At 39.5% G+C, this 72,089-nt stretch overlaps 1 protein-coding gene across 1 annotated transcript; it reads right to left on the bottom strand.

The window, feature by feature from the left end:
• Window positions 1–18,246: 18,246 nt before the first annotated feature.
• Window positions 18,247–55,745, bottom strand: eif3m (eukaryotic translation initiation factor 3, subunit M). Its single transcript, XM_052029107.1, has 11 exons — window positions 55,626–55,745; window positions 47,872–48,004; window positions 47,510–47,648; window positions 45,718–45,841; window positions 44,569–44,663; window positions 33,281–33,364; window positions 33,013–33,112; window positions 31,452–31,533; window positions 20,883–21,026; window positions 19,193–19,253; window positions 18,247–18,484 (listed from the first exon to the last, which is right to left on the bottom strand). The coding sequence occupies exons 1-11, from the start codon at window positions 55,665–55,667 to the stop codon at window positions 18,364–18,366; spliced, it is 1,125 nt and encodes a 374-aa protein (XP_051885067.1). The 5' UTR covers window positions 55,668–55,745; the 3' UTR covers window positions 18,247–18,363.
• Window positions 55,746–72,089: the final 16,344 nt, after the last annotated feature.

Below are 72,089 nucleotides of genomic sequence, written 5' to 3'. Positions count from 1 at the left end.
TGAAAACAAGGCTGAAAATTTAAAATTGAGGTAATTGGAGTCTACAAGTCAATGTTGTTTACACTTATAACAACACAAAAGAAATCCTTTCAGGCCAGCTCCCAGGGGACCAGTCCCGTTAGGTGCATTCTCCTCTCCCCATTTCCCACTACCCATGCAACTTATTCTGTCTCAAATATGCTGATCAATTCCCTTTTGATTCTTTTTGCCAGTAACCTACACTAAGATATAATTTACAGTAGCCAATTAACCTACCGGCATGTATTTGGACGTGGGGGAAACTAGACCATCTGGAGGACACTCGCTTGGTCACAAAGAGAACGTGCAAACTCCACACAGAACAGCATGGGTGCACAGGATGGAACCTGGGTCCCCAGAGTTGTAAGGCCACAGTACCAACTACTGAATTACTGTGTTGCCTGACCATAGGCGACGAATGAATAGCGTGAGCTAGGATATGGAGGAGGTGGGTGGCGCAGAGGTTTGGATTAGTTCAGATTATAGAGGGTAAAAGATTGGAGGCTGGGCAAGGAATCATTGAATTAACCACACCTAGAGGTAACAGGAGTGTAGATGTGGGCTGTTGTATTGCGATAGAATGGGTTAGTGTGTTCGTGGTAAAAATGTGTCCTTGGTGATGGATCAGATGTGTGGTGAGAAATTCAACCTGGAATTCGTATGACAACAAGATTGCAAATGCTCTGGCTCAGCTTTGGGTTGTTGTCAGGGAAGAGGAATGGATTTGTGGTGGAGATTGAAGACTGGCTTCTTTCTTCCAAAATTTTGTTTGAAGAAATTTCTCCTCATTTAGCACTAAGTGTCATAGAATCAGTGTGACAAATTCAAGGTGCAAGGATCTAGAGAGGGAGAGGAGGACTGGGTGCCATCAATGTAAATGTGGAACCTGACATTGAGTTTTTGGAAGATACTGCCAAATGTCAGGGGAGATTGCTTTATCAAGAAAGCCATTATCTTCTTGATCAGTACATTCTTCCATTCTTTTCTTAGATCACTGCACTCTTGGAAAAATAATCTCTATCTTACTCATAAAAATTATATGAGAGAGCTAAAATTGAGATGTTTTCATTTTTGTAACTGTTTTTAACCTTGTGTCTAGGGATAGTACTGAGGTACAGTTGTCGTAAACTGAATATGTATTAACTGGGATTCAGTGTATGTTTGCCATCATTTTTTAATTCTTTGTGATAAGGAATAGTATAGTTTCTTCAAAAAAAAAGTCATAGTCGTAGTTATCTTCCCTATTTAACAGTTGTGAGAATTTATTTATCTTAGCAATGAGTGATACTATTAGGATTTAAATCAGTTTGTTTATGGAATGTGGACATCAGTTATTATCAGTTCTGAAATGCCCCACTAGTCCATTTCAGAGGCATTTTTGAGTGAACCTCCTTGTAATGATTCTGGAAATGCATAACACGGGTCAAGTACATCAGTGAACTAAACTAGATTTTTCACCAATCTGGTCATTTCATAGTTATAATACTGAAAGTGACTTTGTAATTATTTGAATTTACATTGCCTAGCTGCACTGGAGCTGTTTGTCTCCAGATCAGTCATCCAGAGTTCTGGCTTCTAGGATAGTAACTTAATTACTATGTTTCCATTTCCCATCTTAACAGAAGACAAGATAACTTGAGGGATATTACAAAACCTCACCTGCAAGTTGACTAATTTTATATTGTCATGTACAATGCCATGTTCTACCAAAAACTCTTAACATAGTCTCTCCTTTGATAACAAAAGAGTGCTACGCAGACCATATTACTGTGGTATGCAGGATGACTTTTGCACTTTGTCTCTGTTTAATAAATTCACTTTTCTCGCACCTATAGTGTTCCCTAACAGCTGAGAGTTCAGGCAAGTGTTTAACTCTGTGCTGTTCATGTGTCCCTATCAGACATAGATAAATGAAATCTTTTTAGTGAAATTTAACTTGTGGTAATATGGTTAAATTTTCTTCTCTGATAATCCCTAACAATCAAGGCAGAATTTTCTTTGTAAGTACTGATTTTACTCTAGGAGCAAGTTGAAAAAATCGCACTTTTCCCATCTGGATGTTTCTGTTGTATGAGAGTTGTAGGACCTATTATTCTTGCTTGCAGGAGACTCGATTAATTGAAGAAAATCAACAACTTAAATCTGAGTTAGAATCATTCAAAAAGGCTCATGCAGCATGTCAAGAGGTCTACAATAAGCTTCTTGCACAGAGTGCACAAGAACAACAGCAGATACAGACACAGCAGGTGAATTTTATTTTAATTTAAAGGCTTCAGAAAAAGAGGTAGGCTTTAGTACATCTTTATTATCTAGATGGGGAGAAAATTCCAAATACAGAAATGCAAAGGGACTTAGGGGTCCTCATGCAGATACCCTAAAGGTTAACCACCAGGTTGGATCGCCAATAAGAAAAGCTAATGCTATGTTGGCATTCATTTCCAGAGGTATAACGTATAAAAGTAAGGATGTGTTGATGTGGCTGTATGGGGCACTGGTGAGACCTCATCTGGAATACTGTGTGCAGTTTTGGGCCCCTTATCTTAGGAAGGATGTACTGATGTTGGAGAGGGTTCAGAGAAGATTTACGAGGATGATTCCCGGAATGAAAGGGCTTACATATGACGAGCGATTGTCGGCTCCTGGACTGTACTCATTGGAGTGCAGAAGAATGAGAGGGGACCTCATAGAAACATTTCGAATGTTGAAAGGACTGGACAGAGTAGATGTGGCTAAGTTGTTTCCCTCGGCGGGTGAGTCCAGGACTAGAGGGCACAGTCTTAGAATTAGAGGGTACCCATTTAGAACAGAAATGAGAAAAAATTTCTTTAGCCAGAGGGTCGTGGATTTATGGAATTCATTGCCACATACAGCTGTGGAGGCCCGATCGCTGGGGGTGTTTAAGGAGGAGATTGATAGGTATCTAATTAGTCAAGGTATCAAGGGATATGGGGAAAAGGCTGGGAATTGGGGCTAGATGGGAATAGTTTAGCTCATGGCGAGGTAGCGGAACAGACTCGATGGGCCGAATGGCCTACTTCTGCTCCTTTGTCTTGTGATCTTATGTTGGCCTGTAACTATAATATCTGGATGAATTTACTAGTTTGGAAGTTTTATTGTGCTGTAAACTAAATATTATTAAGATATTATTTGACTGAAGTCTGCAGTTTTCTAATTTGCCTACAGATATGTTGCTATAGAGGAGAGAACCAGTTCTTAAATTATTGACTTGGAATGGGATTTAAGAAGGAAGAACATGGACTGCTATTAGTTGAGGTCTTGTGACCACTGGGCGATATGCTGTTCGCATAAATATTGTGTGTTTTATAGTGATAAAATGTATTGTTGAATCCAAGCATCAGAATTAATCTTAGGTAGCACTAGATGGCAATGAATGAAAATTCAAATAATAGAAAGGAATTGCATTGCTAGGTACCTTTAATCGCCTCTGGCAATCCCAAAACACTTTGCAGACTTTGAAGTTTAGCCACCAGTGCATTGCAGAAAACTATGGCCAGTTTGTACACAGCAAGTTCCCACGAGTCAGAATGAGATAATGGACTGTAGGGCTTGAGGGCTAGGACTTTTTACTCTGGAGCACAGGAGGCTGAGGGGTAACCTTAGAGGTATATACGATCATGAGGAGCATAGATAAGGTGGATGATCACAGTCTTTTTCCCAGGGTAGGGGAGTCTAAAACCAGAGGACATAGATTTAAGGTGAGTGGGGAAAGATTTAAAGGGGACCTGAGGGGCAACTTTTTCACACAGATGGTGGGGGGTATATGGAACGAGTTGCCAGAGGCAGGTACAATTACAGTGAAAGACATTTGGACAGGAACATGGATAGGAAGGGTTTCAAGGGATTTGGGTCAAATGCAGGCTCAGGTAGTACTTTGGTCGGCATGGACAAGGTGGGCCTAAGGGCCTGTTTCCGTGCTGTATAATTATGACACTATGACTCTATAACCTGTTTTTATGAGGGTTGAAGGAAAGAACGGACTAGAACAAGTTTCCACCAAATGAATGATTATTACACACATTGTTCTTGGAATCATGATAAAGTGGGGTTAAACAGTTAGTTGTGGTAGGAATCTTATTTCACTGCATTGACACTGCAAGTTGGGTTTCAAACCACCCCAGGATGCATTGGATCCCAGGGCACAAACCACCTCAGTTTGTGTTTCTGTTTTCAATGCACAGGATTAGTGATGATCTGACTTCACATACCTCAGCTGCAGCATCACAATGAAAGGGAATCTGCATCATGATCATGCTAACGATGTGTACAATGACTTTTGCATTCACAAAACCTCTTGTTTTTAAAACATTGCAGTAATGCCATTGGAAAATCACTCTACAATGCAATTATCTGGAATTAATTCACCTGCCACATCTCCATGGCTCTGTCAATGAGCTGCTTTGAAAGCATAGTTCATATTGTTTAACATAGAAATTACAATATGGCAACAAGCCATTTAATCCCACCGTTTTCTTGCTTTTCAATAGTGTCGTGGTATCTTGTTCTGAGGTAGTGACAAGTGATGTATCCCATCCAGTGAACTGCAGCTCGAGAAAGTTGAGCAGCCCCTCAGTATTGCACTGGATTATTTTCTTAAATTGTGAGATATCTTCCTGGTGTCCTGGCCCACATTTTCCCTCAACCAACATGAGTAAAGCAAATAACGTGGTGATTTATCATACTGCCATTTGTGGGATCTTGCTGTCCATAAATAGGCCCAACATTACAACAGCGACCACCACACTTCACAATCCTTCATTAGTAGTAAAGTACTTGGGTTATAAGGGATGCAATGAAAATGAAAGTTCTTTTTAAACTCAGTATTCTGTCTATGATGCAAATGTGTTAACTGAGCCTAGGCTGACATCTAATAAAACATCAGGTTAAATTATACATTAGTGTTGCCAATTTATTGTTCCTGGTAAATGTACTCCAGTGTTAACAACTATTTGCTGACATCCATCCTCACACCCCCTCCCCACACCCCCTCCCCCCCATTAGAATATCTTGCAACATTTTGAGCAACCTACAGTACAGGGGACATCAGGACTGCAGCCCAGTGTGAGCAAGACATTAATGGTTACAGACAGTGAAATTAAGCATTTAGGAATTCACAGCCGCATAGAGGAAATAGATGAAGAATCCAATGAGTTAGACATCAAAAAACAAAGGAACAGCGATCAGGATGGAATGGTCACTACAGATAATACAGGTACATGACATCCTAAACAAAGAAATAATAGGAATCTCCCGAATTATTGTGTGTCTGTTGCTTATGAAGCGGGATATCATTTAGTCTTAGTCAAAAACTGAATTCAGAACAAAGTCTTGACGATTAGAAAAAATGTTTATAAATAAAACTTTAAAAATTAAAAAAAAATTTATAAGAAGTGTTCAAATGTTCTTAAATTGAAATTGGAAATAAGTGCTCTAGTTGAGATGGATTGTACTGATTAATTGGTATGGTATGACACAGAGTATGATTTCTCTTGTAAATTAAGCATGTCTAAATTTTTTTAACTTGATGGCTGACATTAGAATATATAAAAAAACATAAACAGAAGCAAGTGGATGCCATTTTATCCTGTTGTGCCTGTTCTGCCATTCGATAAGATCATGACTGATCTTTTACCTCAGTGATACTTTTGTACACTGAACTTGATTCCTCTAATAGCTAAAATATCTATCAATCTCTACCTTGGATATACTCAGGGACTGAGCCTCTCCAGCCCTCTTCGTTAGAGAATTCCAAAGTTTCATCGCCGCATGCGTAAATTAATTTTTTCTCATCTGTGTCTTGGATGGCTGACCATTTGGTGAATTGTGCAGATGCATGCATTTCAGATAATGTGGAATAAAGTTGGTATCAATTAAGTGATTGAAAAATGTCATAGGAAGTCTTGACTGCAAACTTTTAAACATTTTGCTGCCAGATTTCCAGAGGTGCTACTAAAGGCAGGACATTGGTCAGATTATATGCAATGTAATCAGTAAAAGAAGCAGAAATGAGACGAGACTTTTGCTACATAACTTGTCACACTGAAAGAATGGTGGAAATAAATTTAACAACAGCTTTCAAAAGGGAATTGGATATATACTTGATAAGGAAAAAAAAAATCAGTGCTGTGGAGAAAGGCCAGGGGAATGGGACTAATTGGATAGCTCTGTCAAGGAGCTGGTATAGGCATGATCGAGTGAATATCCACCTTCTGTGATGTACAGTATATTATCAGGGCTACTGATTTATTGCAGTTGAATAAATCAAATGGCATTTTATTACCATGTTGTAAGAGCTTGCTTAATGTTCTTGGTCTGAATAATATATGCACTTCTGCACAGAAAGTAGAAGTCAATGGCATTAATTATTATGTTTAATTATGCATTAAATTCTATCTTTTTTTTGTAAAAGCCCAAGAAATGAAGGTTGCTTGAAGGAAAAGAGTTTCATGGTTATTAGTTTGCAGGAACAGCATGTATCACTGGGTAATTGGAAGAAATAAGCAAGTTAATAGTTAATATTTCAGATTTCCAATATCTGCAGGTTTCTGATTTTAATAAATAGTTTTGGGAATGAAAAATAATAAAAAATTCTGCAGTTGCTGGAAACCTGAAACAAAGGCAGAAAATGCTGGAAACACTCAGCAGGTCAGGCAGCGTCTATGGAAGGAAAACAGTTAACTTTTCAGGTTGAAGACCCTTCATCAGAACTACAGTCACCATAGTTCTGAGAAAATAGTTCTGGGGTTTGAAGCTGAGGTCAAGGGAATGCAAGTGCTTTGAGGAGAGAGTTGGTATAACTGGGAAGGGCAGGCACGGTAGTGTAGCGGTTAGCGTAATGCTTTACAGCACCAGCGACCCGGGTTCAATTCCGGCCGCTGTCTGTAAGGAGTTTGTATGTTCTCCCCGTGTCTGCGTGGGTTTTCTCTGGGTGCTCCGGTTTCCTCCCACATTCCAAAGACGTACGGGTTAGGAAGTTGTGGGTATGCTATGCTGGCACCGGAAGCGTGGCAACACCTGTGGGCTGCACCTAGAACGCTCGTCGCAAAAGATGCATTTCACTGTGTGTTTTGATGTACATGTGACTAATACAGATATCTTAAGACCATTGACATCAATATTTATGGATCACTGGGAAAGATGCGGAGGTAAAACAAAATACTCTAAGTACTTGGAAGATGAGGGAGCATCTATGGAGTGAGAAACAGATTTTATGTTTGTTAAAAATCCTTTCGTTAGTCCTGATAAAAGGTTTTCAGTTTGAAACTCTCTTCCTCTCCACAGTTGCTACCTAACCTGCTGAATATTTCTAGCATTTTCTCTTTTATTTTGGATTTCCATATCTGGGGCTTTCCATATCTACTTGGAAAAGTGTTCATGATCCAGTAGCAGTGGGGAGTGATGATCCAGGTATAATATAATCCTCTATGACGGTGGATTTCTTGGTGCAGCGAGAGTGAGAAACTGAACTTGTAGTAAAGTCGCAATGAAGTTTTAATGGTAGGATTTAGGAATATTGGGGTTGGAATGTGAAAGTGGGAGGGGCATTGAAGTGCAGTTGTACTGAGGCACTGGTGTAAGAGGATTACAAGGTGGACTCGCTGTTTGGCTGCATTTTGGGGGTATTGTTGGTTGTGGAAGTATGGGAGGAGCTGCTGGCTTAGGGAATGCTAAGAGGTTTTGTTGGCTGTGGGATTGCTATCTGGAACTTAAGAGTTTTGCTGTCTTCAGGATTATGGAAGGGATCTGTTGTCTTGGGGTACAGTGGATTTTACTGGCTGTGGGTGTCGGGATGATTTCTGGTTGTGGGAATGGTGGAGGAAATTGCTGATTATGGAATTTGTGGGGATGGTGAAGGTTGGTAGCTGAGATAGTATTGGGTATGGCTGGGAGCAGTACATGAACTAGTGTCATCATTGTTGGCTACAACCAATACATCCCCACATTAAAGATGCTTCCATGAGGAAGTAGAGAGGAAGAAATGTAGGGAAGTGGCTAGTATTCAGAGTAAAAAGTCTCTCACGTTGCCATAGGACACCAGCAATATTTTATGCATTGTGTGTTACCGAGTGTGGGTCCCAAATTTCCCACAGCAAGTCTGACTTGTCATGGGAAATCTGTCTTAAACATTTACTTAAACAAATCTGCATTGAATAAATAAAAGATGAAGAAACCGTTACATTTGCTTTCCAAATTGATTTTTTTTTATCATAACAGTTAATAACAGCAATGAATTTTCACCAGATACTACTAAACCAGCTGCAGAAATGCCAGGGAAAGCAGCTGATCACGGGGCCATCTTTGTGAATGAAAAAGAGTGCATCAGTTTAGCAACTGTGGTGGGTAATTTTGAAGAGCCGAAAGACATTCACCAAGGTAAAACAGGAAACATTTTCTATGAAGCAGAATCTACAAGTACAAAACTTGAGTCACAGTGCAGTTCTGTCTGTTTGGCAGAAGTCCCAGTGGAAGGAGGAAAGATGGTCTCAGACAGTGCTGATGCATTAGGTGTCTGCGGTGCAGATGTAGGTCAGCAGACAGACTCCACTGCACATAAATTCGATAGAAGCAAAAGTAATACAAATGATAAGACTGAAACCACACTGTGGGACAAAGGTGTCTTTATAAATGAACCACCTAGGACTGAAGCCAGAGCAGCACTTGGCAGTGATGAGATTTTGACAAAGGAAGTCAGTGCAAATGAAGTACAGTGGGATACTAACCAAGCTCAGAACCACACCGTTCCTGATCTCGACTCTCAGTCAGTAATACATGAAATTAAAAATGAGCAGAACTCCATCTTACAACAGCAGCAGCAGCAAGAATGCCACAGCCAAGCAATTATAACAATGGAGGAAAACTGTGCTAGCAATGGTACAATCAAACATTCCCCCTTGCTTAATCCCTACTGTAAATTGGATGTCAGTTCCACAGAGTTACCCATTGATCAGTCCGTTCATAATGTTCCATTTGAAAACTGTAAAGTTAACACTTGTGTTGATCCTGACAATAAAATAGACATTTCAGTTGAAATACATCTGGGCCCTACCAATGATGGGAAAGATATTACCAAGGAAGTTGATAGTAATTCAGAAGGTATTCTTATTAATACTGATGACAAGCAGAAAGATTACCCAGAAGCTCTCGTTTCTGATAGTAAAACAGCCAAATGTTTGGATATAACTGAACCTAATGCTGGAGCTTTGGGAAACCTTGAATATCTACAAGGCAATATGACTCAAAAGAAAGACTGTGTGGACAGTAACCTCTCATTAAACTTCACAGGCAACATTGACCATAGTGTGGCTGTAACCCCAAACTCTCAAGATATAAAGGAAGTTCACCATAGTGCAATTGATTTTGCAGCCACAGTGGAAAGTGGGAAAGAAGCAATTAGTAAAATGGGTTTATGCACTGAATTACGAGAAGTGGGAGTCTCCTCCAAGATAACAGAAAATGAATTCAAACCCATCTTTATAAATACTGCATTAAATCCAGTTACAACCATCAGTCTAGATCACAGAGATGAAACGCCAACTTCTGAGGCAGAGGCTGCAAGCAGCAAAACAACGGTAAATAGGTGTTACTGGAAATTTCATAGTCTGCCTTCTCTGGCCCCTAGCAAAGAAAAGGATATGCCGAACAAAGCCAGGATATCACTCCCGTTCTCATTGCCCGGAGACAAATTGGAGGCTCCTGTCTCAAGCAGAAAGGTCCCTTTAACATTCACTTTTCCGAAATCCATCAGTGAAATGAGTCTGACAAGGCCAATTGCAGCAGGTAATGTTTACTTTCTTTTTAGGTTATCCTAACATTGCAAATGGATTGAAGGAGCAGTTAGAATTTAAACTGTTATGTAATGTACCCTTGAGAGATGTATCAGTCAATTCTAATGTAATTGGAAGTAGTGGTCTACTTAGTACATGGTAGGGCTTAATTTCTTAATTACTGAACCATCTAACCTCAAGCAATGTTATTTTATAATGTGTTATTTTCTCATAATGAACTATAGATCATCACTGACTCTGATTAGTAAAGGGAAGTTATCTGATGGTTAGAGGCTGTGTGTACATCACGATGGCAGCAGCACTTAGGATCCTGTTATTTGCTCTGACACCAAGAAAAAGGATGTTATGAAGATGTTTATACCAAGCCCACATTATACTTAATACATGAAAATGACTGCCAAGGCTAAACTCAATTATGTATCATTTGAGATTTTGTTTTTGACATGAGATTATCTGCTTGGTAACAGTCCAGACATGATCTACATACAGTGTAGATTTTATAGAAACTTGTTGCTAGTTACTGCTACAGTGGTAGATTCTGATAATGCCATATACCATCAGTCATAGCTTGCTTGTCATTATCGGACTGAATTTAGTAACTCTGGCAATTTGCGTCTGCCTCTTTATGATAATTCATAGACTCAGCTGGTTCACATATGTAACCTCTGCCCATATGTGACCAGTCCAGCTCCACAGTTGATTCTTAATGCCTTCAGAGCTACTAAAGATGGACAGTAAGTGGTGCAGCCCATACCCTGGAACAGATAACTATAACTAGAGGACCCATTTTATTCAGTAATAACTAGGATTAACCTGTTACTTAAAGCATACACCAATGGAAGGGTGTTTACCTTAATGGAAGTTGGAACAGAGGTCCCAGAGATAACTACAGCTTTATAAAAATGACATAGTTCTGTGTGAAATTCATCTAAGAAGAAAGGAATGTAGTTTCTTAGTTCTGTGTCTTTTCTTCACCTTAAGAAAATCTGGAAGGGTAATGGGATAACATAAGAGAGCAAGTAGCCACCAATTTACAGAAGTCACCAACAGCATTAACTACCCTCTGTGTCTGCTTAGCTGAAGCAGTCTCATCTAGTCTTTACAGTTGTCTCCCTGTGTGGATCACCTGGCCTAATCTACTCTCCTGACTCTTTATTGTTCTTTTTCTCTTTCATCTGATTCTCATTTTACAGTGGTTATAGACTCAGCCTCAGAATTGATGTAAGGCTACAAATTCTTACCACTCTCTTGAAGTGTTTCCTTCTAACTTCCCCTTCAATTACATGTGAATTGTCAATATATTTCTTCTCTCTGCTTTCCATGGTTAGACCCACTTAGCCACAGCAAATAACTGCCATTGCAATCGTGCTCCTGAATCCAGGCTATTGTGAGCAATACTCAGGACAATTGTATGTGTGTGCCAGTGGCCACACCCCAGCACCAGTGAGTGAAACTCGGTTAAAATTACTAAAGTGTTGACTTTCGTTCCTGCAGTTTATCATGTTGTCTGCATCCTTTGAATAGATTACTACCTTGTAATCCACTCCCATCTACCCAGTATCTTGTATGTAACTTTGAAGGTATCAGCCAACTCACGGAACACATACGTCTCCTCTCTTGGCTTCCTCCCAAAGTCTGAAATGTATTGGTCATACGGGGCTTTCCATCACTAAACCAATCAAAAGTGATTTACTGTCTCACATGATCAACTTACCAGATCCTATGTGACTAAGTCCAGACACAGACATGAACTCTACGAAGTGTATTTCTCTTTACCCTGACAGGAAACCAAGTTATCAGAACAAATAACAGAATTTGTACAGCTGAAGCCCAGTAAGGTGGAATTCTGGCAAATTAATATTTGTTGTTCACTGGTAATTAACCACTGATTAAGCATTATGCTATTTATAAAGGAAAGATACATTTTAAAGAAATATTTCAAATGATTTTTTAGTACTCTGTCAGTGTAAGATCAAAGCCTGCATTAGAATAGGAAGTTGTATTGTGAATGGATGAACAGTGAAACGTCTCTGATTAAAGTGGAATAGCCATATTTCTCAAGGTCAGATAGAAACTAGCAGTTCAGTGACTTCAAAATTAGCATCTGGGGAATTTCAAAGTTTAGAGCATTGAATGTAGTTGTAACCATTTCCTTTCTGTCACTCAGATTCTCCCAGTACTAAAAGGGTGAATGACACTTTTAATACCTTCAGTGTTCCTCTTTACCCCAAGAGAAATTCCAAAGAAGATTGGAATGCAATAGCGCAGACGTTTTGTGATTTTTCACGGCCTCCAGAGCAGGTAAGTACATTTTAACACATAATTCTAAATGTTAGGTTAGCTAATTTGAGAGGAATGTGGAGTTTTATAGGCAAACAGACAATTTATGACACAGATGGGTTTCAAAAATACTGCGAAGGGCATTGGCATCGTTTTTTGCAATTAAAGCTGTAAGAGAAATAGACAGACCATACGTCAACAAGGCTGGTTTCACAGAGGGAAATGCACGGTGTATTCTGAACTAAGTTTTAATTGTCAAGGCAAGAATAAATTCAAAAAAAAAAGTTCAATACTTTTGAATTATATCTACATTTTTTCATATCAGAACAACAGTTTGGAGCATACCATTACATAAAGGTCAGAAACAAAATTAAACATCTAGGCAATCAGGAGTTACAGGGTTCATGTAAGGAAGTGGCACTAAGGTAAAAGATAAGCCAAATGGCTTCTGTTTCTATTTCTTAAAGTCTTGCATGAACCAATCACTATCCACTTTTCAGAGTCTCACGTGTGCATTAAGAAAATACTTTTTACCAGTTGATTTGCAAAGTTGGAGCAGGTGCGGGTCTACATTGGAAGAATTAGCTTCTGACTAACCACAGGACACTCAAATATACACCAATTAGACCTCTTGGTTTTAGTTGAGTGAGCCGCTTTACATTTAACCTCGCCTTAGATGTGGAATAATACTCCATGTATTGCATATTCCATTAAAAATTGCCATCAAAAGTACACACAATTTACCTCACCTGTGTCAACATCGGGGGAAAAATACTTTAGATTTAAATGATTTGCAAAGCACCACAAGAACGTGACTTAGAGTTCAGTCCACTGTGACAAGTGAATGCAGATAGTAGCAGCACAGGAAAGAAGCATAGATACGACTTTGAGAGCATTTCTTTGATAAATGACTCTTTACAGGATCACTGCCTGTAAAACTGGCTGTTTATCAATGATTGAAAATACGTTCGTGGGTGTTCATTGATTAGTCAGTTGGCATGAGGTTGAGGCCACAAGTTCTATTCAGATTAAAAACTCAGTCTAGCATTTGCTAGTGTAAAACTAAATATTCAGGTTTGCAATTTTATCTTGAAATTAATGAGCAGAATGCTTTCATGTTCTGAAAAACCATGTTTGAGTGGAGAGATACCAGCTTGTTTGCTTTGAGGATATTGTCAGCAGTCAACCAACTGCTGACAGTCAACCTTAGGTGGCATTCGTAAGTAAAATAGGTGATCAGTAGGATTGTGTTTCAGGCATAATTGAGTGTATTACACAACTGGGAAATTTGAGATCAGTTAAGAAAAGATTCCTGTGACTCTAAGGGTGACACCCATTTGAGAGAGGAAACCTTGACAAGAACTTCACCAGGAGTGTTGGGGTTACTTGATCAGAGAGGAAAACTGTAATACTAATTGTCCCCTTGCATGTCAGGTACGTTTGGTGACAGTGAAGTGAAACTGCTTGTAAATACTTCGCATTGCATTATTCTCAACTGTGCCTACATCAATTTCATGGGAATTGATTTCTGAGCTGTATTCCTTTAACAGTGATATAGCTCAACACACTTAGAATAGCTCACATTCATTATAAGGAATAATGTTTGCTTTATGTGATTAAGGATTGAAGTCTGAAGGATATAACATACTTGTTTTCAATTGCACAGATTGTAATCACATTGAATTATACCCACTTCCATGTGTCTGAGGTTGTATTTTTCTTTAAATATTTGAATTTTTCTCTGCACTTGCCTCATTGTATTGCTATTTATATATATTCCAGACCATTTTATATCCATTAATTCATAAGATCAACACAAAAATACTGCAGATGCTAGAAATTGGAAATAATAAATGCCTAGAAACCTTTTCCATTTGCGAAGAGAGAAATAGAATTGATGTATCATGTCAATGACCTTTCATCAGAACTGGGAGAAGTTAGAAAAGGAACAAGCATAAATTTTAGTTACCAGATGCAGCTGACCTGAATATTTCAATTTTCTGTTTCTTAATACACAAGATCGGTTTGCTTTAAATTTGCCAGTTAGTTCTCGTACCATTTTGAGAGCTGAGTTATTTGAGTGATTAGTCTGCCATTTTACATGTTGCTGCTGTAATATTATCATTAGCATGTAAATGGAGGCCATCTCAACAGGGCACAACCAGATTAAATAACATTGGAGGAAGCTTTTCTCCTGGTTTATTGAGTGCACAAAACCATTATGCGAAATGTAACCCTAACTACTGCAGATTATCGTTCCTTTTTAGATGCTAAAAAATGTTACTGTGTTGATTCTTTTGATAAACATCTTCCATTCCTGCAGCATTACACAATTTATTTTTAACCTTCTATTTCCCGTCTCCCCCTCCCCCCCCCCCCCCCAAAATCCTCTCCCTTTCAGTCACTAACTCACATTCTGACATATTGGCTGCCAAACTCAAATGCCTAACTATGGTACTCCAACATCAATTCCCTATCCCCCATGTCTCCCTTTTTTCCTTGTACATAATGAGATTTAAATCCAGTTATAGGTAATGTTTTACTGTCAGTCTGTGGTATTGCATTTCTTTTGAGATGTCTGCTCAGGGTTTTTCTGTTCACAATGTTTATTTATTATTCTCCATTATCATCAGAGAATTCTTATTATTTCCTTTTAAATCAGTATTGGTCACTTTGTCTCTCCATGGAAGTGCCTCCTACACTTTCATAAAAATTCTGAATGTTTTACTGTCTGTTTATAACTTGGGCCTTAGGAGACTGCATGCTTTATTAATTCACTTCCGCGGTAATTCAATATAGGTCTCACCTAGGTTAAAATAATAAAATCAGATCGTCCGACAAAACCTGTTGTGAGAATGTGGCTTTAATCTCGACTTGATTGTTAACATCCTCAGAGTCATAGAATCTTACAGCACATTTGGCTATTCAGGCTGTTGTTTCTGTGCCAATTGTCTTTAAAAGCCATCCAATTATTCACACTTGACAACTCTCCCATTTTACAGTTTTGCCAACTAATTTGGATTTGTGTTTTCAGCTTACTGACCATTGAACAAATAGAAAGCATCTTCTTTGAATCCTTATTTTTCTCTTTGGGTCTTCTCTTGCTTATCAATTGCTTTCCCACCAAATCCTCAACAGAACAATATTTTTTCCCTTCTTTGCACTGGGTTTAATTTACCCAAACCACTTAAGCTTGTTCCTTTCAGAAGCTGGTGCTATGATTTATCATTCTGCTTATACAGTGAAGGAAATTGATCATTTGGTATCTGATTTAGAGGGAAATATAGATGTGGTAGTCCTTGGACACAAGAACCATCTGTCCTTCTGTCCTCAAACTAGAGGTCACTCTTTAAAACAAAGGGCTGCCCATTTAAGACTGATCGGGCCCTATTTTTTTCTGAAATTCGAGAGACTTTGGAACTCTTCCACAAAGGGTGGGTGGAAGCAACTTTGAATATTTATAAGGCAGAAGTAAATAGATACTAGATAAACAAGGAAGTGAAAGGCTAGGAATGTGGAGTTGGGGGTTACAATTAACTAAACCATAATCTTAATAAATTGGCAGAGCAGGTTTCAAGGTTGGGTGACCTTCTGCTAATTCATCTGTCTTTGTTCTTCATGTGGTGGAGGTTGTAGGTTTTGTATTTGCTGCAATGTGCTTGCAGGCGTTTATGTCAGGTGCAGCCTATTTTGGCAATGAATTGGCTTACTTACCTGTTCATAGTGAGATAAACATGATAAAGATCCACACGGGATTGGCAGAGCTACATTTACAAACCATTGAAAAGTCTGTTTCTGTCTCTTAATATTTGAATCCAGTTAGATCAATTTTAAGTTTACCTCTTGCCTCCTTGCTGGGTCTTTCTTCATCCTCAGCTGGACAAAGAAAGCTGTTTCTGTATACAGTTGGTGTTTCTTTAAGCTATTAAGAAACTTCACTTTTAACAGTATTACTATGTTATTACTAGGATGACACATTATCACTGTTTCATTCATTATGATTGTATAAGCTGAACTATTCCATACATGTATGATCATTTTAAAAAAAGGCCTGAAGAGGTCCTGAGGAAATTTAGGTCTTTGTTTTTGTAGTCAAAAAAAAATTGCAGAAGTAAAAACTGTAGATGACCAAATTCACTGCGCTACCATCAATCAGCAGCGGTTTAAAATTCAATCACTTTGTCTATGTTGGTTTTGCTCCTCCAAAGCTCTGGTGTACAACCATTTTACAGGGAGAAAAACACGATGATGCTGGAGGAACTCAGCAGGCCAGGCAGCATCCGTGGAGAAAAGCAGGCAGTCAATGTTTTGGGTCAGGACCCTTCTTCAGGACTGAAGATAGGAAAAGGGGAAGCCCAATATATAGGAGGGAAAAGCAGAGCAGCGATAGGTGGACAGAAGAGGGGAGGCAGGGTGGGCACAAGGTGGTGATAGGCAGGTGCGGGGGAGGAGGGGAGAGCAGATCCACTGGGGGATAGGGTCCCTGGATGGAGGTGGCATAGGGGCAGGTGCTACACCTACGGGGGCAGTGGAAGGTTCCCAGGGTGGGGGAGGAGGAGAGGAGTGAACTAGGCAGAAAGGGGTGGGGAGGGGAAGATGTGCTTGGTAGTGGGGTCCTGTTGGAGATGGCGGAAATGGCAGAGAATGATGTGTTGGATATGTAGGCTTGTAGGATGAAATGCGAGGACAAGGGGGATCCTATCCCTGTTGGGTCTGGGAGGGGGTGGAGGGTGAGAGCAGAGGTGCAGGAAATGACACACTGCCATTTCCCTATCCTTTTCCTACCTTCAGTCCCAAAGAAGGGTCCTGACCTGAAATGTTTACCACCTGCTTTTCTCCATGGATGCTGCTGCCTAGCTTGCTGAGTTAACACTTGAGGACCTCTTATGTAATCCTAAACTTCGAGGAGCAGCAGAACCTGACTCCTATAGCACTCTGACATTGGAGTCTAATGGTAGAGCAGCATTTTTAGCCATTACACTGAACCTGTATCATTTCAATGGAAGGGATTGGCCCAGAGGGAGGTGGGCAAATATTGGACAGAATAGCAGGTACCACTCATTTATTCTGGCAGTATGGAGGAGGACTCATTGTGGAATTAGTGATTTTTGTACAACTTAACTATTCAACATTGAATACTAATCTCTTTACTAACATTGCCTGGATTATAAAACAACCAAGGTTCTAGGCTTGTAATAACCTAATGCTGGACCATATTCATGTCTGGCTAGGATATCCTGAGGAAATTTCTTTTAAATGTTTATCAATTTACAGCAAAATGTTAAATTTAAGTCTCTGGATATCAAAGCCATTTAAGAGCTTTCAAATGATAATCTCCTGTCACAGGTAGGGATAAGGACTGGACAGAGCTCAGAGGCCTAATCTGCTGCCTCCCAGATGAATGGTGCCATTCAGTCCATGGTGAATCAGTAATTTCTCACATGGGAAAAGCCAGTCATTGGACATCCTCACACACAGAATGGGATGCCAGCCCAAACTTTTGGATTTTAGAGAATGACCAGTTTCATATTTGAGTGCATTGCACCTTGCCTGCTATCCAATGATTTCTAAAGAGTAGGTTAAGTTTTGAATGATTATCACAACTGTGGAAATTAAGATATTTGCAGCAGTCTATGAAATTAGGATCCCACAACTGGCTGTTAATTATTTCTATTACAAAACTTGTTCTATTTAGGAGAAACACTGTACACCATCCAGTGAAAGTCTCAAGATTCCTTACCTACCCACTTTCACGGGTCACAAACTGTTTACAGAACCTTCCTCTACTTGCTCCCAGGTGCCAGAGGTAGCCACATCCACTACCCAAAATCTACTGTTTGAGGATGAATGTGATACTCAGTATTCCATCGTTAAAGGACAAATCGATAAAATCGAGAGGTTTCTTTGTGTGGACCGGCTCAAGCACACACGAAAAAGGAAAGCTGCTGACCACACGGATGAAAGTGTAATCAAGACCACACCAACTTAAACTTCAGTTGTTTGTGTACAATCTCATTGTTTTTCAACTAATTCTGGGAGTTTAGCAGTTGCTCCCATATTAGCAAAGCAACTTGGGTTGGTTACTAATTTCAACTGTAAATTGGATTTCACTTTTAACTATACAAATGACAAAGGATGACAAAAGGCAAGGCATACTGTTTTTATTAGGTACTTGAAAGTTACAAATTACCCCCATAATGGGATAGTTACTGAAAAAGCTTTCTGCCATTGTCAAAATTAAATTTTTTAAAGTTTTTAGACTTCACGCAGTGGAAATGCTGAGCAAGCTGTTCCGCACCTGGTTCAAGTTCTGTTTCCAGGAGTTAAGACTGTCATACAACTGTTGCCACTGCTGTTTCCCAAAGGTTCTATGTGTGGTATGACTAAAATGAGAAGGGGAATAAACAGTCAATGACATTTTGGTGATTACTTGCAGCATATTAAGAATTCTTTTAATTGCAGCAGTTTACTAAATGTGTGTATGCATCATTATAAACAAGTTTGTCCAAGGGCCTGCAGTAGCGGTGGAGTACTGCATTGTTCTAAAGGCAATATCTGCAGAATTCTGGTGGACAATGAAGATTCAAGGGCACGTTTTCCCATAAAGGTCAGGAGATGATATTCCTCTCACTTAGCACTTCAAATGAACACTGCTGTTTGGCCTTGTTGTGTACATAACGTTTATGTAAAAGCAGTAAAGCAGTTGTTAAGTCGTTTCATTAAACATGCCTCAAATTGTGGATAGTGTAAATGAATGATAGAGATTAGTATGATACTATGGTACACAAGAACAATTTAAGTGTTCATGAGCACATGTTCATTCTTCAAAGGGTGATTTTAAAGTGTCACATAAGGTTTGAACATTTTATCCAGATCTGGCTAGCTTCACATCACATGACAAACAGATGTGGCTATGAATTCTGAGATAGTGTTACAAGCAAGTTAGTGTGATATTGGAACAAAAGTAATGTGACCTCAAGCAACTGAAGTGTAAGGTTCTTAATATGTAACTTCAGACCATCTCCATTTATACAGCTGTGACCATCAAACTGTTTATCTTGTTTGAATGTTTTGAATAAAGTTGAACTTACCTTACAATTACTTTGCGTTGTGTTTGATCAATCTTGCAGTAAACCATCTTCGTTCGAACAGCTGTAAAAATCCAATATTTTTTCTAAATATTGAACTCAGAACAATTTAGTACTAAACTTTGAAAATACAAAGCTCTTATTTACATAATGACTTGTCTTTTCTGTTCAATAAGTATTAAACAGGAAAGAATCTGGCCCTTTAAAGTTTAAGATAACCATGATCCCAGATCTGATGAGGTGCAGAATATGGGATTGTGTATAAAATTTGCATCAGTGAACATGGTACCAACAGGGCATTTTAGTGCTGCAAAGTGTTAACACTTACAGAATGCGATGGGACTAACTCACAGCTCAAATTGTCTGATAATGTCCATCCTTGAGGGAGATTTAAAATTGGTAACAAAATTTCATTGTAGCAGAATGCAGAACAAATGACTTATTAAAACCACCTTCACATTATCATTGGAAAGTTTTTAATGTTTTTGTAAAACCTACTGATCTCCATTTAAGGTAAGTTTAAAATGTACCCAATGCAATTTGTGTTGTTGTGAGGTGTTGTAAACTCTTAAGGAAAGCATCTATGATCTATTTTAACTACCAAATTTACATAATATTTAAAGACATTAGTAATAAAGAACTTAAATTTATCTCATTGTAATGTTTTGCTTTTAAAAAGCAGGCAAAATCTTTTAGAAATGTCCTATATTTGAAACCATTCATTTACCAAAACATCCCGAATTTGTAATGAAAATAATAATGGAATTCAGGCTATGAGCTGGCCGTTCTCATTAAAAGGAAAATTGTTTAAAGCATTCAAAGAAATTAGCACAAGGAACCACAATTAGAAGACTTGAAATGGTGTATCTGCAATTTATGGATAGAAATGCTTTTTTCTCATGTCAGTTAGCAAGTACCAAGTCAATGTTATCAGTTAACCAATAACAAGAAATTTGACATCACTGGCACTGGAATGTGCTGCTTTTAGACCAAAACTATACTCCTGCTACCATCACTTCTGTTTGAAAATATTTAGTAGTGGGATGTGGTTGAAGTTAATAATATAAATACATGCAAGGGAAAGATGGGCAAGCAGATGAAAGTGATGGGAATGAAAGAGGAAAGACAGGAGACCTTTAGTGGAGTATAAATATCATCATGGACTTTTTGGGCTGAATAACTTGTTCCTTTTGTAATCAAATGTAAGAGCTGTTCTAGCTTACTCCCAAAATGTTACCAGATGACTTTAAAAATACAGTGGACAAAAAGGTCAGCACAGACATAGTGGTCTGAAGGGCAAGTTTCTGTGCTGTACAACTGTGACACTTAAAAAAAAAGGTGTGGAATGTACAGAGGTCCAGCCCAGAAATATTTGAGGACAACCATCAATGCTGTTTCAGAATTGATTTGTCCAGAAATGATTCACTCCTTAATTTATCCCAACTCCCACATGGCCCAGGGGTGAAAGGAAAACCCAAATTAGATAGTCATAAAAAAATGTCTTGACTGCAGAATCAGAAAGGAGAACAGATTGAGAAAGTCAACAAGTATTTCCCTATTTTTCATGAAGTGGCAGCTTACAAGGTGAAAATGTCAGAAAGAGCAACAAAGATTTCAGTACATTGCATTTAAAATAGTCCCAGATTTGATTGATATACATTCTCATTGCTAGTAATTTGTTGGGCTTGCTTACCATCAATGACAAAGGCTTCCACATCTTCCTCAGCAATCTGTAACTCTTGCTGTAATGTGTCAAAAGAAATCTCCTTGTTTTCTACTGCCATTCCCATCAAGGTTAAGAGCCTCATCTTTGCAGTGTTCTGTTCATGAGAGAGTCCTGTAGACAACAAAAATCAGTTCCCATTGGTCCACTTCCACTACATTTTTTTAAAAATGAGAATCTGATGTGCATGAAATTGGTGACCTTAAATGAACAATTCCTTCTCATTTATTACCGCATCAAATTTCCACATCACACAATCTCTTGTTAATTACTTTGTCTTTTTAAATATAAAGGTTAAAGAAAACATATGCCTATAATAGTACAACATGAATTAAAATCAGGAATGGTTTTGGACTAACTCCATAAAATGCAATGATTGAAGGGCAACATCATAAACTTTCTTCACAGAACAGAAAGCAAATTTTGCACATCAAGCCTTGAGTAGTGTTACAACCAGTCTTCAGATTTTAATTAAGCATCTCATCAAATGAAGCATTAATGGCACAGAACAGTGAAAAACATAACTCATTTGAATGAGGTACACTAGGGCAAAACTATAGCTACTGCAACTTAATAGAAAATTATACAGGGGAAAAAAATCAATTAGCACACACTATCCCTAATTAACAAATGCAAATGAGATCCTGATGAACTTTATGGAGCACATTGGTGATGAGACTAGGTTTATTGAAAGGGTACATATGTTAGGGCAAAGCAGTTGACAAAGATTGTTGCTTTTGGCCTATCTTGTCAACATTTAATAAAGTCAAATTATGACTTCAGGAATCATGCCATCTATTGGAGATGACCAAAATTTCAACCCATAACTCAATGCCCCAGTGTTCTATAAATATCAAGTAACCCTTTCATTGTCAGAAGTAAACACTGCAAAATGCTAACTAATTCAGAACTGCAAATTTTCATTTATACCTTCTGTTTATGCATGTTATCAGAATATCAAATGACCATGCAGAATGCTAAGCTCTCAGACTGGCATCAGCAGATTGAAGAAAATGGCACCATTCCTGACTAATTCCTGCTCGTCTAACTGGTACCTGAAGAACCACTGGAACACCCTGTAAAGACTTAAAATATAGAACAAACCACACACCAGGTCTCACGTCAACTTTAATTGCTAGAATATCTCAAGACTGAGCAGTACATTTCTTTATTCAAATTCTGCTCCAGAATCAAGACTTGAAAGGAACAAAGCTGTAAGATTTACCTAAAGCAGTTACAAGGGTTAGAGCTGATATGCTGATATAGTAAAACTCATACTTTATATGTTTTATGGAAACTAATCTCTGCTTACAAATGTTTGCAAGAAATGACAGGATTTTTTTTAAAAAAAAAGCAAAACAAGAAAGGCAGTTCGGCAGAAATGAGGTGGACACTCCTGTCTCATCTGTTAATTACTTTCAGAGAATTTCACAACTTGTTCAGTTCCATGGCCATGTTACATTACTGATGCATCATGTGACAGGATCTGCCTTCACCCTTCCTGTCACTGAACAACTTTCATTAACTGCTATTTTATTCAATTGATATTAAAGTGTAACACGCAAGCTCATAAAGCAACCCAAATTCCTGCTATTTGACAGTAGCCACTGACAAAAATACTTGGTAGGAACTCCCAATGCAGTTCTCAGGCTGCCTTGTGTTTACTATGTTTCTGTTTTGAGTTTTCAGACTGGTATGTTCATTAAATTATTGGCATTAAACTGCAGTGCCTGGGTTTGTTTAATGACTCCTTATATAGAGAACCTAATCTTTTGGAAGTAGAGAGAATCTGACTCTGCAGGCAAAGGAGCATCAACTTAACAGAGAGGGACATTAGAGAGTCTGGGTGCACGGTGGCACAGCTGGTTGAGCCACGGCCTCACAGCTCCAGAGACTGGGTTCAGTCCTGTCCTTGGGTACTGTCTACGTGGAGTTTGCATGTTCTCCCTGTGACTGTGTGGGTTTCCCTCTGGTTTCCTCCCATTTCCCAAAGACACACAGGTTGACTGGCCGCTGCAAATTGTCCCTAGGGAGTAGGTAAGTGGTAGAATCTCAGGGTGCTGATGAAAAGGTGGGCAGAATAAAGAGAGATTAATGTAAATGGATACTTGACGGTCAGTGTGGATTTAGTGGACTGAAGGGCCTGTTCCTATTCTGTATCCCTCTATGACACTATCTGATTCACATCATCTCCATTAGGCTCAATTTATAAGACATTTTAAAAAAGCCAACTGATTGACAGGTTCAAACAGGATTTGCTTACAACTACAAGTCAATGGAAGGGTTTGTAGTATTACTCAGATCAAAAGTACTGAGCTGAATGAGTGCCTGGTGATTAGTGACAAGATCTCTAATGTTCAACCTAACATCTGCTGGTTTCCATGATCTCCTTCCCACTGAACAGGTCCCTTTAGCTGAATACCTCCATTTTCTCCCTTCCCCATTGACAATTAATTTTTCAAGTGTGCAAATCAAAATAAAACCATGCAAAACAAATATTCTAACATATCCCATGGACAAACATGCTGTGGGTCAGGAAAATTAAAGATAATGAAGATTTATTTACTGAGATCCCCACTCCTACCAGAGCCTCTAACCAGCCAATTCAATTCTCTCCCACAGTCAAGTGCAATGCACACAGCAAGGAATATGGGATCAGACAACATCCCAACTGCAGTACTCTGGAACAAGCCACGCTTCTAGTTAAGCTGTTCCAGTACAGTGACGACACTGGTGTAACCCAACAATATAGAAGATTCCCCAAGTATGCTCTGTCCACCAAAAGCTGGACAAATCCAATCCAGTGGATTACCACTAGTTTATTCCCAATCAGCATCAAAGTGATGGAAGGCAGTGCAGATATTCCATGTGTGGCACTTCCTTACTGATAACTGGCCTGGTTTAAGTTTCAGTGGGATTACTTGGCTCAACACCTCATCCCAGCCAGAGCAGGATTCCAGCCCCAGGGCATCACTGAAGGAGATCCTCCAGTGTGTCCCGGGTCCAACTATATTCCATCATGAGACCAGGTGCAGGTGGATTGTTTGTTGGGTGACTGTACAATATTCAATATTCATTTGCCACCTCTCTAAACATTAAAGCAGTCCAAACTTGTACATAGCAAGAACCTGACAACATTCAGGCATGGGCTAATCTGTGGTAAGTAACATTCTTATCAAGTTCCCCACCGGCAACATCCTGGGTAGCACCATTGACCAGAAATTCAATCAGACCAGTCACATGAGCACTCTGGCTCCAAAACCAGGTCAGAGGATATCTGGATATCTCACTTACTGACACCTCAAAGCCTCTCCTCCATGTACAAAGCACCAATTAATAGCATGACAGAAGCTCTAACACTTAAGCTCAACCCATCTCGGAGAAAGTAGTACTTGAATGGCACCCCATTCATCAGTCTAAACACTCACTCCTTCCACCAGTGATGCAGTGGCTACAGTGTACACCATCTACAAAATGCTCTACAGTTAGGCTATTCTGATAGCATCTCCCAAACCTGTGACCTCCTCCACCTAGGACATAGGAAGCAGGCAATGATTCCCATGACGGTTCTCTTCCTAGTCATGCAGCACCCAGACATGGAAGTGCATTGTCCTTCCTTCATAGTAGCTGGGTCTAACTCCCTGGGACTCCCTACCCAATGGCATTGTGGGAATATCTTCAGGAGGAGGACAGCAATCCTGTAAAGAGGGCAGCTCAACCATAGGCAAAGGCAATTAGAGCAGGGCAATAAGTAGCAGCCTTGCAGGTATCACCCAGATCAAGAGAAATAAATAGAAATGAACAGATCCACTCAGATGTTCCACCTATGGACTAGAGGCTTAGTGGTATATGGTAGGAGACATCAAAGGAACTCACATTTCCCAAAGGAAATAGAAAATCTCATGGTCCAGCCTTCTGAATGCAACGAACACATGTGGCTCTGTACCTTACATCGTTATTGTAGCAGTATGAAGAAAAGCAGCACATAAACACATCATTTGACTGAACTATACTAGCCAATGTATATGTTCTGTATGCAACCCTTGGGCAGAGATTACAAATGAGGTCTGAGACATTGATACATTTAGTAGCATTTAAAGTTTCTCCAATTACATCTTCTTTAAATGAACTTTTTAAAAAATTATTCAACTATTGTGGTGTACTTGTTTTAATTCATTTCCTTTCCTATTAAAATTCATTTAATTTCAGTAATGGGAAAATTCAGATGACTTCAGTTGGGCAGGATTGAGTTAACAGTAGACATGAGTACATAACCAAATTTCTAAAATGCATTAAACCTCACCATTGCAGAAGAAAGACACAAGCTCTACTGCTCCAATCTCCATGAAAGTCTGTTTGTTTCAGACAACTCATTTGGAACAAGATCAAAAACATACCTAATATTGTCCAAGTGTTTTCTTACAAAACGGAGCTCATTTGCTGCTGGACTGATTTCCAAGCATGAAAGAGACATCAGCTGCATACAAAGTTTTAAAATCATCTCATATTCTGCCAAACAGATTTACTTATTACCATTATGTCAAACTCCTAATGCACCAATAAAGTATTCTGCATCACTAAGCAATTTCTGCATTTGTTAAACCCTGCCAACCAAAAACAAGTGCAATATGAAAATCACATTTTAATACAAATATTACATTAGAAATCATTGCACCTTTTAAACAGTCAATTACACAGCACTGTGGGAGTGCTGAAGTGTTAATTACCACTCCCTACCGGCATGTGTAAATAAGGAGATTGCTGACATCAACACTCCCTGCCTTAAGCAATGAAGCAGGTTATCTATTTAACAGAGTAGAGAATAGAAAAATCCGAACAGCTTTCTGCAGCAATTCATTACGCACATCTTTTCCATACTATCACTCTACTATACAAGTTGCAGTTACGCATGTTTAATCCAATTCCCATCGATCTCTTACAAATATAGTTCTGGGAGATGTGGAGTTTGTGCCATTCGCAGGGTACAGATGGAAGGCTTTAACATGCACAAATAGAGACAGAGCCAGCACGTTAAATGAGGCAGCGAGACTGAAGGCTAATGGTCAACGTAACCCACCCCTCCCTCATGTCCCACCCCAAACAATCTGCAGCATAATGAGAATCTGCAGGTCAGGGTACAAAGTGAGCCCCTAACATAAACTGACCAAATGGCCAATGGATTTTGCCGCACATTCAGGTTCTAAACATTCACTGAATATCTGAAAATATTACGGAAAATTTCTAATGACGTTTTACAATGTAATTGGAAAAATACAATATAAACTCTGGTGAGATTACCAGTGAACAATTTGACTAAATAAATGTCTTAGGCAGAAATCATACACAATTCCTCCTGCAGCACTCTACCTATCATTAACTCTGACCAATATTATAAATTATGACGTGACTTCCCATTAAACCAGTATGATTTAGACTAAATTCATTGTACATTTCAGCTAAGGATTACCTTATTGTAAGCTAAAACATTCTCCTTAAACAGCTCAGGTCTTAGTGCATATAAAACATTTCAAGGAAAAGTAATATATTATTTAAATACAAATGGATATTTTCTTCTCAGGGAGGATGCTTCCTCTGACAAGGTTCATGGTCTCAGGATATAGGGCAAGACATTTGGGACTGAGAAGAGAAGTTTCTTCACTCAGAGGGTGGTGAATCTGTGGAATTCTCTACCACAGGCGGCTGTTGAGGCTGCATTGCTGAACGCATTTGAGGAGCAAGGCTTTTTGAATATGGGGAGAAGAGGAATATGGTATTCAGATAGAGGAGCAGCCACGATCACAATGAACTGGCAAGCAGGTTCAAAGGGTTGAATGGCCTATTTGTAAACAAGAAAAAGTGGGCCAACAGCCTCTCAGCATTCAGTAATGGGCATACTGTTGCAGACAATATCCCCAACAAGAGACCACATTCAATTGTAGAACCCTGACTGAGTTCTTCCACCATCAACGTCCTGGGCATCGCCATTGACCAAAAACTCATCAGCTGCACAAACACCAAAGCTACAAGAGCAGAAGCAGATATCCTGCAGCCACGACACACCTTATACCCCAAAGCCTTTCCACCGTCCCTACAAGTCAGGAGCATGATGCAATATTCTCCACTTGCTTGGCTAAATGGGGCCAACAACTCACAAGAAGCTGACATCAACTAAGACAAAGCAACCTGTCTGTTTGGTCCCCCATCCATCACCCTAAACATTCATTCCCCATCACACTGGGCAGTGGCTGCAATGTGTGCTGTCTACAAAACACACTGCAGTTACTCACTGAGGGTACTTCCCAACTCTCAATCTCCACTGAGAAGGACAATGGCAGGAGGCTGAATGAGACTACCACCACCTGCAGGTTCCAAGTTACACATCACTCTGACTAGGAAATATACCGCAGATCCTTCATCCCCTTTGGGTCTCAATTCTGGAACTCCCTGCCGAGCTGCACTTCAAGTTCCGGAGTAGTTCAAGGCAGTGGCAAATATGATTAATGTTGACCTTGGCAGCTATGCCCAAATCTCCCGCAAAAAAAAACTTGCCCACCCCATATCCACCAATTTCCTAATGTCCAAAAATCCATCCACCTCATCCTTGAACCTACTGAAAAACTCTGCTAAAGAATTGCAACATTAATAGTGCCTGGGTGAAGCAACAGTTTAACTCAGTCCTGTGGCCAGCCCCTTAAGCTGAGAAGTTGCTCTCTAGTTCAGAAGTCCCTAATGGCTAAACGATCCATTTTGCTTAAATGTAAGGATCCAATACCCCCTACTACTTTTCAATGGTTCTCTCAAACTATATCATGTTTAAACTTGGAAAAAATTAGGAGTGGTACTGTTGATCCTTCGCTTAAATTTGAAGATATTTGGAGTCCATTTATTCAATGTCTTCACATGATGTAGATCCCTCTTCAATAACTTTCCAATTTAGAGGAATAGAGTTGACGACATAATATTGCTCTGTTTCTACTGAGACATTTCAGTCCAGTCTTTTTTTTTCTTTTTTTGTTTTTTTTCTTTTGAAATTTCTCTTTTTAGTTTGGTTTGATATATTGTTTATAATTTTTCTTATTGATTTGGGGATTTTTAAATCTTTTATATACACAATAAATCTTTTTCTTTCCTTTCTTTTACATTATATTCATTTACTAAGAGATTGTGGGACCTACAGATTTTTTTAATATTTTATTGTTCTTTGTGATTATCTATGCCATGATTGTTCTCCTGATCTCTTTGTATTACATGTACAAACATCAACGTTATATATTAATCTGTATTAATTTGGAAACTAATAAAAAGACTGAAAAAAAGTCCCTTCTCTCCCCCACCCCACAACCGATTTTAATCCAACGTTAATGCTGATTTAAAGCTTATTCTTGATACAACTCAGTGCTCAATACAACTCAGTTGTAGAGAGATACAGCAGGGAAACAGACTCTTTGGCCCACTGAGTCTGTACCGACTATCAAGTATCTATTATATTAACCCCATTTTTTTTATTCTCCCCACCTTCTCATCAACACACCCCGATTCCACCACTCACCTAGTCACTAGGGACAATTTACAGTGGCCAATTCGCCTACTGATCTTTGGGATATGGGAGTAAATCTGAAAACCCGGGGCAAACCTACGCAGTCAGAGGGAGAATGTGCAACCTCTACATGGACAGCACCCGAGGTCAGAATTGAACCCAGGTCTCTGATGTCATTGTGCTGTCCAAACTCTCCAATGTTCCCCCTCTTTAAAGTTGATGCTCCTTTGCCTTTAATGTCAAATTCTCTCCCCTTTCAAAAGATTAGGATCTTTATGCAGGAAATTGTTAAAACAAACTCAGGCCCTGCTGTTTAATGCCAATAATTTAATGAACATACCATTCTGAAAACTCAGAAAAGAAACATACTAAATATCAAGACAGCATGGGAACTGAGGTATATCGGCACCAGGACCTCTTACCACAAAGTATTTTTGTCAGTGGCTGTTGTTAAATAACAGGAATTTAGGTCACTTCATGAACTTGAGTATTACAGCTAAATACTAATTGAATAAAATGGTAAATTCAAGATAATTAAACTTGGTCATTTTTATTCAATAAATCTGAGTAACTAAGGCAGGATGTTATTGTGAACATGCTCAGCACTTCAAAACAAAAGTTAACATATTTGTCCGAAGGACACATGCCACCTTAAATCCTCCAGACAACGCAAGCCAAAAGACAGGAGATGGAGCTGTTTGCATAGCCTCCTTTAATGCTTTTCTTCCAACAGCTGGTGGATGTAATGAAGCATAATCTTGGAGATTCTCTCACATTTGGAGCTTCACTAACTGCTTAGCCAAAACATACATTTCTGACCTTGGTAAACCTAGAGCAAGAACTAGAAGGAAGCTTAGAATTAAAAGCTGGTGTTTGCCTTTCATATCTGAGAACTGGGAAGCCACACATTAAAATTGCCCTGATTTCTGAGAATGGTTGGTTATCGTTTGTAACCCTGTGCAGCATTCTGATGGTTACCCAGATAATAATCCACAACACAAGTTCAAACCTCACCATGCAGTGTGAGAATCTGAAATCCAAAATTGGCATCAGGAAGTAGCCATTGGATTGTTGTGAAAACCCAACTAATTTCCCTTAAAACAAAGTCCCCACTTTTATGATAAATTCAAAAATGTTGTAAATACTTGAGGGTAAATAGAAATAAAAAGCTGACCTCACAGATGTAGAAGTCTGAAATAAAAATGGAAAATGTTGGAAACATTCAAGTCAGGCAGTGGAAAGAGTAACAGGAGTTAGTGTTTGTGATCAAAGACCCTTCACCAAATCTGCTGAGTGTTTCCAGCATTTTGTGTTTAAATATCAGTAGGTTGATTAGCATCTGTGAGAGAGAAACACGAGTTGATGTTTTATTGAGCTGAAATATGGACTGTCTACACTTCTAGTTGCCTTGGTAAAGCAGCCAGCATAATCAAAGACCCCACCCACCCTGCACATTCTCTCTCCTCCCCCCTCCCATTGGGCAGAAGATACAAAAGACTGAAAGCAGGTACCACCAGGCTCAAGGACAGCTTCTATCCTGATATTACAAGATTATTGTCTCCTAGTACAATAAACTGGACTCTTGACCTCACAATCTACCTCATTATGGCCTTGCACCTTATGGTCTACCTGCACTTTCTCTGTAACTGTAACATTATATTCTACATTCTGTTATTGTTTTCCCTAGTACTACCTCAATGCACTGTGATGAATGATATGCACAACAAAGTCTTTCACTGTACCTCAGTACATATGACAATAATAAACCAATTTACCAATACTGACCTTGCTTCTCTCTCCACAGATGTTCCCTGGTATGAGCATTTACATTTTGAGATTCTGTTTCAGATTTACAGCATCTGCACTATTTTGCTTCCTTTTTATAGTTTCTTTCATGAGTTCAGGATGTCACAAGACAATCATAATTTTGAAGTAGGAAACCTTCTGCTCCAATCCCACACCACACTGGCCAACTTTACAATCCTCTGACATGACCTGATCAAGTCACCTGATTGCATCAAACCACTCAAAGCAGTTCGACTTTTATTTGCACCATTAAGTACCAGCCTCGTCAGTGATCCTCACACCCTGAGAATGAATTTTAAAATAAAGCATATGGAAAGCAATCCAATATTGAAATTGATTTTTTTTTAAAATGGCACAAACTTTTGAACATATTCTTTCAACAAGTAATTAATTCAGAAAAATCACACACACCTCTTGTACCATCTAGTTGCTGAATACAGGAATTCAGGCTGACAATCCATTGCATGAGCCAAGGGAGCTGTGCTTTGTGAAAAGTGTTGTCTATCAGATTGATGTTAATCTCAAACTCTCTCAGGGTGGATGCAAAAGATGCTGGGGCACTATTTTGAAGGGAAATGGGGAAATTGTTCCCAGTGCACTATTATTTACCTCCCAACCAATGTCAACAAAACAGTTTAGTTGGCAACAATAACAATATGTAAACTTGTTCCCATGTTTTCTAGATGTGACTACATGGCAACTATAGTAGTTTAGTAGTTAAGCTAATAGATTAGTATAGGTGGCTTGGACCACTGATTATGCGTTAGAAGTTCAACTATCACCAGGGAATTTAAATTCAAGTTATTGTGAAATTAAAAAGCTAGCATCAGTGATTCTAACTGGATTATGTAGTTTCCTAATGACCTTCAGAGAAGGAAATTTGCCGCCTTCACTTAATCTGGAATAAATGCAACTCCTGCAATGTGGTTGACTCTTAACCACCAACTGAAATGGTTCAGCAAGCTAATTTCAGGCACAAAACATTGAATGGACAAAACAAGTTACCTTTATAAGCAATGCCTACTACTTGTGAGCAAAAAGAGCCCTTCATTGCTTGTGATGCACAATGAAACGTTTGGAGGTTGTAGTGGGTAACACATAAATGCAAGTATTTTCTTTATGGTAGCAAAGAAAAAAATTCTCTCCAATACAATGACTCTTAAGCTCTTGCTATATTGTAAGGAATGAAATCTCACCTAGTGAATCGATGAAGTCTTTGTTATTCTGGTAAAATTTGACATAAGCAGCCAATTTTCCGCTAACAAAGATTGTCAGGAGCTAAAAATAGAGATGCATTGGGTCAAATTCAAAATACAAAAGGTCAGATACACAATTCAAACACAAAACTGAAAAATGTTATGCTAAGTACTCCTAACAGAAGCTAACACAGCAAGGATTTGGCAAGCAGCCTAAATACTCTGATATCATTGTGAGAAAAATGTAGTTAATCTGAGATACTTCCAAACTGTTTCCATAAACAGTTCTCTTATTCCAGCAGTTAAGGATCAAAACACAAAACCATTATTGAAAGCAATAATTCCCAGAGGATTCTGACCAGTTAAAAGTGCTCTTAAAAGTTTGTTACTTTGTGAAATGCAATTATAATTTAAAATAAAAAAGAATAAATAATGGAAATACTCAGCAAATCAAGACATGATCGACAGAATGAGAAAGGAGTTAACATTTCAGGTCGATGATTTTTGGTCAGAAGTGAAGACAGCTCATTTATTTCTCTCTCCACAGGTGTGATATGTTGGCATTTACCTCAGAAACATTGCCCTTGCAATGTGCTTTCACCTCTTATGAAATAACTTTTAAATTTTGGATTCAACCAATATTTTTGCAATTTGGTTAAGAAAAGGTTGATTTAGAATTCCAAAATGCTTCTTGCCTGTGAGCCAAAAAAGTGACTTGTAAAACATTATTTTAGAGAACATTTGAACAGATACAAAGAGTTGGGAGAGCTACATTGGAACAACAAGGTGCTAGTTTTGTTGCTAGTCATTTCTAACTTTAAAGTAGATCGAACAATCAAGGGAAGATTCATGTCAAGAATCTCAGAATTTGGCCTGTAGTTCAATTAAAAAACATCAAAACTTTTGCTTAGATTAGATTCACTACCACGTAACCTTGACAGTCTCTGATTTGAACTTCCTGCAGTCTGCTGTCTGAATGGAACGGCCAATCCAAGTTATGGAAAAAAAAATGGACTGCATTTAAAAAAAATTCAGCAGCATGTGGGAATTGAATGAATGCCCAGTAAGCATACTCACTTCAATGCTCCCTGGGTTATAACTAAAAGATCAAAAGAACTTTTGGGATCCATCCAGTAGTAGCAATTCGAATTGACAGAGCATTGTGCCGAGTGTTAAAGAGATTACCAGGTTTAAATACAACACTGGCAACTTAACACAAAACCCATTAATCTTACACTATGTACCTCTTTGATTATCACATCAAGATTACACCTCTCATTATAAAATGACTGAAGAATGAAATTTAAAACACACGGTCAAAGCTATGGACAGAGATCTTCTTCCGTGCTCTTAGTAAGCTGCTGACCCTGATTTCTTTACTTTGTATTATTACACATGGGAGGCAGAACAAGATACTGCTTTAAAAGATGCATTATCCAAAGAGTGATTTTTTAAAAAACTTTATACTTCAGTTAATGCATCAAACAGCTGTTAAACTATAAAGCTTGATTTTCTCTTAAAAAAAAGGCATTGTAGTGCAACAAATACAATCACAACTCACATCGTGAATGAGTTCCCCTTCTAGGAATCGAACCGGTTTTAAAGCAAGAAGATGGTCGAAAAGAAATGTGTTTTGATCCTTCAATGCTCTTACAATACATCTGTTGAAAAAAAGCAAATCCAATAAAGCTTTACTTCTGCAAAGCATTCAATTTCGAGAAAATTTTCAACCACCATTTATATACTGTAATTCACAACTGCATGCATAGATGAAAACTATGCGAAAGGCAACTTAGGTTTAGAAAGTCCAACCCAAAATAATTCATTACCTGTGAGCATCAACCCTTGCCTGAGAAGCATTGTCTTCAGTGTAACTTCCAAGCAATTCCACCATAATTTTAGCAGCAGGATCACTGTTCAAAAAAAAAAATGAGAATTTAAATACACAGCTGATTCCAATGAGGAACTAAGAACATTTTACTTATTCTTTTTTTTGTTAGAAACTACAAGGACAGGTTGCAAAAATTTGCAGCCAAGGGTTACATTTATCAACGAGTTTGAAATAAAAAAGGATTCAAAGGAAATGCCAATAACTGGTTTTCTCTGAAGAACAATAGAAGGGGATTTCAATGAAGAATCCAGATTGATTCCAAATTGAAATACAGTACATTTAGCAAATGAAATCAAGAGCACTTCTAGCCACAAAGGCCAGTAGAAATCTGGAATCCTCCTCCTCTCCCTCCCCCTACTACCACCTACCCCTTTTCTAAAGGCTGTGGATACTAGCTCAATCAAATCTCTCAAGAACAAGATCCACAGATCCAGTAAGGAGATGAAGGAATATAGAGCAAATCAGGGTGAATGGAGCTATAGCAAGGATGACGCATCACTGAAGTAAATGGTATTGAATCAGTGTGAAGAGCCAAACAGCCTACTCTGATTCTGTAAAGGTGAATCTAATGGCAGCACTGCTTTTAGCCAATCAGAAATTGTGCAGGTTTGTAAAGAAGCAAATAAAATGTTATGAAATAGAAGGACTATTCTTCTGCTGAAGTGAAAATCTGCCCCTCTGATGACCATAACACAAAATATGCAAATCATGAGTATGGTTACAGATTAATGAAATTATTGCTTAAACATATCTTACAACCAGAACTAAGAACTGGTATGTGTGAAAACTTAACAGACTTTAAATCTTTGCTGGAATATGTGCTGATGTTATTTGGCACCTTTATCCATTGAAACTGAATTACTTATCCATGAAGCTAAATTGCACTTTCCAGCATTAGTATTTTCTTCCTACACTGTGTCACCTGGAACTGCTTGAAATACTTCAGGTGGGATTTAAAGAGGACCTTACATAACAATAGTGGGACTTCCTATCTCAAGGATTATAATACAAGAGATTGAAGGCCAGCTTTCAATTAGGAAGACACAAAAGACTGCAGATGCTGGAATCTGTTTTTATTTGTTGCTCTAGCTTTCAATTAGTCCATCACATTTCAACAATGTACATGCATCCATGCTCAGCTTCCCTACCCAAGTCTTTTCGAACCATTATTACTCTCTCTTTTCCACATTTAGATAGTACTCTGATCTTTCCATTTTGGGTCCAAAGTTGCCTGTAACAGAATTCATTTACTACTTGTGTTCTTATGCTCCATCATGCTTTTGTCTGCAATCATTCCAAATGCACCGATATTTTTGTTCTTGCCAGCCTTAGATTATTGTTGACAGCCCTATTATCCAAGTCACTCAATACCAGTAAATGAAATTTGAAAAAAAAACTGCAGATGCTGGAAATATTAAATAAAAAAAGCAGAAAATGTTAAGAAACTCAGCAGGTTGGGTGGCATCTGCGGAAAGAGAAAGTTAATGTTTCAGGTTGAAGACTCCTTATCAGTTTTACCACACCAAGTGAAAATCATTTGGAAAACAAAGACATGGCCTCAAGTAACCATCACCAAAAGAAGTATTTGCAATTTCATTTAGAAATATGGAGTCACTCAAAGATAGCTACCACTTTCTATCCACAGGACTGCAATTCAAGTAATGATCACTCTTGCTGCTGTTGGTCCTTTTGCCAGTCACTTTAAACCTGTATCCTCCGATTCTTGTCTCTTGTCCATTTCCCTCTATCCATTCCGTCTAGATTCATTATTTGACTGCCTTTACCCGATCTTCTCTTGACCCCTGTTCTCATCAGACCAACCCCAACTTCTCCCTTCTGCCATTGTGGCTTAAATACCTCATCTCTGGAGCCATTCTGATAAATCTTTCCTGCATCTTGCCTTGTACCTTCACACCTTTCCTAAAATGTGGTGACTAGAACTGGATGCAATTGTCCAGATGTGATTTCTCCAGCGTCAAGATTCATTATTACTTCACTGTCTTTGGGCACTTTGCCTCTATTTATGGAGCCCAGGATGCTAGATTAAAATTGATAATATTTGAGTCTCAATGTTATGTAGGACATAGTAAAACAAAATCTCAAATTGCTACAAAAGAATTGGGTTGGTAAGTTTGCAGATGACACGAAGGTTGGTGGTGAGGAAGGTTGTTGTAGGTTGCAAAGGGATTTAGATAGGATGCAGAGCTGGGTGGAGAAGTGGCAGATGGAGTTCAATCCGGAGAAGTGTGAAGTGATACATGTTAGAAGAATGAACTTGAAGGCAGACTACATGGTTAATGGCAGGATTCTTAGCAGTGTGGAAGTCCAGAGAGATCTTGGAGTCCACATACACAGATCCAAAGTTGCCGCACAAGTGGATAGGGCAATTGAGGCATATGGTGTGCTGGCCTTCATCAGCCGGGGGATTGAGTTCAAGAGACAAGAGGTAATATTGCAGCTCTATAAGACCACACTTGGAATAGTGTGTTCAGTTCTGGTCACCACATTTTAGGAAGGATGTGGAAGCTTTGGAGAGGGTGCAGAGGAGATTTACAAGGATGCTACCTGGGTTGGAGAGCATGTCTTATGAGGAGAGGTTGAGTGAGTTAAGAGCTTTTCTCTTTGGAGCAACAGAGGATGAGAAGAGACTCGAGAGGTATATAAGATTATGAGAGGCATAGACAGAATGGACAGCCAGCATCTTTTCCTCAAGGTGGCAATGGCCAATATTAGAGGTCACCCGTTTAAGGTGAATGGAGGAAAATTCAGGAGAGATGACTGAGGTAGATGTTTTTTTTAAATACAGAGTGGTTGGTTCCTGGAATGCACTGCCGGGAATGGTGGTGGGGCCAATACGATAGGGTTATTTAAGAGACTATTAGATAGGCATATGGATGAAAGAAAAAAAGGTTATGGAAGGTGAAGCAGAGAGGGGATAGATTGAATGGGGATAATGTTTATATAGCTCAGCACAACATTGTGGGCCAAAGGGCCTGTACTATGTTCTATAAACAACCAGCTTCATCATTTGCTTCATATTTATCAACTCACTAAAAGTGAAGAGAGTCAATTGATAAAATGCATCATTGTGCTATTTATCTTTTTAAATTGGTTTCATTGAATTTGTTAGTACACTTGAAAACCAGATCAAAAGTTTGCTTCAGTGCACGACTAGTCTGCTCCTTTTAGAGTGTAACCTTGCCTCATTATTCATTTGGCAAGCATCTGTAAGTGTACAGTGGTTCGCCCTTTAGACACAGAAATAAGGCTGCTTTCCTGTGTAGTTAAAGGCTTGCTCTGAGTCACTTCCTATAACATACAGCTAATTCATACTTCATCATGACATCCAAGTATTTTAACTTTTTCTTTCAAAGCCAGTTAATAGGTTTTTCAGCTGCTTTACAAAGGAAAAAGAAACTGCCACTTCTGTTGATTAAAAGCTTTTCTTAAAAAAAGGACAAATTTGTCTTCTTCTGTCAAAACCAGTATGTTGATGCACAAAATTTGTTACCATCTAGAGTTGCAATTTTAGAGAGCCTTTAAGCAACAGTAGATCCAAACACAAGATTCTGACATTGTAGATTGTAGTAAACTATGGAAGTTTAACCCTTCTATAGTTTGTTACGGTGTGCAGTGTTAAAATCTTTGGATCTACTATTGTTTACACTGTGTTTTACGTTACTCAGCCAGGGATTAAATTGTTTTAAATCAACAGATCAGAAGATTAAAAACTCAAAACTACCAAGTGAAAAATACAAGAATGTGTTCAATTTCTACACCAAGTGATAAATCCCATAACAGACACTGAATAAGATCAAAATCTTAAAATAGAGGAGGTCAGTTAAGTTAAGATGGTGATTGACAATTGCAACCTTTCAAAAAAAATGTAAATCTTAGCAAGAATGATGCAGCACAGGAAGTTGTCATTCACCCCATGGCGCCTGTGCCAGTTCTTTGAAGGAGATCTTGTTCCCACTCCCTTGTCTTTCCTTTCATTTTAGCAAAAGTACAGGAAGCTACAAATTGAGCAGTTTATCAGTGAGTTGCCAATATTACAACCCTATGGCAGAATGCAAAACTTCTGAAACCTAGTGGCTTGCTAATTTTATGCATTGAAGGAATCATTAGCAGAAAACTGCTCTTGAAAGATTGGACATGATATAGCCCACTGTATCAATAGCACATTTCAGCAAATGTTCAGGATTTCAGAGCTGATTTCTTGCCAAGGCTCCCAGAATATGCTCATTGCTAGTAAAGTGGAATATTGTTCTGTCTAACAGGAAGAAATCAGGAGAACAGTTAACAGATACAAAATAATGATGCTCAATTTGGTCCCTAGTCTCCTCAGAGAATGCATCTCCAGAAATCTCATTCTGAAGACCAAAACATCCTGGTTCAAAATCATTTCTATTTCTTTGCAAACAGGAGGTTTTCAGAAAGGGCTTTTGTTAGCACTGATATCCCACTGGTGCACTGTGAACCGAAGTCTCAGTAGCTCGGCCTTTCATTCAAACTGTAAATTCAGAGCTGCAAAAAGGATGTGTTTCTGTACCACCCATCATATTCATTTCATGAGTTATCCAAAGCACTCTACAGCCAATAGAATAATTTTGAAATGTAGTCACTGCTGTAACATGGGAACCTAGTAACCAATTCCTTTTTTTCTCCCCCCAGAGATATTGGAAGGATAAACACTGGCCCGGAAATCTGGGATATATGCCCTGAAATTTAAAATTGTGGCTTGGAATCTCTTACATCCATCTGAGAGCCTGTATGTTGCATCTGCAAAGTGAAATCCTCTCAGAGTGCAGCTGCTCTTCGGTATGTCACTAGGAGTCTCAGTCTAAGCTTGCGTGTGTCTGGAAGGGGAGTTGAACCTGTAACCTGATAGCTCAGAGGCAAGTGTGCAACAAACCAAGAGGAACTACGAGGGAAAATGAGGGTTGCGGTGGTACAGGTACAAACTCTTCCTTCCTGTCATGCCCAGCCTTACATGACAGCATCATCTCAGGGCAATAGAGGATTTAAAAAACAAAAGAATCGAAAGAGGACAAGTTCAGATTTTTAAAATAAAACTCGCATGAAACAGCTTTAAAAATGCATCACATTTGATTTGTAAACAAACATACATACCTACTTAGGGACTGATCAGCACTCCTTTGGTCAGGCACAAAGTTTCTATATTATCTGCAGTAAGAAATTCTGGCGCATGTTCAAACAAAGTAACGTGACTTGGGCATGAGATGACAGTGATAAGCAGCTCAAGTTCTGCTCCTACTTCAAGCCTTTGATGTACAACTGTTTCGTAACACACCACATGCTGTGCTAGCCCATACGTAATGAAATATAGAATCAAAAATTAAAACTCTTAAAAACACTACTTGCAGAATTTCCACCTATATAGAGATTAATTGGCACAGGGTCATTAATGAAGTTCAAGAACAGTCAGAGATTCTCTTGTGATTTAGGTTTATCTTGAGCATCCAGATGTAGCCAACTCATTAAAAGCCAAGACCAATGAACCGAAAATTATTTATCAGCTCTTCTATCCCGTAAAACATTGACCGAGAAGAACTAGCTTTCCAAGTTGCTGCAATTCATCTTTTGTGAACATTGATGCTTTATCTACTGATGAAAGCAATTAAGGAATTTTTTTTTAAATATGCAGCTTTGTCTTCTAACTTTCCCAGTTTAGCCTCTAGGCAACATGCTGTAAAGTGGGTGGGTGCTGTCTACCGTCAGGCCTGCCAATTCACCTCCACACCTCCATAAATCACACATTAGTGGGCAAAACATCATACAAGGGAGATGCTGCCTTGTTCCAAATTCTTTGTGTCTTGTAATACACCTCCTGTCTTTGTAACTGTCCACTCATTAGATTTTACCATATACCACCCCCTCACTGGGAGAGGAAGTACAATCCAATCAGGGTAACTAGCCCCAACGGCACCAATGAACAGAGGTCTAATCTTTGGATCAACTTCAAATTAAAGGATGACTGTGTGATAGGGTTCTGGGACAGGGAAACTAGAGTCACTTTAATGAACTTTGAGATCAAAGACTTTGAGCCTTCCTCTCCCCCAACCTCATTTCTTCTTTAATGCACATGGCAGGTTTCGGTTTTAATGTACAAAATCAGATGTTCAAATGCCTCTTTAATGTACCCACTTTAGATGGATACTGCCTCTGTATCCCAGCAAGCATGTGGTTAATCATCTGCACAACCACCAAAAATCACCTGACCGACAAATTTTCTACATCAATCCTCTGACCACCCAAACACCATTAAATCCCAGCCACATTATGGTAAATTATGTTTCAAGTCAACCATTCCACAATTTCTAAGAGCCACAGGGGTATGTTTACCACACCGAGTACCTCTGCTTAATGCAAATTTAATTCACCATAAATTCACATAGTGGGGAATGAGGTTCAAAGTTATGAATGATTTTGACAGGTAGCATTTAAATCCATTTACCGGCAGATACATGGTTAGGGTACCAATGGATGAATGAAGGGAGGGATTAGAATTGGTTTCCACTGACAGGGGTTAATAAAATTAAGTATCTTACAAGCACAGGTGATGTAATTCAAAAGAGGACAATGAAAATTTGAATTACTTCAATAAAAATATACAGGTACTAACATGATTAGAGATGGTTACTCCAAATGGTTAATTCTCCTACTGAAATCCTCTGAATCTGAATGGATCTTCTATTCTGAAACTTCTAAGATTGTGCTCTATCAGCCATGCTGGAGTGAAAGTTGGCACATGTTGGCTCAGGACGAAGAATATGGAATCAATCAGGGAGTACAAGTGTGCATATAAAGATAAACTGTCAACTTGAAATTTGTACTACAGGTAAAGCTGTAGCTTTTTACAAGTTATAGAAGGGGCCTCAACCCAGAAAGGATGAAATAAAATAAATAAGAGGGCCTTTCAACATCTTATGCAGATTTAACTGCCTTGGTTCTGTAGTCCATTTCACTCCTGATCTGTAAAACTCAATTTTCAGGTGATCCCAACCTCAGCTTTTGATGAAAGAATTACAGATTTTCAGTAGCTTTGCTACTTGATTGGCCTAGATCTAAGCAAGAGTGAAATTTCAACAGGTCAATGTCATTTCATGCAGAAAATTTAAGTTTGCAGCAAAGGATTTGAAAGAAGAAATCATTAGAAACACAAGAGACACTCTTGAACAGCGGCAGTGCTTTACCACGACCCAGGGGAAATTTTGGCAGTTATGACATCCAGACACAAGGCGAATGGTGCAAAGAGGGGTAACTTGAGTGTTTTAATTGTTTCTTGTCAAAGGCTGAGCACGGAAACTGTCACAATATTAATAGCTTTTTACATTTACTACAGCTATGTTCAAGACACATTGAGCAGAACCCTTCAAGTAGCAGAGTGAAGTCCTCGAATGCAAGCCCAGTCAATCAAAATATAGCAGTTAATGTCCAAATACTCCTTTGTTGCCAGCTTGTTTAATTAGTTTAACAGAAAACACAGGAGGACCAAGAGCTAGACATCAAGCCTCCAGTGCCTGTTCAGCCATTCATTTAGATAATGGCTCTGTATCATCTCTATTTAAGTGCAAATACCTCAAAAAAAAATCAAGAGCACATTAATGTTTCTTGACTAAATTCAAAACTTGCAAGTACCTTTGAAAGAAACAAGGGAGGAGATCGCTGGGGCTTTGACAAAGATTTTTGTGTCCTCACTAGCAACAGGCAAAGTCCCAGAGGACTAGAGCAGCAGCAAATGTTGTGCCTTTATTCAAGAAGGGGAATAGAGATAATCCAGGTAATTAATGGCCAGTGAGCCTCATGTCAGTGGTAGGGAAGCTATTGGAGAGGAGACTACAGGGATAGGATTTATGCACATTTGGAAAGGCGTGGCCTGCTTAGGGACAGTCAGCATGGCTTAGTGCGGGGCAGGTCACATCTTACAAACTTGATTGAGTTTTTTTTTTGAAGAGGTGGCAAAGGTGCTTGATAAGGGTAAAGCAGCAGACATTATCTACGTGGACTTTAGTAAGGCATTTAACAAGGTGCTTCATGGTAGGTTGATTCAGAAAATAAAGATGAATGGGATCCAGGGTAAATTGCAAGTTTGGATTTGGAATTGGCTTGCCCATAGAAGACAGAGAATAGGGGTGGAAGGCTGTTATCCTGGCTGGAGGTCCGTGACAAGTGGTGTTCCACAAGGATTGGCACTGGGATCTCTTGTTTGTGATATATATTCATGAGGCTGCTAAACAAGATAAGAGCCCATGGTATTACAGGAAAGTTACGAGCATGGGCAGAACATTGGCTGATTGGCAGTAAACGGAGAGTGGGAATAAAGGGATCCCATTCTGGTTGGCTGCTGGTTACCAGTGGTGTTCCGCAGGGGTCCATGTTGGGGCCGCTTCTTTTTACGTTGTATATCAACGATTTGGATTATGGAATAAATGGCTTTGTGGCTAAGTTTGCTGATGATACAAAGATAGGTGGAGGGGCAGGTAGTGTTGAGGAAAAAGAGTCTGCAGAGAGACTTGGATAGACTAGGAGAAGGGGCAAAGAAGTGGCAAATGAAATACAATGTTGGAAAGTGTATGGTCATGCACTTTGGTAGAAGAAATAAAGGGGCAGACTATTATTTAAATGGGGAGAAAATTCAAAAATACAAAGGGACTTGGGAGTCCTCGTGCAGGATACCCTACAAGTTAACCTCCAGGTTGAGTCTGTGGTGAAGAAGGCAAATGCAATGTTGGCATTCATTTCTAGAGGAATAGAATATAAGAGCAGGCATGTGTTGAGGCTCTATAAGGCATTGGTAAGACCTCACTTGGAGTACTGTGTGCAGTTTTGGGCTCCTTATTTAAGAAAGGATGTGCTGACGTTGGAGAGGGTTCAGAGAAGATTCACTAGAATGATTCCAGGAATGAGAGGGTTAACATATGAGGAATGCAGAGAAATTTCTTTAGCCAGAGTGGCGAATCTTTGTTGCCACAGGTGGCTATGGAGGCAAAGTCATTGGGTGTATTTAAGGCAGAAATTGATAGGTATCTGAGTAGCCAGAGCATCAAAGGTGATGGTGAGAAGGCAGGGGAGTGGGGCTAAATGGGAGAATGGATCAGCTCATGATAGAATGGCGAAGCAGACTCGATGGGCCGAATGGCCGACTTCTGCTCCTTTGTCTTATGGTCTTAATGATAATGATAAGACCATAAGACATAGGAGCAGAATTAGGTCATTCAGTCCATCTGGTCTGCTCTGCCATTCGATCATGGCTGATGTATTTTCACCTCTCAACCCCATTCTCCTGTCTTGTCCCTGTAAACTTTGATGCCCTTACTAATCAAGAACCTATCAACCTCCGCTTTAAACATACCCAATGATTTGGCTTCCACAGCCATCTGTGGCAATGAATTCCACAAATTCACCACCCTCTGGCTGAAGAAATTCCTCCTCATCTCTGTTCTAAAGGCACATCCGTCTATTCTGAGGCTGTGCCCTCTGGTCCTAGACTCTACTGGAAACATCTTCTCCACATCCACTCTATCCAGAACTTCCAATACTCAGTAGGTTTCAATGAGATCCCCCCTCATTTTCCTAAACTCCAGCGAGCATACGCCCAGACCCATCAAATGCTCCTCATACATTAACCCTTTCATCCCTAGGATCATTCTTGTAAACCTCCTCTGGACCCTCTAATGCCAGCACATCCTTCCTTAGATATGGGGCCAAAAAAATGCTCACAATGCTCCAAATGTGGTCTGACCAATGTCTTATAAAGCCTCAGCATTACATCCTTGCTTTTATATTCTAGTCCTCTCGAAATGAATGCTAACATTGCATTTGCCTTCCTTACTACTGACTCAACCTGCAAGTTAACCTTCAGGGAGTCCTGTACTAGGACTCCGAAGTCCCTCTGCACCTCTGATTTCTGAATTCGTTCCCAGTTTAGAAAATAGTCTACGTCTTTATTCCTTCTACCAAAGTGCATGGCCATACACTTCCCTACGCTGTATTCCATCTGTAACTTCTTTGCTCATTGTCCCAACTTGTCCAAATCCTTCTGCAAACTCTCTGCCTCCTCAACAGTACCTGCCCCTCTACCCATCTTTGTATCATCTGCAAACTTGGCCATAAAGCCATCAATCCTTCATTCAGATCATTAACATATAGCATGGAAAGTAGTGGACCCAACACAGATCCCTGCAGAACACCACTAGTCACTGGCAGCAAACCAGAAAAGGCCCCCTTTATTCCCACTCTTTGCCTTCTGCCAGTCAGCCAATCTTCTATCGATGCTAGGACCTCTCCTGTAATACCATGGGCTTCTATCTTGTTTAGCAACCTCATATGGGGCATCTTGTCAAAGACCTTCTGAAAATCAAAGAGGAAGTAACAAGCAGGGTACTTTTGGATGAAAATGTAGATGGGTGGATAAGTAAGTTTGCAGATGACACCAAGATGGGTGGAGTTGTGGACAGTGTAAAGGACTATCAAAGAATACAGCAGGATATAGATCAGTTACAGATATGGGCAGAGAAGTGGCAGATGGAGTTTAATCCGGGCAAGTGTGAGGTATTGTACTTTGGGAGGTCAAATGAAAGTAGTATACAGTTAATGGTAGGTCCCTTAATAGCACTGAAGTACAGATGGATCTTGGGGTCCAAGTCCATAGCTCACTGAAAGTGGTTACGCAAGTAGATAAAGTGGTAAAGAAGGCGTATGGAATGGTTGCCTTCATTGGTAGGGGTGCTGAACATAAGAGTAAGAAAGTCATGATCCAGCTCTATAAAACTTTGGCCCGACTATACTTGGAGTATTATGTGCAGTTCTAGTTGCCCCATTATAGGAAGGATGTGAAGGTACAGAAGAGGTCTACCAGGATGCTGCTTGGATTAGAGGGTATGAGCCATAAGGACAGGTTGGACAAACTTGGGCTGTTCTCCTTAGAGCAGCTGAGGCTGAGGGGAGATCTGAGGTTTTTAAAATTATGAGAAGCATAGACAGGGTAGACAATCAGAATCTGCTCCCCCCAGGATTACCAGGGGTATTAGTGGAATCAGGCACTTTGGTGGAGTTTAAGAGGCTTTTAGATAGACACAATTATGAAAGGAATGGAGGGATATGGATGATAAACAGATGGAGAACATTTAGTATAAATTGGCATCAAGATCGGCACAACATCGTGGACCAAATGGCCTGTTAGTACTGTACTGTTTTATGTACCTTTTCTTGCAGTCAACCAGTGCTTCATAGAGCAATCGCAGTACATGGTGTTTCTTGTCTACAGTGAGGTTCCAGTCTGATATCCATTTTCGAACCTTGTTGGAAGACAAAAGTTACTCACTAATTTTTCGACACTATTCATCATAAAAGACTACAGAAAATTGACTGTAGGTAGAATGCCAACAGAAAATTGTTGTAAACACTCAGCTGGTCAGGCAGCATCTGCTCAGAGAGATAATGTTTCAGATCAAAGATGGTTTATCCAAACTGTCAGCAGTCATTCAGCAGCTAACTCACTCTCTTTACACAGATGCTGTCTGACTTGTTTAGTATTTTCTAACTTTTAGTATTCAGAGTATTTTGGTTTTGCTAGTACGTTAAAAAAAGGTAAAGAAATCTTACCAAGACTGCTAATCTAACCAGCAATATGGAGATTAGAAATTGATTTTGGAAAATAGATAACCAACATACTTGGGGAAAATGGAGGGTGGCGGAAAAAGCAAACTGGCATGATTTGAATAAGACATAAAAAGTGATATTATAAAATGTCAATGGCCAGGATATTTGCTTCAAAATGAGCAAAGCTCTATCACTGCTGAAACATCAGTAACGGGCTATGTTATAAAGTGTGCGCACCTGATTTATTATATTCACAAAATGAAACAAGTCCCTGTCAAGTTGGCAGTTAAATGAAGATTTAATTGAACTTTTCAAGTTATTAAGTGGGACAGTAGTGTAGCTGTTGGGTGGAGAAAGACACTGAACTTTAGAAACAATTCTTTCCATAGTGAAGTTAGGAAACTAACAATAGAAGAAAATTGAAAATTCTGCAAATTGCAATTAATGCTGGGTCAATGAAAGATTGACAAAATTGTTTCAACCAAAGTTATTTAGGATTATAGTCAGACATGATCTTAATGAACAGAACAGGCTTGAGGAGCTCAGTAGCCTACTCTTATTTCTAAATTCCTGCCTACCTTAGGTTGGCCAGGGATACCACCCAGCAGGACGTTCTGCTACTACAGAACTGTAGCATTATTAGAAATGGTTTGCAACAAGATTTCTTCCCTCAACAACATTACCACATGCCCCAGAATTCAAGCAGCCAATGACACTAACGAACTAGAGCATGTGAAGTGAGTGACTCACCTGGTCAAGATCAGTGGGAATGTATTGAATAGCATTACAGGATGCAGCCACCTTGATGAGACTGCAGTAGACAATGTACCTGGCAGGAGCATTCTCCTCCATCCCATGGAAAAGATTACGCAACCTAAGTGAAGAGAAGATCAACATTTACATTGCATACTAATGTCAGGAAAACTGTTCTCAAATTGAACAACTGAAATCATGAAAACACACAGCACAGGCAGTCATTCAATCTGTTATGCCCACATTGACTTTTTGATCTTCTTCAGTGCTATAATGATTCTGACTCTGTGATGCATCTCTCCACTTGATCATTTAAACCTATGACACCTGGTTACTGATCCACTCAACTGACGTAATAATTATTCCCCATCTCTCAATATCTATTATCTAGAAATCCTCTAATAGCTCAATTCTTAACCTTGTGTTCCAAGAGATAGTAACTTTTCCAACCTCTCCTCATAACTGAAGATCCTCTTCCCTGATTAAAAAAAAGGGTAAAACTCTTCTGAATACCTTCTAGGTCTAGTAGCATACCCAAACTTGTGCTCCAGATTGCCCACAATATTCCAACTGAGGACCAGCCAGTGACCTATAAAGTTTTAAGCATAGTCGCTTTGCTTTTATATTCTGTGGCTTTATTTATAAATCCACTTTACCGTTTTTTGCATTAAACATTCCTCTGAAAAAATGTTTTCTTTTTGACACTGGGCAAGAAAGCACGTCCCCATGTTGTCAATACTAAGCATTCCCATGCCTCATGACATATGATTAGTAATTCTTTTCTCTAGTGTGTCCACTCCAGTCTCAGAAGAGTGGAATGGATCTTTGTGATCTCTCACTGCTTTGGTCAAATGACATTGTTGATGGATGGTGAAACATCTGGCCAGGTCCATTAGCAAAACTGTTCAAACACATTTTCCCAACTAATAATGGTTGGACTTGAATATCAGCATGAATTGAGAAAATGAGGCACAAAAAGCTAAAAGCAATGACACGTAGATTGTGAGCAAATTTCATATGAAAGGCAGCAGCACAGATGGAAGAGATTAAGTGGTGTCAGTACTAAAAGTTAAAAGTTCAGGCCAAAATACCCAAGCTTCTAACAGTGGTAGCGATTTCTCATTTGTTTGTCTGATATTTGTGCTCAATATTCCAAGACATTTAAGACTGCAGTTATCCTATATGGACAACTTTGAAAGGAGTGGGACAAGATGTTATTCTTTATAGTGCTGGGGTTCTTTATTCACGCCCAAGGCTATGCTGTTTATAACAATACTAAAGGACAAGAGCACGGGGGGAAAGTGTGGCTGGATTGGAAGAAAACAAAAGTTTTTATTCAATCCTTTTTCTAAGTCTACGCTGTGGCCTTTTTATTATCTTTTCTGCCTGCATAAATATTAATGTAGGCTGTGCCTCTCTATTGTCCTGATTACACGGTCAAAACAAGGCCACGACAAACCAATAACAGGAACAGCCAATAGGAATTCAATGGAGTGGTAGCAGAAGCTGATGGGGAAAGAGTTCTGGAGGCACCCAATACTCAGGCAGCGACTCAAAGCAGCTAATGTCTGAAAATGCAATTATCAAGTAGGAAGAGAATAAACAATGACCTTGTGTGTACATAGTGCCCTTCACAACTGACAATGCTTCACAGCCAAAGCACTTTTGTTACATAGGTAATGCAAGTTCCCACAATGTAAAACAAAATGCTAGTAAGGCAGTACATTACTCTTTACGTTCCAAGATAATACTTCTGCAATTTGCTCAGAGGAGATCACAGCATACTCACAGCTGCAATCGGAGTGAAGGCCGCTCACCCTCACGAGCTTTCAGTAACTTCTCACACAAGCTTTCAGTCAGAGCTTCCTGCTTTTCAGTCTCCAGAATTAAGAGCAGAGACACAATGCTGTTCATTACGCTCTCCACATCTGAATAAAACGAGTCAAGAAAAGCATTTTAAAATATGCTAGCCAGAAGGTGACTACCAAGTCCAGCCATTCTTGGGACCTTGTACACTTTAGCTTGTCCCTGAAAATTCCTGCAATTGTTATTTTTAAATTTAGAAGACACAGCTTGGAATCAAACCCTCAAGCAAACAGGTAAAACAGCAATGACTTCAAAACCAACTGGAAATTGTATGGAGAAACACACCTTTATCATCTTCTTTGAGACAGATATCACAGACTTCAATGATATGTGCCAAGTCAACATGCAGTCCACCTTCTGAATTTTCTTCTGAAATTTCAGCTCCTTTTGACTTCAGGTAGGATCGAAGCTCAGAGGCCTGGGAAATGAAAAAAATTAAAGCTTAACCAAACTAATTGGTTATGACAAAGAAACTTCTAACCTCATCATAGTTTACATCTTGTAAAAACAAGCTGGGCAACAAAGATTTTTTCTGAAAGTAGTGTGACCTTTCATTTAATTGTCACACTGGCGCAGTTTTCACAAGTAACTTCTAATGGACTTTAGGACACGTCAGAGATTTACAATGCAATGGCTGATTCAAGGATAAAGTAACTAGCTGATGAAAGGTACTTAACCTGAAATATTAAAGTGTTTCTCTCTCCACAGACACTGCCTAATCAGCTACATATTTCTAGCATATTCTGTTTATACTATAGCTGTTAATTTACTTTGGAATTTGCTAACAGCAGCATATAACCTCACAATATACATGTTTTCATTATGCAATCCCTTTGTAACTGTAACACTATATTCTGCATTGTTATTTCTTTTCCCTTTGTACAATGTTTTCCCCCCACTGTTTCTCGGTGCAGTTTCTTGCGGTCCCGGGCAGAGCAATTGCCGTACCAAGCCGTGATGCATCCAGATAGGATGCTTTCTATGGTGCATCGATAAAAGTTGGTGACTGTCAAAGGGGACATGCTAAATTTCTTTAGCCTCCTGATGAAGTAGAGGCGTTGGTGAGCTTTCTTGGCTGTGATGTCTACGTGGTTGGACCAGGACAGGCTATTGGTGACGTTCACTCCTCGGAAGTTGAAGCTCTCAATGTTAGCACCATTGATGTAGACAGGTGCACCCCCCTTCCTGAAGTCAATGACCAGCTCTTTTGTTTTGCTGACATTGAGGGAAAGCTTGTCATGACACCATGTCACTAAGCTCTCCATCTCCTTCCTGTACTCCGACTCATTGTTATTTGAGATACAGCCCACCACCGTGATATCATCTGCAAACTTGTATATGGAGTTAAAGCAGAATCTGGCCACGCAGTCATGAGTATATAGAGTAGAGGGCTGAGGACACAGCCTTATGGGGCACCAGTGTTGAGAATAATCATGCTGGATGTGATGCTGCCTATCACCACTGATTGCAGTCTGTTGGTCAGAAAGTCAAGGATCCAGTTGCAGGAGGAGGTGTTGAGTCCCAGGTCTCAGAGCTTGGTGATGAGTTTGCTTGGAATGATAGTATTGAAGGAGGAGCTGTAGTCAATAAACAATAGTCTAATATAGGTGTCTTTGCTGTGCAAATGCTCCAGAGATGAGTGTAGGGCCAGGGAGATGGCATCCACTGCAGGTGAACTAGTAACTCCTCTGGTTCCATTTGTGAACAGAATCTCCAACAGATGACCAGATAATGAACAGAAAACCTGCTTTATGGATGTACATTGTCCAGGACTTTGGGATAACTCTGCAACTCTTCGTTGAAACAGTGCCTGGAGTCTTTCACACTCTTGGTAGTAGATGGAATCTTGGTTTAACAACTCACCAGAATGATTTCACCTCCAACAAAGACAGTAGAAAACCAGCTTGTATGTTAGCGCTGAATTTTCTGGAGTGGAACTTGAACCTAGTACTTCCAAACTCAGGTGAGAGCAAGAAAAACTGAGCCAGAGTTGACATTTGCAACAGCATGCAAAGATTTCTTCCATGACTATTCCTTATCACTCAATATACTGCACCCATGTCATTTGAAGCAATGGCAAGGAAGAGCTCTTAACATACATAAAAAGTTATAGGAGGTCTGAAATGAAAGACATTCAGAGCTGAAGAGGATTTTTCAGCCTATCCACAACTTCCTGAAGAATCAATCTAGATGAAATCGTGGAAGTGTCACAGTACCTGACGATGCTCGAGGTCTCACTCAGGGTGATAGTGCATAAATTACCCTTGGCGAAACCCACCTAATATATAAGCAAATAAACCTGCTTCTCTCCACTAACCATGGGCTTCACAAAGACTCAAGTTGACCACCTGATGTAGGGGGAGGCAGCTGAGGGTGGATCTACGCCAGTTACAGTGGGACCATATGGGAAATCACAGCCCAACTGTTTCAACAGGGTTAAGATGGTGGTCATGATGGGCTGTGCAGTTGGCATGGCAGCTGGAGCACTCTGTGGCAGTTTCTCCTGCTTCAGGTTGGGGCAGAGAGTTACTGGGTGAAGTTCAAAAGACCATGATGCAGAGCAGAGGAACCTTCACAATGATTGGAATGGGAACGTTGACAGTTCTTTCTGAAATTGAGAGGTCCACACAGCATCACCTACTGTCTGAGATTAAGATAAATTAATAATGAAGAATAAAGTATGATTTGCTGTTGTAAAGAAAATGGTGACCTGTTCACAGTTTACTTATTTGGAATCCAGGAACTTTGCAACATCCAAGCATTTGGGTCAGATAACTCAAATCTAACTAATTAGTTGTTTCTGAGCTCATGCATCCTTGCTTCCTGCAGTGGCAACAATTGTTATGATCAAAGGTTTTTACTCATCACCTCTTCCTTCTGCTCTTGGACAGGCAGTCACTCGGGGGTGGCTTGGTTATTCAGCCACTCCATTGATTTGACTGGAAACATAAGAACACAAAAAAAAGCAGGTCGTTTGGCCCCTTGAGACTGCTCCACCAATCAACAAAATCAGGCTGATCTTCTAGCTCAACCCCATTTCCTGCCCTGTCCTCAGATTGCTGCTTCCTCTAATATTCGGCTATCTATTGCCTTTCATTTTAAATGTAATCACCTACCTTCCAAGTATTTAGTATATCTCAGTGAGGTCACCTCTCATTCTTCTAAACCCCAAAGAATAAAAATCTAGCCTCTCAACCTCTCCTCATATGACCGACTAGTCTAGACTTCATTGCACTCCCTCTATCACAAGAACTGGACTAATGTTTGCCTCATTTCTTGTTTCCTTTTTTTTTTATACACCTAAAGTTCTAATACTTGTTTATGATTCTTACTGTTTCACTCATATTCTATTTTCCTTTTCTTTCTCTTTAAGGAGGATGAGGGGAGACACGATAGAGGTATACAAAATATCAAGAGGAAGAGATAGCGTGGACAGCCAGTGCCTCGTTCCCAGGGCACCAATATTGAGCAAGAGGGCATGGCTTTAAAGTAATGGGTGGGAAGTTCAGGGGAGCTATCAGAGGAAGGTATTTTACCCAGGGAGTGGTTAGGGCATGGAATGCGCTGCCTGGGGCAGTGGCGGAGGCAGGGACATTGGTCAAATTTAAGAGATTACTAGATAAGCATATGGAGGAATTTAAAATAGAGGGATATGTGGGAGGAAGGGGTTAGATAGTCTTAGGCGAGGTTTAAAGGTCAGCACAACATTGTGGGTCAAAGGGCCTGTATTGTGCTGTACTGTTCTATGTTCTACGTTAAGGGCGGATGGTGCAAATGAAGGCAAGTACCAGCAGCTACTTCAATGATAACAGTTGGTCAGATGATTGGACACATTATTTTAGTTTAATGTAGTGATACACTTGGTTTGGGGTCACATTACCGGAGTTCTGGTCTGACCCAGAGCCTGAAACAAGGTGACAAGAGCTTGGCAAATAGGCTAGCTTACTGCCATTACCTAGAGGTTTACTCTTTTTTTACTGTGTAAAATCACTCCGTTTTAGTTAGGAGCCACATGCATGTTTGGTGGTCTCCAATTCCTTTGTCAAGCTATATGCAAACTCACTATAACAACTTACATAATGAAAACAGAAGACACTGGAAACAATCAGCAGATTGTGCAGAAGCATAGAAAGAGAAAAACAAAGTTAGTGTTTCAGGTTGATAACCAGAGTCACCAACTTGAAATGTTAACTCATTTTTCTCTCTCTAGTCTAACTTGGAATGTTTTCTGCATTTTGTTTTTATTTCAGTTTTCCAGAAACCACATCATTTTGCATTTGTAAACTTACTGGTAATTTGACAGAACCAAGGCTTTTGGGGAGATTATATGCATATCAGTTTATATAAGCAGAAAAATGCATATTCAGATTTTTTTTAGTAGATTGGTTTGAAAACTTTTAAAGATGATACCTTCTTTACAGTCAGACATTTGACTGGCCTAAAGAAACAAATTAAAACATCGAATACAAGGGTTAGGAGTTATGAATTTACTTCTACTAAAACAATAATTTACAAATCTTTGATTCATAAAAAAACCAGAGCCTGCTGTAAACATGCCCCACTACATACAAACCTGCTTCACATATTTGTGATTATATACAAAAGCAAATTAATACTATTTGAAATGGACAGCAGTACAACTGTAAAGAGTAAACACAGGTATAAGTGGCTAAACGCAATACGGAGAGAAGACGAGGAAAGAAAACTGGAGGAAGCTATTTTGATTAAAAAAGACAATGACCTATAGATTGCAAAGGAGAATTTAGTTTGCAAGCAAGTCAATAATTAAAAATTTACGATGAGATTGTAGTAAGATCAAAAACCCAGACTTTATAGAATTTCCAGGACTCAATACGTTCTTAAAAATGGCTTCAAGTCACTGTTGCTGTTAAACAAGTTATATAGTTCATTGCATTTTAAATAACAAAATTCACCATCACCTTCTTGTCTGACTTAAACACAAGGTAGGCTATACATGACTAAGATGTCAGGATATCATTGTGACCCTCAGAAGTGACTGGATTGGTCAAATTGGCCTTTCCAGCAAGAAAGTTGTGCAGTGCTAGTTTATTCCTTTTTATTATTTCTAGGTATTTTGAGTAACTCTTACTTACTTCAATTTGAATAATTTTGAATTGTTTCAATTTTCATTTAAAAATTAACAAGACACTGTGCCCCGCTTTGCCTTCTGTTAAAGTATCAGAGGTTTCTGGGGTGCAATACTTCAGTAATATTCTGCATGAGGGCTCATCATTAGTGAGACTTCACAGGGGATCAGTGAGATTAATATCCAATATCTGAACCAGGTACCCATAGGTAGGCAGTGACAATTGGCATATTCAGCAAAATCTGACCCAGAGGTACCAAGGTGTTGAGAGTGCTATCCTTTAGCAGGAGAATTTAAATCTAGGGGCACTGAGTCTCAGGATAAAGTGATCAGCCAGTCAAGACCAAAATGAGAAGAAACTTTTCAACTCAAATGGATGCAAATCTTTGACATTCTGTTCCAGACGGGCTGCAGATGTGCATTTGCAGAACTGGAAAACAGAGCATCCTGGTGATAGAGGAATACAGTGTCAGAAGCTCAGCTGAATGTCAAACAGCTTGTTAAGGTTGCACAGCTTCTGATGCAGACAATGGCTAGTCATCATTCCATTCTTTACCCAACCCAAGGCCAAGCAGTATCTTAATGACCTCAGAGCAATATTGTAGATCTTGGTCACCACTGTCTTCCCCTCCATTCAGATGTCCACACTGTCACTTTCAATCATTTGACAATTTAAATTATGTGACTGTTTGCTGAATTCACAGTCAATTGGAATCTAGAAAGTAAAAGTCACTCTTCACATTTAACAATTGCTTTGTAACTGATTTACACCAACAGCAAATGCAAGACAAGGTGCCACAATTCATATGCACATTAAACAGTACACCCTTCACTGGGCAAAAACAAAAAACAAACCTGATGGTCCTGTTTAAATGCTGGAATCTCAGGATGTTTTTGCAAAGGCTTTTTACTTATTTCTGGTGAGCTTGGGTATGTATGGGTGCTGCATTAAAATAGCAATAAGTCTAAGATGCAGAATTATAAGATTACTTCTTAGTTGAGCCTTTATCATCAAATGCTTGCCTTCTTCACACACTTTGGCTCCTACTTATGCATTCTTTTAGTTTTACCTATCAGTGTATTTTGATGCCTCTAAGATGAACACATCCTCTTATTTTGAGGGGCACAGTCCATTTCATAGTTTCCTCCAGACCACAGCTCAGCAGTGAAAATACAGAATCACTGAAAGTAAGGAAGAACCAACATGGTATGTAACCTTAGTTTTCAGTGTAAAGTCACCTGAACTCCCCAACTCCCTGTCATTCATTTGTTTATAGATGTGTCAAAGGGCCAAGATCTTGAAACTAGATAGAACATAGAATAATACAGCACAATACAGGCCCTTCGGCCCACAATGTCATGCCAACCTTTAAACCTCGCCTAAGACTATCTCACCCCTTCCTCCCACATATCCCTCTATTTTAAATTCCTCCATATGCTTATCTAGTAATCTAGATAATTTATGTGGATACATAACAGACAGGAACTGAACAAGGGGAAGGTATTCTTGCTCTCTATTGCACATTTTCCTAGACAAAATAGTTGGACCATAGTGCCTGTTCTTAAATGGTACACAAGAAGAAACTATTCAGGCCATTGTTCTGGTATCAGCTCTCTCAAAAAGCTCTTCATTTAGACAATATTTCTTTTTTTCCTCTCAACTTGCAACGATGTCGTTATATTTATTTTGTCGTAAATTATGTATAATTGATGTTAATTTAAGTTTATGTTAACCCTGACTATAATGTAACTTGCTGCCTCTGCAAATAGCTGATCTTCATGGCATTTATACCCCAGGGAATGTAAGTCTATGACAATAAACTTGAAATTGATCTGACCTTGGATTTCCCTTAATGGAAATTTCATCCACATAGCTGTAACTATGCTATGGGCAAACTTAGCCTTGTTGGTAGTTCCATTTTAATAAACTGTAGATGAATTTTGCTTAGCATTTTGTCTTCTCATTTTAGATTTTTGACATCTGTCAATGAAAACAACTGCAGATGCTGGTGCCCTTTGGTTGTGATGAGAGGTCTCCAACCTGAAACATTAACTATTTCTCTTCCCACAGATGCGGCCTGATATGCTGAGTATTTCCAGCATTTTCTGTTTTTATTTCAGCGTTTGCCCTATTGTGTTCACATCTCCCTGATGCCATGACCAATAATCACCTCAACTAGTACCATAAAAGACAAAATATCTGGTTGTTATCTGTGAGAGCCTGCTATACATAAATTGCCTGCCAACAGACCACACTTCAAGTAGTTTATAGATCCCAGGTGGACACAGGGAAACAATAATCCAGAATACCTGCAGCAACACAAAAGGCACCAGGGGAACGCAGCAGATCAGGCAGCACATATGCAGAGAGATGGACAGTAAACATTTTGGATCAAAACCCTTCATCTTTGACACTCCTACAGTCCACCAGGTCTTGAATTCCACTCCAGATGAAGCATCTCAACCCAAAACACCAACTGTCCATTTCCCTCCATAGATGCTGCCCAGCCTGCTGAGTTCCTCCAAGACTGTGTGTTGCTGCAGATTGTAGCAACAGTCTAAAATTCCTGTCGATATGAAACAGATTTCTTTTTGTGTGATACTGGGGAAATAGAAAAACGTTATGTTATGTTCATGTTATAACCTATCACGTTAAGCAATGTACAATCATATTAGCATCAAAATTAAATACAAATGTATAAGCCTCACTAATTAAGATTTTACTTCATAAATCATTAGTTATAGCTTCTATTTAAGGCTCATCTGCGGGCTTTCTGTGGTTTTATGCCGAAGGCCTACAGCGGGCTGGGGGCGATGCCGAGCCTCGGATCACCACGTGTAGGAGGCGGGGAGTAGCCAAGCCAAACCCCGGGCCCAGGCCCCCGGCCCTTCACCACCGAGCTCCCCCACCCCGCTCTCCCGCCGGGCTCACCTGATCCTCCTCGGTGATGTCGATGAAGGCCGGGACGCTCATGGCCGCCACTTCGCCCTCGCCCGCCTCACACGCAACCCGGCCCGCGTCACTTCCGCCCTCCCGCTCTCTTAAAGGGACCGCGCCATCGCTGCCAGCACAGGAAATGACGTCGCCAACACAGGCCCGGGGACCAGACAATATTTGTTGGACAAATCTTTGGACTATCATTCAGAATCAGAATTATTATCCATGACTCATGACCTGAAATTTGTTGTTTTGTGGCAGCAGTACAGTGCAAATATATAAAATTACTATAAATTACAAAACTAGTGCAAAAAAAAGGAACAATGAGGTAGTGTTCGTGGACCATTCAGAAATCTGATGGTGGAGGGGATGAAACTTTTTCTAAATCATTGAATGTGGGTCTTCAGGCTCCTGTACCTCCTCCGTCTTCTCATTAAAGAGGGCATGTCCTGGATAGTGAGGGTACTTAATGATGGGTGCCTCCTTCTTGAGGCACCCCCTCTTGAAGATGTCCTCGATGGCGGGGACGGTTTTGCCCATGATGGAGCTGGCTGAGTCTACAACCCTCTGCAGCCTCTTGCGATCCTGTGCATTAGAGCCTCCGCACTAGGCTGTGATGTAACCTGTCAGAATGCTCTCCACCGTACATCTGTAGAAATTTGTAAGTGTCTTTGGTGACACACCAAATCTCCTCAAACTCTTAATGAAGTAGAGCTGCTGGCATGAAAGGATGAGGGAATAGAAAGGAAAACATTAGGAAATGGGCTTGGAATACGAATAAGAAAGAACAGGAAAGATCAGGTATGTTCCTAAATAGTAAGAATTTCAACCTGATGCTCTCAGAATCTATTCCCACAGCAATGTTTCCAGATACATTATTATGCATTTCAGTCCCCTTCCCAGCTGGTGTTATCAGTTTGACATTCCTGCAGTCTATCAGGTCTTAAATTAATGTATTCTATTAATGTAAACTGTGGAATATGTCAGGGTTTTGCATATATACGAACTGAAAACATTCATGTAAAATTCATAGAAAATCTTGATCAAATAGAGACACAAGAGTCTGCAGATGCAGGAACCTGGAGCAATAAACAATCTGCTGGAGAAACATCTGGGGAGGTCACAGGGAGAAGGAATTGTCAACATTTTTGTTCAAATCCCTGCATCAGGACTCAAGCTGATCAATTTTTTCCCCCCAAATGGCAGACTAGGCTCAATTGAACTCACTCCAACACTCGGAATGTTGTATGTTGTTAGTCCCACACCATTTGAATTTGAGCATAATGTTCTATGATGACCAGGCCAGACAGCATCTGTGGAGACAGAAACAGAATCAATATTCCGGTTAATGAACCCTTTGTCAATATTCTCACTCTCTATCTGCTCCCATTCGCTCATTGACCAGATCACCTTGTTTACAGCTTATTCCCATGGTCACCTCAGCATTATCCTGTCAGAGACAACCTCTCCCCCACCTCCATCACCTTTACTAGCTTCTTTTGATTCCTTTTCAGTTCTGATGAATGATCTCCAACCTGAAACATTGACTCTGTTTCATTTCCCACAGATGTAGCTTGACCTGTTGAGTATTTCCTACATCTTCTGTTTTTGTTTTAGACTGCCATTTTCCTGTGTTACCACAGCACTAAAAGTTCTTGAAAACTCTGAAGTGCACTTGAAAAAACAGAGATTGTAAAATGTAGTTTCTTAACAGCTGGAATATTTTTGAAAATTGGTTTACATAATTCATTGTAAAGCTCTTCCCAGTTAGTCTTTATTGTCATTGTTATTGGGGTAGCACAGTGATGCAGCAAGTAGAGCTGTGGGTCCAGTGACTCCGGTTCGACTCTGACTACCAGTGCTGTCTGTGCAGAGCTTACACATTCTCCCTGTGATCACATGGGATTCCTCCAGGTGTTCCATTTTTTTCTCACATCCCAAAGATGTATGGGTTGGTAGGTTAATTGGCCACTGTAAATTCCCCCAAGTGTGTAGGTGAGTGGTAGAATCTGGGAGCAGTTGACGGGAATGTGGGGAGAATAAAGAAGGAGAGTGTAAATGTGTGCTCGATTGTCAGTGTGGATTCAGTGGGTCAAAGGGCATGTTTCCTTGTTGATTCTGTTCCCTTATTACTTTAATTTGAAATTGTACAGCTATAACGTGCCACATTTTGCAACCATTTATGGAATATTAAATTTGCAGAAATTCTTACTGAACAACAGGACAGCAAAAATAATTTGTATTTGTATCGCACTTTTAATGTAGTTATCTATCCTAAGCTGCTATATAATGATGTAGTGTTTTCCAGCAAACCTTTGTTCCTTTGTGTTACCAGTGAAATTGGGATAATTGAGGATTGGATGGAAATAACATTGTACAAGATTTATCCTCGAGATGGATTCAGGTAAAGAGGGAAGTCAATGTCTTCTTGGAAAAACTAACATTCTGTGATAATGAATGGCTGATAAAAGACAATGTCAGAAAGGAAAATGGTGTCTAAAGTGGTTTAAATGGTCAAAGTATTCCAATATACTTCATTTGGATTTCTAGCCAGGAAATGAATTTCTGTGTCAACAAAATAGAGCTGGGTCACAAGAATCGAGTAATGTATTAAGGTGGTTCTTACTAAGATAGTACAGTATTGCAGTGGAAGCACAAATCAGTCAGAGTTATAGGAGGCTACATGAGCATTTCATTAAACCCACTGATGAGGGTTGAGTTGGCTATAGTAAATAAGGAAATAACATTAAAAGGCATGAAATAAACAAGCAATGGCTAACTTTTAAGGAATTAATATAAACAGCTATCCCTTTAAGGCGCAACAGACCCAACAAGAAAAGTGATTCAGGTGTGGCTAATAGGAGAAGTTGAGAATGTTAGGTCAAAGGAAAAGGATTATAATGTTGCCAAAAAGAACAGTCAGACTGAGGACTGAGAAAATGTCATAGTTCTGAAAAAGAGGATGAAGAAACTGATAAGGAGAGGGAAAATATAACACCAGAGTCATCTAGTGAGAAACAACCCCAAAATGTAAAGGCTTCGTAGATAGGTAAAAAGGAAAAGATTGGCAAGTGTCAATCAGGGTTCCTTACTGAGCGAGGCAGGAGAAATATGGAATTGGCAGAGAAATTGAACAAATATTTTCTGTATGTCTTCATGGCAGAAAGGATGGAAAGCATTCCGGAAACAGTGAGAACTACTGTAAGTGAGGAGCTGAAGGAAATTAGCATTAGTGAAAGAAATAGTATTGGAGAAATAGAATTGGTAGAGAGATAGAGAAGTTTAGGAAGGGAATTTCAGAGTAGGACTTTGGCAATTGAAGACGTGTCCATTGAAGGAGGAGTGATCACATTCAGCCACATGCAAGAGGCCAGATTTGGAAGAAATCAGATTTCTTGGAGGGTAAGAGGGTTGGAAGACATGGTGGGGGGAGGGGGTTCATGGGGAAGTGAAGCTATCATGGGATTTGGAAACTAATGAGAATGTTGAATTGGGGTCTTTTAATGAATATTTCATTTTAAGGAATGTGGTGGATGGGGTAGAATTCTTTGGGCTTAACATGAATTCTATCCATTTTCATTGCAAGATCGTTTCCCTGAGTATCCAGTAATCACTACAAAACTATCAGGAGGTGTAGTTCATTGCAGTTCAAATAAAATATGCTGCCAGCCTTTTAAGACAAGATGAGATTTAAACATCGAAACACACAGTGAAATACATCTTCTGCATAGTATTCTGGGGGCAGCCTGCAAGTGTCGCCATGCTTCCGGCGCCAACATAGCATGCCCACAACTTCCTAACCCGTATATCTTTGGAATGTGGGAGGAAACTGGAGCACCCGGAGGAAACCCACGCAGTCACGGGGAGAACGTACAAACTCCTTACAGACAGTGTCGGGAATTGAACTCGGGTCGCTGGTGCTGTAATAGCGTTGTGCTAACCGCTACACTACCATGCCACCACACTTCTTCTTGCAGAGATGCAATAACACTGCATTATACATAGAGACAACACTTGAGAACTGAGGAAACATAATGAACCGAGGCTGATGCTTTTGAGTGGTCTGATACCCAGAGTCTCTCCATCTCTGAAATTTGGTTGGAAATCAGATTCTCCAATAGTGTTGTTAAGATATGGAAGCATTCTAAGATGCTTCACAGAATGCATGACCAATTTAGATGCCAAGCTAAAGAAAGACAGAAAGATATATTAAAAGGTAGCAACCCAAAACTTGTTCAAAGAATGGTGTTTTAAAGAAGGTGTTTAAGTATACGAAGAAAGTTGGGATGTTTTGGAGTCAAGGGAAAGAATTTCAGAGATTGTGGCCTAAGCAGTTGAAGGTGAAATGGTGGATTTTAAAATGCTCTTGCTGGTGAAAGTGGGTGGAACTTTGAACAATGGGTCATTCTGACAGCTGCCTGTCTGTTCTGTAATTTGATTTATAATCTATATCATTAGTTCTAGTGGCTAATTACATTTATATTTATGGGATCTTGTTGCATACAATACAACAGTCACAATACTTCAAAAGCACTTGATTGATTGCGAGGCTTTCAGGGACATCTTGAAATTTTGTAAATAATTCCATAAATGTAAGTTCTTTCAGGACAGATACTGGCCCTACTGGTGTAAGCCAGGATTTATTCTCCGACACTAACTTCCTCACTGAATTGATCTCGTCCTATCTCCACAACCTTTAGTTCCTTTCTCCTGGTATACTTATGCATCTTTGCTGTTTTACCTAATCACTTCTTGTAGTAGTAAGCACTACATTCTAAGGGTAAGGAGGTTTCACTCAAATTCTATTTTGGGTTTCTTAGTGACTATCTTATATTAATGGACACTAGTTTTGGGCTGCTCAAAAAATCTGAAGGTGCACCATAAAATGAATGCAATGGTCTTTACATAAGATATTCATTATGTAAATTATTGTTTCATTTCACAGGTTTGGAAGGTGATCAACTAAAACAACAACATGGAAGCTCTGAACCTTAGGCTGAAGTAATCAAAGTGAGGTACTGTTGAAATGCGTTGGCCGCAAATATTTGCATCGCTGATGGTTCAAAAACAGTTCTCTTTAAAATGTTATCTGATTTTACATTCCAGTATCATCATGGATGGTGCAAAGTAGAATTAGTAACAGTAAAGCTACTCCAGTGTTTGATTCATGGATTGAATATTGGTGAAGAACGTGTCTAATGATAATCTGAGAGAATGCTGCTTGTACTTGTCATACACTTCCTGCAGTTGGATTGTCTTGATCTCTGATATTATTTGTTGAACTAAATGAATATAATGCACCTTGCTATTTGCAATCCTACATCATGTTTTTTTATATGTGCAAAGCTGATAAAATCTCAAACTTTCCTCTTGGCACCTTCTTCTATTTCATGGTTATCTGATCTTTCAAATATCACTTCCCTGTTTAATGGGTCTTCATATGTTGACCTTTCCAAAGGGATGACAATTCTCCCACTTCTTCTCCCTAACCTCTAACACATGACCTCTCACAGTGGATTTATTATCTGCCATTAGGACCATCATTGCTTTCAAACTCTTGCTAAGATCCTGTACACGCTGTCACATTCATTTGCAGCTTACTGAAACGCAGAGCTCAAAATCAAATCAGGAAAAGTGCAGCGCCCTAAATGACATCCAGGTAAAGAAAAGGCAGTCGAACGTCCTGGGTGAAGTCTCTTTGTGAGAAATATCATGTCATGGGCATCAATTCACAGCTCTTCATGATACGTATTGCTGTTCCTTTATTAATGTGAGTTCCTCACCCCAAACCATTAAAAGAGCACTAACTGCCAGGGAACTAGCACAGGAGTTTAAATTTAATTGGCTCTGGTGGGGCACTTATGGGCACATCTGTAATACGAGATTGGTGGGCTGTGGTACTGTTGGCTACCCCCTTGCACACACCTCTACCACCTGCACAAAGCCTGTAGCAGTTCAAATAGAAAAATAAAATCTTTGTTTTGATATACCCCTGCTCCCACCACCCTAGTTTTGCCCTTTCCATTTCTGTATTCCTTAAATTCAGGATTCTTCTGCTTTCCTAATTTTTCATTGCTCTGCTGTTGGTAGCCATGCCTTCTGTTTTGCCCGGCTCTGAACCCTGAAATTCCCTTCTTAAAATTCTACACTTCCCTCTCCTACTTCAAGACTCAGCTTGTTTGACCACTATTTTAGTCACCTATATCTTCTTTTGTGATTCAATGTTAAATGCAGCTGTAAAATAAGTTAAAATTGCTATACAAAAGCAAGTTATTTTTTAATGAACCCACCACCAGCTTTTCAGGATTTCTGGGTGAGAGCAGTAATTGTGACATTGACAGCATTTCAGAGATCCTAAAGTGATTTTTTAAAAATTCATTGAAGATGCCAACATGCCAACAGATCTTCAGGAGAGAAGACCAGTATGTTGATCAATTCATTGAGGGGTGGGGGCAGTTCATTTTGATACCATTCTTAAACTTATAGATAACACAATTTCACGCGGACACATTAACAGACTTGTTGACCTCAAACACAAACCTATGTCTGTGAATCTCTTTGTCGTTGGGAACTTGCTGTGTGCAAATTGACTGGAGGTCTTCCCTCCTTACAGCATGTCTACAGTTCTTAAAGTTGGTTATTCATCATAAAGTATTTTGAGTCATAACTGACATTGCATAAGGTGCTATATAAATGCAAGTCTTTTTTTTACATTGCATGGCATTCCATTTTAACAGTGGCAAGTCCTTTTTGTGTTATGTTCAAAATTATAGAAAAGTAGATACCCAACAGGTGCTGGGAAAATTATGATATTGATGGGCAAGTTACCATGTGAAGTAAACATAAATTCTATTTTGGTTAAATTCTACTAAAAAAGAGGAAGCATGTATTGCCAAATGATGCTTTGCACTTCAAATCATCCATCTTTTGTAAATGATGCCAGTAAATCTTCTTAAAGTTCAGTTAGAATTTCCTTTGGAAGGTTGAACGTAGTCCAGCCTGTCAAGAGATGAAGCACAGTTCAGAGAACATGCAACAGCTGTTGAAGAATGGTTTGGAGAAAGACATTTTTTTCACATTGATTAAGAATATTTAATAAATGATGTCATGTTCATAGATTGGATCAAATACAGAAAAATTCAGTAGGTCAGGCAACTTGGATTGGATATACGTTGGTAGACATGAGTGAGGTGACTCAGAGGATGGGAACTCCTCCTTGAGCTTCCCTCCTCTGGAAGTCTATACCTGTTCAGTTATTTTCTTTCTTTGGCTTTTTTTCTCTGCCAGTTTCCTTTCTTCTACTGCTGAAGTTCCTGAAAAAAATTACTTTTCATTGTTAAATGGCCAACCCCTTATTTTGAGAATGCAGTCTTTGGGTGTAGACATACCAGCTAGGGAAAACATCACTACCCTGTAAGAAATTTGTATGTTTCAATGAGATCAGCTCTCATCCTTCTAAACTCAAGAAGGTATTGTCCAGTCTGCTTAATTTCTGCTTGTTGGACAATCCTCCCCATCTGTGGAACTGATCTGATCAATCTTCATTGCACTCCTGGCATGGTACGTATATGGTGACTAGGGAGGCAAGAACTATGTACATTTTTCCAAGTAGAGTCTCACCGGTGTCTTAAACTGACATTGCATAAGGCGCCTCTACAGATGGCGATGAGGAAGCATACAGGAGTGAGATAGATCAGCTGGTTAAGTGGTGTTGCAACAACAACCTCACACTCAACATCAACAAGACCAAGGAATTGATTGTGGACCTCAGGAAGGGGAAGTCGGGAGAAGACACACCAGTCTTCATTGAGGGGTCAACAGTAGAAAGGGTCAGTCAACATCTCAGAGGATCTACCTTGGGCTCAACACATTGATGCAATCATGAAGAATGCACACCAGTGGCTCTACTGCATTTGGAGTTTGAGGAGATTTGGTACGTCACCAAAGACTCTTGCAGATTTCTACAGATGTACAGTGGAGAGCACTCTGACTGGTTGCATCACTGTCTGGTATGTAGGCTCCAATGCGCAGGATCAAAAGAGGCTGCAGAGGGTCGTAGACTCAGCCAGCTCCATCACCGGCACAACCCTCCTCGCCATTGAAGTCATCTTTCAAGAGGTGGTGCCTCAAGACCCTCACCATACAGGACATGCCCTCTTCCTGTTACTACCATCGGGGAGGAGGTACAGGAGTCTGAAGACCCACACTCAGTGTTTCAGGAACAGCTTCTTCCCCTCTGCCATCAGATTTCCAAGAACCAATGAACACTACCTCATTATTCCTCTTTTGCACTATTTATTTATTTTTTTGTAATTTATAGTAATTTTTATGTCCTGTACTGTACTGCTGCTGCCACAAAACAACAAATTTCATGATGTATGTCAGTTTTAATAAACCTGATTCTGATTCCTCAGGAGGCTAAAGAAATTTGGCATGTCCCCTTTGACCCTGGCCAATTTTTATCGATGCACCATAGGAAACATCCTATTTGGATGCATCACAGCTTGGTATGGCAACTGCTCTGCCCATGACTGCAAGAAAGTGCAGAGAGCTTTGGACAAAGCTCAGCACATCACAGAAACCAGCCTCCCCTCCATGGACTCTGTCTACACTTCTCGTGCCTCAGTAAAGCAGCCATCATAATCAAAGGCCCCACCCACCCTGGACATTCTCTCTTCTCCCCTCGCCTATCGGGCAGAAGATGCAAAAGCCTGAAAGCACGCACCACCAGGCTCAAAGACAGCTTCTATCCTGCTGTTATAAGACTTTTGAATGGTTCCCTAGTACGATAGGATGGACTTTTGACCTACAATCTACCTCATTATGACTTTGCACCTTATTGTCTACCTGCACTGGACTTCCTCTGTAGCTATAACACTTTATTCTGCATTTTGTTTTGTTTAACCTTGTACTACCTCAATGCGCTGTGTAATGAATTGATCTGTATGAACGGTATGCAAGACAAGTTTTTCACTGTACCTCGGTACATGTGACAATAATAAACCAGTTGATATTATTGCATTAAGAAATCTTTACCTTTGTTCTCAAATTCTTTTGAAGTAAAGGTCAATGTACCACTTGCCTTCCTAATTGCTTGCTGCACCTGCACATTAACTTTCAGTGATTCTTGTACAAGGACACCCAGGTCTGCAGCATTTTTCAACCTTTCATCATTTAAAAAAAAATCTTTAAAAAAATTTTTTCTACCAAAGCAAATGACCTCGCATTTTTCTACATGACTCCTCATCTGCCATGTTCACCTATTCACTTAGACTGCCAATATCCCCCTGAGGCTTCTCTGAATCTTCTTTGCAACTCACACTGCTGTAATATCTCAACGTGGCTTGGTGTCATTTTTTTTTATAAAACTCTGGTGAATTGTCCTAGAAGAGGGAAGAGGAGAAAACTGATAGGAAAATGGTATGTAGAGCTTGATGCTACAAATTCCAAATTTAAAAATTCCTCTTCAATGGCACAAAGCAACAATTTGTATTTAAATAGCGTCTTTCACATGGCTGTGGGCTCCATGCCATTGTAATAAATCTAGTGTGTTGGTGGAGCAAACTCTGCGAGCTTTTTATATGTTAATATGCTGGTGCACTTTATGTTTACAGCAATGAGAGGACAAGCAAATAAGTAGAGCTCTTACAAAAAAACAAACTCAACAGGTCATGCAGTATCTGTGGAAGGAAATGGACAGTCGATGTTTCAGGTTGACATATAGAACATAGAACACTACAGCACAGTACAGGCCCTTCGGCCCACAATGTTGTGACGACATTTTATCCTGCTCTAACCCTTCCCTCTCACATAGTCCCCCATTTCTCTATCATTCATGTGTCTATCTAAGAGTCTCTTAAATGTCCCTGATGTATCTGCCCCCACAACCTCTGCAGGCAGTGCGTTCCACGCACCCACCACTCTCTGTGAAACAAACTTACCCCTGACAACACCCTTATACCTTCCCCCAATCAACTTAAAATTATGTCCCCTCGTGTTAGCCATTGTCGCCCTGGGAAAAAGTCTCTGACTGTCCACTTGATCTATGCCTCTTATCATCTTGTACACCTCTATCAAGTCACCTCTCATCCTCCTTCTCTCCAAAGAGAAAAGCCCCAGCTCACTCAACCTATCCTCATAAGACATGCTCTCCAATCCAGGCAGCATCCTGGTAAATCTCCTCTGCACCTACTCTGGAGCTTCCACATCCTTCTTATAATGAGGCGACCAGAACTGAACACAATACTCCAAGTGTGGTCTAACCAGAGTTCTATAGAGCGGCAACATCACCTCGCAGCTCTTGAACTCAATACCCCGACTAATGAAGGCCAACACTCCATACCCCTTCTTAACAACCCTATCGACCTGCATGACAACCTTGAGGGATCTATGGATGTGGACCTCAAGATCCCTCTGTTCCTCCACACTGCTAAGAGCCTTCATCTCTCAGTATGTAGGGTCTCCACTGGCAATCATTTGTTGTGCTTTCATGTGACAGCACTGGGAAACTGGGATAGTGGTGGCCCATGCCAAAGTTTTGCAGTAATTTGGAAGAGATTTTGCCTCCAGACATGGAGCACTGTGTGCAAATCCCCCAGTTTTGAGTAATTAGCTCCTATCTCAGGAGAAAGAAAGATTAAGTGAGTAAACTTTGAGAAAAATTCTGTAGTGGAATCGAAGGCATACATACCAAACAAAATACTCTGCATTTATTTGGACTCAACTGAGGAGATCGAGGGGGGACCCTGACATTTGTATTATGCTGGGATTTTATAAATTTTGTCCAGGCTTGCCAAGAAACATGGCAAAACATTCAAAGCTGCTTAATTAGAGTGTAACCCAACAAAGTCTGAAACTCACACTTTAGAGCAGATGACAGAAAGACTTTTTCATAGACTTTCACACTAAGAACAAAATAGGGGTCTGTTTTTTGGAACACCGAGAGGAGCAAAAGAAATTGAGAGAAAACAGCAGAGTTGAAACAAATTATCTGCTGACTGGTGAAGCAGATTTGAGAGCTATTTGGTCTACTTCTGTTCCACTTCTTATGTTCTTCATTTCTAGTCCTCTTTCTTCTGTTTTTCTCTTAATATAATTATCTATTAATATCACTACCTCTTTCACATATTTGAATGATTGGTAAGCAAGTGTGCATATGTTTCACATAGATTAATAAGTGGAATTGTTACCAGACTCTCCAGCAAAGTTTTATATAAGGATGGAATGATCACTTTGTTCCAGCCAATCATGCTTTATTCTATCATTTTAATGATTTCAGTTTCAATTGTCATTTTAGATATTAAATGTCAGTTTGTTGGCACAATTGAATCTGGTTTCTTTTATCCCTTCTATCAGAGTAGATTCTACATAACACATCTGTAACCGATGACTTCCTGACCACTTAATGTTCCTACTTTGAGATGTACATTAGGAACCCATCATTATTTGTTTATATTTGGTGTTAAGTGGAAAAAATAATTAAAACAGAAACTTATTTATCTTTAATCTTTAATTAAATTTCTTAAACCATTCTTAATTGTTATTGTTTTTTGTGACTGAGTTTAAACTGTTTTACAAGTTGGATTGTCCTAAAATTCCTTTCAATTGTGGAGGGGGTTTGGAAGTTGTTTCTCTTTTAATTGCCGGAAGGAGATTTACCATGCAGTCTGGAATAGAAACCATTGTGTTCTCTGTTAAGGTTGAAGATATTACTACTTCTTAGCATGTGCCATATGACCTTCTTCATCTACTTCGTATGATTATGATCAAGTTGTGTGCCTTTGGCTGCTAGGTCTCTCTGTTCTGGAATTCACTCACTAAACCTCTCTCTTTCTTAATTTGAGATGTTTCCTAAAACCTATCTCTTTCCAAACCTGATGTTATTATGTGGTTTTGCAGCGATTTTTATTTGATATTGCTCCTGGGACATGTTTGCTAGTTCAAGATTGCAATGTAAGTGAAAGTTGCTCTTGCTTGCTATGGGTAGTTGGAATCACAGAATCACAGAACATAGCACGGAGACAGGCCCTTTGACCCAACTTGTCAATGCCGACTGTGTTGCCCAGCGAGTAAACTAGGCAACTCGTTTATGTTAGGCTACCCTACTCGTCTATGCCCGTATTTGGCCCATAGCCCTCTAAACCTCTCCTATCCATGTACTTAGCTAGATGAGTTTTAAACGTTGCTAATGTGCCCATCTCAACCACTATTTCTGGCAGCTCATTCCATAAATGCACCATCCTTTGCGTGAAGAAGCTGCCCCTAATGTCCCTTTTAAATCCCTCGCCTCTGATCTTAAACCTATGCCTCTGATCTTAAACGTATGCCCCCTTGTTTTTGGTACCTCTCTCTGGGAAAAAGACTATGTGCTTTCACCCTGTGTATGCCCCTCATGATCTTATATACCTCTATCAGGTCACCCCTCAATCTCCTATGTTCCAGGGAATAAAGTCCTAGTCTACACAACCTCTCATTGTAACTCTGATCCTCAAGTCCAGGCAACATCCTGGTAAAGTCACCAATTTCACCAATGATCCATGAGTGTCCAACTTCATGGATCATTGAGGAGGGCATCAAGTTGTACATCACTATATATATTACTTTAAAGATGATGAAATCTTCATGAATTTTATTAAATGATTTTACAGGAGGTAATTTTTGATTAATGACACAAAAATTTAAATATTTGTTTAACATTAGATGCGTTAAACAATGACATACCCTTTGGAGCAGAAGCTGAGGGGAGACCCTGATAGAAGTTTATAAAATTATGAGAGGCATAGATAGGGTAGACAGCCGGTATCTTTTTCCCAGGTTGAAATAGAGGGCATGTATTTAAGATGAGAGGGGGTAAGTTCAAAGGAGATGTGAGGGGCAAGATTTTTAACACAGAGTGGCAGGTGCTGGGAATGTGCTGCAGGGGTGGTGGTGGAGGCAAATATGATAGATATGCTTAAGAGGATCTTAGATAGGCACATGGATGTGCAGAGAATGGAGGGATATGGATATTGTGTAGGTAGAAGAGATTAGTTTTGTTAGGCATTTAATTATTGTTTTAATTAGTTCAGCACAACATCGCGGGCTGAAGGGCCTATTCATGTGCTGTACTGTTCTGTGTTCTATGTTTTCATGGTGATTTGCAACCCATTTTGGAATAGTGAGTCACACATTATCCCCTCCAAATTGCATACCATTCTGACTTGGAAATATATCTCCATTTCTTCATCACTTATGTGTCTAAATCCTGGAACTCCCTACCCAACAGCACTGTAAGTATCTTTAACGCACAGATCACAGTGACTCAAATAGGTTTTCATCACTACCTTTGCAAAGGGCTTTTATGGATGGACATCAACTGCTTGCCTCCCCAGTGATGCCCACATCCAATGTATTACAAAAAAAGTCACGTAGATAACATCGCTACTCCCATTCCTGCCTCGATGCAACCTATCAGAGGAGCTAGTCTTGCTGTAATTTACAGTAGTCTGTCTAGCTCTGTTTCACGTCAAAGGGCAAATCAGGTCCCTGGTGATGAATGCCACATCATTTATGAGGTGGGTGTTAACCCACCTCACTTGTGTTAAAAACAGCCTTCTAAGGTGAGGATCACGTTCACTCATAATAGTTCTGTTTAATCTTTAAGCTGAGTCAAAGCCACTTTACCTGGCAATGGCCTTGACCAGTAACAGATATATCAGTGCACATTTCACTGGGAAGGGGAGGAATGTGGTGGAGGTGCTGAGTTTCTGACAGAAAATGGGAGTTATTGTGAAATCTGAAGAACAGGCAAACAATACATTTGACAGGTTAACATGTTCCTTTAATTTATTGCTGTAGCACTTTGAAAAGATTGGGAGGGTATGCCCTGAAACTGCTACAGACTAATAGCCAAGATCAACAACAGGAGAAAAAAATAGCATTGTTATTTAAAATTTCATCTGCACGGCAATATAAAAGTTTGGTCCATAGGAATTGAAAAAGTTAGCTGAGACAGAGAAAGTAATGGTATATTGAAAACTCCTTACCCAGAATAAAACTACAATTTATCACATTCGAAATGTATAAAATTCCATAAAATACAGCTGTGATAATGTTACAATAATATGTGAAGAACTTATAGAGTTGGGACGGTGACCCATTCAGAGAATTTCTTACTGGTATTTTTGCTCTTATAAGAAGTATGTAAATGACCAACTTCCACAGGCATGTGTGTGTTTGATTTAAAAATTTAAGTGGAACATTAGGTTAAATGACAGATCCTTTTATTGATGAAAGACTTTCAAACGAGGGGTAAGTTCGCCACAGGAAATACGTATATCATGCTTTTCCATCAAAGATCTGAGCAAGGGCAGTGACCTCATCTCTGAAATCCTAACTCAGGAATTTTACTCCAACCCGGACAATGGAGGAAAATAGCCAGCTAATAAAATCATGGCGTCATTTATATTTAGTAAGTTACATAAACTGCACATTGCTATGTGACATTTCCTTTGATAGCAACTTTCTGCATTTTTATTTGTAATGAAGCAGTTTCAAAGTAACGTGATCCATACTTTCAATATATATTGTATTCACTGTGACTGCCAGTTTCTGGATAGTGAAGGGGAGAATTCACTTCCTTCTTCCACAAATTCATAGACTGCGTTTTGCTGGGTTCCACCGGATTTAAATTGAACAGGTCAAGAGGGCAACAGTTCTGGAAACAGACCAATGAAATTTTAATTATTGAATGTTCCATGTAGGAATTGTCTCACAATAGTCAGTGAATCCCTGTGAACATGATCGTATCCTCAACTCTTCTGCTTGTATTCCAACTCGCGTTAAATCTGATTCACCAGTTACCTCTCAGCCACTGATCTACATTGTCTCTTGGTTAAGTTTTAAAATTCTCATCTTTGTTTCCAAATTCCTCCATAGTTGTCCTCCTCTCTACCTTTTTTTTTGTTCTTACAACTGTACAGCCCCAGGAGGTATCTGTACATCTTCCATTCTAGCAGCCCGAGCATTGCTGAAATCTACTGCTGGTGGCTGTGTCTTCAGTTCTTCGACATCCTCTAGAATTCCTTGTTAATGCTTCTCTGCCTCTATCTCTCCTTCCTTCCTGCAGAAAACTAAGCCTTTGGTCATCTGATCAAGTATCTCCTTATAAAAGTCCAGTGTCTTTTTATTTGATAACATTCCCCTGAAGCACCTTCGGTTGTTTTTTTATGTTACATTAAAAGAGCTGTATAAATGAAAGTTGTTGTTGTTGAATTATTTATTGTGCAGAGGAGAAAGTCTGAGTACAGATGGGAGTCACTAAAGCTGCTAGTTGTATGTGAGGACAGATGCAGCATCCTAATGGTTGATGATTCACTGCTTTGCCATTGGCTGTATGTCAGCATGAAACAAGAATCAGCAAGAAACCTTGACAACAAAGAATTCAAATTATAGGAACAGGAAAAGACCCTTTAGCCTCTCAAGCTTGTTCCATCATTCTATGAGATCATGTCTGTTCACCTGCCTAAATGCCCCCATTTTTAGCTTGATGCTAACTTTTGTCTGACTACACTTCTATGAAATTCTCTGGGACACTGCCTTTCTTGACAAGATATTCCAAAGAACTTTTCAGGCGATGAAGTACTTTACAGGTGTGGTTGTTGTTGTAATGTTGGAAAAGTGGTGGCTAACTTGTGCACAGCAAACTCCCAGAAACAGTAATGTGATGATGATGAGATGATTTGTTTTAATGATATCAATTAAGGTTTAACTATTGTCCATAACATCCAGGTTATATCCCCTGTTGTTTGAAAAAAATCCCATAAGATTTGTTGCGTCTACCTTAGAAAGCATACAGGCCTTCAGTTTAATTTCTCATCTGAAAGGCAATATTATTATCTCAATATAAGTGTTGCTATAATTGTCTCAAGTGCCTCACCATCTGACTTTGGACTCTTAGTTTTGTCCTAACAACAGAAGCAAAGTAACAATAGATGGTAAATGTTTATAATGCCATTTGTAAATCCTGTATGGGTGATACGTTGGTGCTACTTCATTTTGCAGTGAAGGATGAGTTCACTTATATATTATCCTGTTTTTCTTAAAATAAGTTGTGTATTTTTTTTTACGGTTTACTCCGTTATCTATAGCAGCTGCTTACTGATTCAGTGCAACTTCTCAATTCCTTGTGTCTAGCTTTGTGAAAAGGAAAAGGAGGGATTTCTTTTATAGAGCACTTTTTGACCAATCAACTATTTTAGTAGCGGGGTTGCTGTTGTACTCCAGGAGGCACGACAGCAAGTCTATGCACAGCAAGCTCCCATAAACAGCACAGTGATAATGATAAGAAAATACGTGTTGCCGCTTGTGGGGTAAATATAGGGAGAGCTCTTCAAAAGTAGTGATGTGGTGGCAGACATGCCTCAGTTTAAGATGTCGTGTTAATGGAGGGGACTCTGTGCCCAAGTGTTTAGAGTATGA

The sequence above is a fragment of the Pristis pectinata genome, chromosome 14 (genome assembly GCF_009764475.1).
Source record: "Pristis pectinata isolate sPriPec2 chromosome 14, sPriPec2.1.pri, whole genome shotgun sequence".
Taxonomy (NCBI): Eukaryota; Metazoa; Chordata; class Chondrichthyes; order Rhinopristiformes; family Pristidae; genus Pristis; species Pristis pectinata.
Note: the sequence above shows the minus strand (reverse complement) of the source record. Positions and strands in the feature narration are given on the sequence as shown.

Excerpts from the sequence above, each read along its gene's own strand:
- eif3m (XM_052029107.1), bottom strand. The coding sequence starts at position 55,667 with ATGAGCGTCCCGGCCTTCATCGACATCACCGAGGAGGATCAG. Across the intron at positions 33,365-44,568 it reads CTGGTTGACTGCAAGAAAAG|TGATCCTGCTGCTAAAATTA; the intron begins GTACATAAAACA and ends TTTTTTGAACAG. Across the intron at positions 21,027-31,451 it reads AGACTTCATCGATTCACTAG|GACTCTCTCATGAACAGAAC; the intron begins GTGAGATTTCAT and ends TGTTGTCTACAG.